Here is a 70,876-nt window from a genome sequence, read left to right on the forward strand (position 1 = left end):
TGGTGGATGCATGGTGGATGAGGCCTTAATCAGAACAAGAAACATTTTATAGTGGCTTCTGTGCTTCTCCTGGCACTTTTCCTGGAGTTGTTGAGCAACAGACATCATATCAAGCATTTCTCAGCCCTCTGAAGTCACACAGGCTTTCAAGTAAATGACTATCTTCCAAGATCAGCCTATTAAGGAGAACTTTGGCAAGAATTTTGTCAGCAGTAACTAAGAGAGAACACCCCACTGTCATTATGTCAGGATGATCTATTTCCTTTTCTTTTAGAGATGGACATCAGAGACTTCCTTTAACTCCTGGGGATAATCTCCTCTTGCCATTTAATCTAGAAAATTTTGTAGATCTGATCTGAGCAGTGAAACCCTTGCCCTGTAAATCACAGCTGAAATAGAATTAACATCTGATGTTTTGCCACACAAGAGAAGCCTAGTGACATTCAAAATCTCTGTTTTAGTCAGAATTTTGGCTAGAGAGGTATTGTCTTCAACTTGAATTATATAGTCAATGGCTTCTGCATTTGTTGATGATAATCTACTCAGAACACCGTGAAAGCATTCAGTCCATGTCTTCAGGATCACATACTTATTACTAACCTGTGTGGCTCTGATTGGGTGAAATGCATCAGAGGCATGAATGACCCTCAGGGCATCATAATAAAACTTTGAATTGTTGCTATGTAAAACTACTTTCTTCCTGAGTCAAGAATTCTATGTCTCTCCTAGCTTTGCTTGCACTTCCTTTTTCTTTCCTTTTCTTTTCTTTAGGGGAAGCAATTGCGATTAAGTGACTTGCCTAAGGTCAGACATCTGGAAAGTAATAAGTATCTGAGGCTGGATTTGAACCAAGATCCTGCAGGGTCCATGCCATCTAATTACCCCTGCACTTTAGTGTTTATGGAGTTAAATGCTGCCTTCTTAGAGATAGATGACCCTGTCATAAACTCTGAAGTTCTTATTCCCAATCTTGATGTATGTGACTGTTCTGGCTCAGATGAGTCAATGAGATTCTGTACACCAACCTCTGAAAGCTGTCCATTTCTTTCCTGGTCCCTGTTACCAACTGGGTGCTGGCTCAGCTTTCCCTACATGTTATCAATGAAGTGTTCCTGCTTGAAGAAACTCTCTAATGTGCTGGAATTAAGTCTTGCTTGGGGTCAACACATTTATTGAAAGCGAGTGGGCAAGTCTATGATCAGTCAAGTCTGTGTCACGCATTGCCTTTGTCACTTTCCCATCCTTGCTGTCTCTTCTCCTTACAAGGATATAGTCTACTAAGTGTCAATGACTGCTGTGAGTGTGCATCCACTAAGTCTTATTGAGTTTAGGTAAATGAAGGACAATGTAGATGATGAGAAGATAAGATGTGCAAGTCTTCAATAATAACTAATCATTATTATTGCTGTTTCTGACTATTCATCTCAAGGAATATATCTGATAGTCTGTGCCTACTCTTGTATTAAAGTGTATTATAAGCACATTGATGATGAGGTTCTTCAGCTCTTTATAACGTTGGTTTTTTTTTTTTTTTTTTTACCTTATCAGGTTTTGTCATGGTGAGACAATATACACTGATGAGAGTGATTTGGTGATTTCCTGCAATGGAGATCACATTTTCATGTATCTGTTGTCCACTCCTTTGGCAGGCAAAGAACCTTGGTGACTAGATTAGTTTTGATTTCAAAATCTAATCTAGCTTCATGTTACTCTCCATCACTGTTGCCAATCCAGAAAAATGTGTATCAACTTGCAATTCTAGTAAGGTGACTTTCAATTCTCAACCTTATTTAACTCAGGGCTATTTGAACCCGACACCTGCTGATTTTTTTTCACAAGAGCGGTTCATCTTTCAGGTTTACTGAGTTTTGTGTTGTGCACACATTCCCTCCATCAGTGGTAAGTGGAATCATCTTTGCAAAAGTGTATGTACATTTTTTGTGATTATCTTACAGGGTGGGTTTCCTGCCTCCTTCAAGACTCAATAAGTGGACCAGTGTGGGCTAATGAATACAATTTTTAGGACCTTTATCTATCCCATTTCTCATGCCAGAAGGCACATTGTATAGTTCTTTCAAAAAAAGGCTGCTCAGCAAAGTGGGGGCTGTCAATTCTCACTGCTGTTTCAATCTAGAGAGAAGACAGCTCTATGGCATGAGTCTCTGGTGAGTGATGTTGTGATTACAGCTCCCAGTGTATCTGCCCCTGCTGATTTATCATTTGCTTGTCTCCTCAGGACTCTGATTTATGTAAAAATGATAAAACAGTATGGATGATATCTTTTGATTCCTGCATCAGTTTCCCTCATTAGAATGTACATTTTTTCAGCACTGTCTTGTTTTTTATATTTTTAACTTTTTTTTTTTAACACTTGGCAAAGTGCCTGACATAGACTGAGTGCTTAAATTTTCATTCATTAATATTTAATTGTTATTTTCAAAATGTATTTTTTTTGCATTAGCCTCTCTAATTCATCAGCTTGATAGCTATACTTTAAATGTTATTTATGGAAATGTGATAGCATAGCTTTCACTCCTTTCTTGGATTTTTTTCCCCTCTGAATACCTCAGTATCTCACCCTCTATTGTTTTTACCAAATTTGGGCTTCAATTAGGTCCTAATTAATGAAAATGATGAATTCCATGAACTTGTCCCATTCCTTCTAATTTTCATTAGTTAGAGTTATCAATATGTAAAACATCTACATTGACTAGAGTCCAGTGGAATTATGCAATGAAACTGAATCATGTGCCCCTTTATGAGATTCATTATGCACACTAACTAGAACCTAGCAGTAATTCTCTATAGACTGAACTTTGGTCATTTTATGTGGACAGTTTTCTTTTTTAGTGTTCCTTTAAAATTTTTCAGGTTACATTTGCAAAATTCCAAAAACGTCTCCTCACACCACCTTCCCCTATATGTGATTTATCCTTTTTGTGTGTTATTATTTTAAGCTAAAAATGTTCCAGAAACCAATGAATCAATGGGGATGGAAATATGTTAAGGGACAGGTCAATTCTCTGAGAGCCTCCACAGCTGGGCATCATAAAATTAGAAGGGGTTGCAGGGCAGCTTTTGCTGACACAGGTGTTGCAGGCTAAGAATGAGATAAATTAGAGGCAGAGGGAAGAGGAGAGAGGTCAGACAATGCAACAGTCTCTCAGTCAGAAAGGTCAGAGAACAACTGCCTTTCAGTCTCCTTGTATCATTCTCTATCCATTTAGGGTTGGATCTCCAAGCAACCACTGTCAGGTGGCTCCCATGTAGTCCAACAGAAAAAAAATATCTCATTTTGCAAACTATTCATCATGACTAGGTTGGAGTCATTAAATTTATTTCATCAAGGCAAGCATTATTTAACATTACATACTCTCTTAGCATTATGAATTTGTTGAAAAATGATTACAGTCACCATCATCTCATCAGGTAGAACATGCCTATAACATTCAGCATTCATTTATATTTAAATCACAGGCTAAAAAGGATCATTCCACAATGGCATACAGAATATGTCTATCAAAGTTATAATTAGCATGCTGAGTAAGGGACCCACACTGGAAGCTTTCCTTTGGGAAGCAGCATGGATGTCCTGTGTCTCAGTGTTCCTTTTCTTTTTGCTAGTTATAGCAATAAGAGAGTGAAAAGTAGAAGAATAGGGATGCAGGGGACAGGCAGAATCATCACTGTTTGTCAACCATATATGGGTGAATTAGAGAATTACCAGATAATCTCCACCTCAGTATTGATCCCATGGGAACAGATCTTGGTCCATCCCCTTCCTCTTTTCTTGGTACAGCTTGTTGAATGTTTCCATTTGAGTCACTGTGAAGTGGTTTTTCCAGTCTCCATAGATACCTGTCATATATAGAATGAGGGCAACAAGTGCTAGGGTTATGTCCTTAATGATCATTTTCTTCCCATCCCCTTCTCCCTTTCTTTTTGGCTCAGGAAAAAATGGGTAGAGTGCAGTGATTGATATTTATGGGACAGCATCCTCCTCTACAACCAGGAAGTTCTTTTCTTTATCATTCATGTAATATTGATAGGAAGTCTTACCTCTTCCTCTTACTTTTTCTCTGCTTGTTTTTCTTTAGATGCAAGAAAACCTGGGAGAGATTTTCTTGGGTACTCATGGATTCTATCTCAGAGTGTGTCATTGCATAAAAATATACCACTGTCTATTACATAGATTGAATAAAATTTTGGCTGCCCTCTTTGTGTCCAACTGCTTTGGGATTCACACCTTCTCTGATTCTATTTCAGGGTGCCTAGATGTCATGTTTGGGGGGTAGAGGAGAAAACTAGCTCCTTAACTCCATTTAGGCCTAGACCATTGCTTCTCACCGTTTCTCATCACCATAATATTGAATGGTATAACTTCTCTGTTTTACAGTGTGAGGGATAGAAAATCCTATCCAAAAATGACTTCTCAGAGACCTCTCGAAGTAAAAAGCAGAAAAGTTATTTATATAACAAATTCTCATGAGAATGAGCAATTCCACCATGAGGAAGGAAGGAAAGAAAGAAAGCTCACGGTAGAAGGGCTAAAGAACTAAGGGAAGATATACAGTTTTTATAGGTTTAATTGCAAAAGGATTACATCATGAGTTTGGAGAACATTAAGAGATAGGTGCCCCCCTCTTCCCTACCAATTAATTGAGTGTTATCATTCATGTCAAAAGCAACAGATTCTTCAGTTCAGGGAAGAGCCATACATTAAACAATTAGTCGCCTAAACATTGACAGCCTGGACAGACATAAATGTCATCATATATCTCAAAATCTAAACAATTAGTCACCTAAACATTGATAGCCTGGACAGACATAAATGTAATCATATATCTCAAAGTCTAAGCAATTAGTAGCCTAAACATTGATAGCCTGGACAGACATAAATGTCATCATATATCTCAAAGTCTAAGCAATTAGTAGCCTAAACATTGAACATACTTATGCAGGTCACAGAGACCTAGAGAAGATAGAATACAGAAAAGGAATTTAACATTGCTGTAAGTTCTTCATCATATCTTTACTTCATACTTGCTCCACATAGCTCCCCACTCCTAATATGTAAGTGATTTTTATCACATGCTCTATGAAGAACTTACACATTGCTCAAAGTCAGTTAACAAGCTCACACAGTGTTTATCAAGTTCACTATCAAAATTATCCCCTTCCAACACTCTCCAGCCTCTTTTCTGAAGAATCATCATTTTAACAGCATCCTCTGGATGCAATAATTTTGAAATAATAATTGAACTATTTTGGTTATTAGTTCAATCATACAAGGCAAACATAATGGTAACAATATAATACCACTGATAGCAATTAGTCCATACCATAAAAGTTGTTTCCACCAGCTACCATCAAACCAGGACCACCAGTTATTAGAAAAAGGGGATTTCCATACCTGTACAGGCACATGAACTATTCTGTGAATACCTTTTGTAATTTCTTTTACCACTTGTCCATTGTCATCAATTTGCATGCAACAAGTAGACAAGTTTAATTTCCCACAGACCCCTCCTTCCTCTGTTAGCAAATAATCTAAAACTAGTCGAAGCTGTAAAACAGCTTCTCGTGTTTGAGTGGCTTGATCAGCTAGCAAATCAAGTGCCTGAACAGTCTGGCTAGTTGTTATTTCCAGGGCTGCTTGTAATCTAATTCACTCAGAAAAATTCTCATAGCTCTAGCAACTTCTGGCAGCCAGAGGCTAGCATAAGCAGATTCCTCTGGATTATACAGATCTCTATTATTCACATATATATTCAATTGTTGGCATATCCAATCCTCAGCAGAACCATATTTTGGCCAAATTATTCTCCCACCAATATCCTGATTGCCCCAAACAAAACAGCAACATTTAATCATTATCTTCTTATCTTTCCCTTTATACCTGGGTAATTTATCCCAGTCTCTGAGTTCACTCCCAAGTGGGCTGTTGGCTGGAATTCCCTGACTAATGTCCTGACATACATCTTTGGACTGCTTCTGTCCCATTTTTACAACTTGGTCTCAAACCAAATTGTGAGCAGAGATCACCTGTCTCACTGCATGATTACTCGAGAGAGAATTGCCTTAGAGAGTCCTTTCCTTGGAGCCAAAGAAGTAGTCAGAACAAAACAATTTTTAGGAGGGCTAATCCCTTGGGTCTCCCTTGACCCAGCCAATAGGCCCCCAGACTCCCAAGCTCACCTCGAGAAACACGTGTTTTCTTAGACCACCGCTAGCTTGTAAGTACTCTATTTCTCCTTTTCGTCTTCAATTCTGCTTTTTCACTGAGTATCTCTGCCTCAGGTCATTTGCCAGAGAGGGAGGGAGGCTACCCACTCAGAGCCAGGGATCACGGGAAAAACTATCCATGTGCATGAATATCCCCTTTCGAGATGTGCAGCCTTCTCCCCCAAAGATTCATCCCAGACGAGCCCCCAAATTGTGAGGGATAGAAAATCCTGTCCAAAAATGATTTCTCAGAGACCTCTCGAAGTAAAAAGCAGAAAAGTTGTTTATTTAACAAATTCTCATGAGAATACAGTTTTTATAGGTTTAATTGCAAAAGGATTACATCATGAGTTTGGAGAACATTAAGAGATAGGTGCCCCCCTCTTCCCCACAAGTTAATTGAGTGTTATCATTCATGTCAAAAGCAACAGATTCTCCAGTTCAGGGAAGAACCACACATTAAACAATTAGTCGCCTAAACATTGACAGCCTGGACAGACATAAATGTCATCATATATCTCAAAGTCTAAGCAATTAGTAGCCTAAACATTGAACATACCTATGCAGGTCACAGAGACCTAGAGAAGATAGAATACAGAACAGGAATTTAACATTGTTGTAAGTTCTTCATCATATCTTTACTTCATACTTGCTCCACACACCAGCATATAGTTTTTCATGACTTGGAAGGAAATATTCTCCACAACTGAATTGAGTTCTTTTGCACTCAGCTACTTGTCCAAGAATTGGCAAACTTTTCCCACACTAACCTTAAGATTCTAGAAAAAATACAACACCCTATTATAGTGGGGTGAAAATGTCATAGAAAAAGGAAAGAAGGGAAAGAGAAAGGCCAAAAGTGATAAGGAAAAAGGAGTAGAGGATCGGGATGAAGTAGATAAAACGTGAATGGAGGATAGGAGGAATAGTGGGAAGAAAAGTTTAAAAATAAGAGAAGCAGAAGCTGGGATTTTAGATGAAGAGAGAAGGAAGAATCTGAAGGGAAAGATGTGATGGAAACAGAGAAAGCACTAATTACAGGGAGAAAAGACATTGGAGTGGGTGATAGGGTGTAGTAGGAATGGGAAGGAGGACAAGATCTGAAGTAGGAATGAAAAAAGGAATGAAATAGGAAACAAAAGAAGGAAGATAATTTGAAGTACTGTAGGGAAGAGAAACAAGAGTGAAATAAGAAATTACGTTGAGTGAATGAACATCTGATGTGGGAAGTAGATATAAAGAGAGAAAAGAAGAAAAGAAAATTGAAGAAAATGAAGGGAAAGAGGAATAAAGAGGAAATTGAAAGAAGAGTTTGAATGGGGAAGTTAAGGGATGCTGAGTAGATGAGGAAAAGTGAAATATATGCTATTAGGAAATGGAGTAGTTGAGGAGAGGAAGGAGAAAGGGAAAAGGGATTAGGGAAAATAGGGAAAAGAAAACCAGTAGGATAAGATCATAAAGGAAAAGGAAAGAGAACTCTGAAGAAATTTTTTTAACACTAAGCTATGAAGAGTGAAGAAAAGGATTAGATGAAGAGGAGAAGGAAGCTAGATGAAGAAAGAGAAGAGGGATTAACAAAACCATAATGAAAAGAAAGGAAGGATGTTAGGCAGGAGGGAAAGTAGATATGGATGGTGGGTAAGGGAAAACTGAAGAGATTCCTGGTAAGGAAAAAAGACAGCCTTCTTACTCAGGATTTTGGGAGCTCCTCCCACCAAGTTCCCAAGCCACACAAAGAAAATCAGCCTCATGTGGCTATCAGAGAGAAGCTTCTGATTCTGATATGGAGATATCCTGCAAAGAACTCTTGAGAAATGCCAGGATCTTCATGGAAGAGATTCACAGTGAGTGGACGTGACTGGACCAGAGGATGGATTCAGGATCAGAACTGGCAGGTATTATAAAGAACACTTAATGGTCTGTTTTTTGTTTTATTTTGTCTTGTTTTTTAAATAAGTTACTGCATCATATGTTGGTACCTTCAGAACCAAACACTGTCATATGGAGTCTGGCCTCTCTGAATTGGGACTCAATCTTCCTTTCTCTTTCTCAGCTGCTCTGTTGATGCAATTTCTGACATGCTGGGTTGATACTCCAGCTTTCTCCTTAGGTCTGTGTGCTCTGTCCTATTTCTAGATGTTTGTGCCTGTTTTCCCCTCCTTCTTGACCCAATATCAGTCACTGATGAAGAAGAACTTCCATGTCTTAGTTTGGGGCATTTGTTCTGACTTTCCCCCATGCTTTGAAAGCTCTCAGCTGTCCATTCTTTCTGACCTCCCTGGCTTCTTTAACATCCTAACTAAAATTCCCCCTTGTACAGGAAGGCTTTCCCAAGTCTTGATCCTATCACCTTCTCTCTTCTGAGGATGTCCAATTTATGGCACAGTCCTATTCTTGTTCTTAGAAAAGTGTGTGCACATTTTCCCCCAATTAGATTTTATGCTTTTTGAGGGCAGGACCTATTTTTTTTTCGACCTTAGATTCCTAAGAATTTATTTTGTCTTCCTAGCACTTAGCAAAGTAACTGGCACATAATACTCCCTTAGAAAATGTTTTGTTTTGTTTTTCTGATTGATACAACATACAACTGGTTATGCACAACTAAGATATATACAAGATAAATTGGAAATCATTTAGACAGGGAAGGCAGTAACATTAATGGAGCCCCCTTAGAAAGATGAAAAAGGCAAAGAACAGGGACCTTACCTGATGAAATTCCTCATAGATTAGGAGCAAGAACTTCTCCAAATTTCTCATGGTTAGCCACGCTGTGATGTGGTCAAACCAGGACCCATATGTCACTGGGAGAGGAATTGGGAAGGAGAGATGAGAGCCCAGGTTATTTCTGTTTTAGATGAATAAGGTGCTTACTCTGACCTGGGTGTTGGTCATAATGAGAATCATCGACAAAGAAATAAATTCTGCTCTTAGTTTACATTATGTGTGTCTGTGGGGATAGGGGTGGATAGGTACAGTGATGGGGAGGGAATTCCTAGTCACAGAAAACTGTGATCCAACAGAAAGCTAGCTAGGAGAAGAGAACTAAGGAAGTCAGAAGCTTAACCAAGAACTTGGTTTGGGTGTTGCCTTACCCTGAAAAATCTCAGCAAGAGGAGAGGTTAGGTTGGGTCCCCTGAAATAAATGGTCCTTTTTATGGAGGAAGTAAGGGAACTATAATGATATACATTTCAATCCAGATTCCAGCTGGTCTTAGTTTCAAAAGGCCTGGGCTCCAATGAATGTCATCTTTGTAAATTTCTTAGTCATATAGTCTTGAAAAAAATCCCTTTTGCAGTCTTCACTTCTAACACTTTTCTCTAAAGTGGGAAAGACAGTCATTGCCCTGTCTGTATTGCTGAGCTGTTGGAAGGAATGTGCCTCCCAGGAAATGGAAGGACATCAATTAAATAGGGATTCTCATTATGATGGCAAAAGGGTGTGGAATAAATATAGGGGAAAGTGATAAGGATGGGAAGTAGGATGCAGTTCCATCATTCCCTCTTCACTCACCATTTCCCTGCAGGAACTCTTCAAAGAAATGCTCAAAAGTTGAGCATAATGGGTAACATGGGATATAATTTCTAAAATGGTATCAAGATACAAGGATGTCCCTTGGATTCCTGGCAACATAAAGGAGCTGAAAGAGAAATTGGAACCTTGTGTGGTTAGTACATCCATTTTCCTTCCTTATGAAGTACCTCTAGCAGGGAGAGCATTTGACCCATTTTTCAGAGCTGCTTTCTCCATCCATTCCTTCTATCCTTAGTCGTTACTACTGTGCTGGCAGGTAGCAGGTGCTTAATAAATGTTTTTTGGCTGGTTGACTGAATTATCTCTGTCAATTGCTGTTACTGGGTAAACTGTTTCTACTGACTATTTCCCCAGCTGTAGAGGGCAGAACTTTGGAGAAGTATACTTGAAACAAGATGTTAACTCCGTGGAATTGATGAGACAATGATTATCTAGTTTACATATACTTAGTATTTAGCATGGTGATGTAATAATTCTATAGTTGATGTAATTGTAATAGGGTATTTAAACTGAGGATAAAGTCAGCCACAGACATTCTATCTTTGATCATCCTCTTGGTGGCTCTCTTGCTTCCTGTACTAAGATCAGACTGGCAGAGAAGAGTGGGTCAAACTATAACAGATACAGACTGTGAAGGGGACAATAAAGACTTTGGACTATATTCCTGACTATTCTCATGGCTGAGACCAAGGCTGTTCCCAAGGCCCTCCAGAAAGCTAGCCTGACATTACACTCAGCTGTATATAATTACTCAGTAGAATGGATTGCTCATGTTGGTAGCTTTTCATATTTCTGCTGTGGTCATGGGAATACTTACTCTCTGAGCTAAATTGCTTTTCCCTAAACGTGCTCATAATGTCGAGTCCTGGTGCTCACCAGAATTAAAAACTACCTCAGAATTAGAGTTACACTTAGATTTTGTCAAAATTGTAGACATGACTCTTTTGTGGAAAAAATAATTTTCTCATTCATGACTTGAGTTTTTTGATAATGACAATGTCTTTCTGTTAATACAAAGCAGCTATTACCATAATGACACTATTAGATATCGAATATAGTCATTTCTTAGCAATAAGAAAAAAGAGGGAAAGAAAGAGAATAAGCATTTATTAGACAGTAGCTTAGAATAAAGGCATGACAATATCCTGGCTGAGGATGGCATTTAAATAAAGAACAGATAGTAATGTATATGATAGGAGTCTTATAACTTAAAATAATTTTCAGCTGAAAAGTATGGGAAAGAGAAGTATCCAATAGAAGGGATGTCTGTTCTAGAGGGAGTGGAAATTCTATATAAAAAAATCCTGAAGACACAAAGGGAGACAATTCTGGGGATAGATGGAGTGCTTATGGGATGTTTCATTTGATTGACTAAAGGGATAATGTTCAGAAGAAGCAGATGAAGATACTCTGGGTATATACTAATTAACACATTTAAAAGAGTGCAGACAATGCAAACAAGGAGAAATCATAGAGAATGGACACTAAAAGTCAAAATGCGCCCAGATAACATAGGGAAAATGGACTTCTGGGAGAGAGTTTACATGTTTAAAGGAGTTTACACAACTTTTAAAAGGAGCAACTTCATTGGATGAAGTATTTTTCCACAAGCCCCTGAGTTCCCAGATGCCCCTTCTCTGCGAGGATAAAAGAGGCAACATTGAGCCCTTCTCAGTGGAAAAGTCTCTCTGACCCAGAAGCATGAGTAACAAGGAAACTTTGTTACTCATGCTAAAGTAGAATTTCCGTGAAATGGGGCAAATGCCTTCTGTTCAAGGAAAATGTTTAGAGAGCTTTATCAAGGTTATGAAAAGCCAAGGATTGATTATAATTTTGGAGGAGATTATTGAACTTTCAAAAACTATGCAGGTCATATGTCCTTGTTTTTCTCTGGAAAAAGAATTGGATCCAGAAGAGTGGAAATTAGTAGGAGAGCAATTAGATGAACACTACAATTCCAAAAGAAACTCAATTTCCAAAGATACACTTAATACCTACAATTTAATCCAAGTAGCTTTAAAAATTGTTATTCTAAAAGAAAAGAAGGAGAAAAATGGGGAGGTGTCAACTAAACTAGGTGAAAAGGATGAATCAGATAACAATGGAGTTAAGTACAATTCTGAGCAACAGGAGCATTTCCCATCTCCTCCCTCAATTAACCCTGCAGGGGTGGAGCAAGAAGGAGGAGGGGAAGAGGCAGAAACACAAACAGAATGGCCTATGAAGCAGCCTACTACAAGATTAGAAAAAGCATTGGTTAAAGCTAAGAGAGAAGGACAGGATATAAGTGATTTTATATATGCATATCTTGTGATTGAAGATATTGACTCTGTAGGTCAAAAAAGGAGAAGATATACACCTTTAGATTTGAATAAAATTAAAGATTTGAAAAAAGGTGTACCCTTTATGTGGCTACATCAGCTTATGTTAAAATGTTACTAGATGGTTTGTCTTATGAAGTCCTAACCCTGAATGATTGGAAATCCATAGTAAGGACATGCCTACAATCTGGAGAAAATTTGTTATGGCTTGTGGAGTTTCATGAATTATGTAAAATCCTAGTCAGATGCAATTTGGAAACAGGAGTTAACACACAATTCACTTTTGAGCACTTAGCTGGTGAAGGTCAGTATGGAGAGAATTCAGAACAGATTAAATATACCATGATAGTGTATGAGCAAATTTCTAAGGCTGCAATAAAAGCTTGGGGTTTCCTCCCTGGACAGAAAGATCAGGGGGAGGGTTTCACTAAAATAGAGCAAGGTCCCAATGAACCTTTTGCAGATTTTGTGGGACGTTTGCAAACTGCTGTCAAAAGAACTATTGGAGAAAATGCAGCTACAGAAATAATGACCAGACATCTGGCTAAGGAAAATGCCAATGAGATTTGCAAGAGAATTATATGGGGATTAGACAAAGATGCTTCTTTAGAGGAGATCATAAGATGCTGTGCTACAGTAGGAACAAATGCTTTTTACACCCAGACTATGATGAACATGGAAAGACAGGGTCCCTCCTGGCAAGGGACTTCTAGAGAAACTCGGTGATATTTTCAATGTGGAAAAAATTGGACATTTAAGAGCTCAATGTAGATATGGAGATAGAATGAGAAGACAGGGTGAGAGAAGACCTAAAACCCCATGTCCAAAATGTCACAAGGGCTTGCACTGGGCCTCTGAATGTGGATTGACCCCAGGAAATGAGAGGTGGAGCCCAGGTCCACGATATCAATCAAAAGATAGGTGGGGCATGATGGCAGCTGAGATTACACCCAAAGAGCCTTTAGAAGGTTAGGATTCTGATTTGATCAACCAACAGAAAAGTAATCACATGGAAGAAAGAGATTACTTGATAAGTCAGCCAAAAGGCAATCAGATTGCAGAAATAGATTTCACTTGGGGAGAATACAGGCCTTTTAAACCAACAGGGCAGTGTCCAGTGCAAACAGCTCCAATGTAATTGCCAGATGATGAGAAGAGATTTAGAAAGTGATAAAAAGGAGGAAATTAGATAGGTTAACTGCCTGGGAGAGAGGGTTTGCTTGTATTTTAATAGGCAGAAGGAAACAGATGGGGAAGGAAACAGATGGGTGGCAATAAGCACCTGAAGAGAGACAGAAAAAGAGAAAGACCTCAAAACAAAGGAGAAAATCCTAAGAAACATCTGACACTGAAAGAGCATGGCTAATAAGAAGACTGTTAAAGAACTTCAAAACTTGCAGGAATTATTGGATTTTTGACACATGAAGTAATGGACAATGGACTTATGGACATGTATAAATTCTCAATTTATGATTATTTGATCATGTTGTTTGTTACATCACTTCTAGCATGTGTTCTGTTACTATGTGTTTATGTAATTTATGTAATTGTGTTTAATACCTTCCATATTGATGGATTTGTGTTTCAAGGCCATGACCACCCTATGTTCTAAATCAAAAGAAAGGGGGGGATGTTAGGATTACAAGGTGATAACTCAGGTTGTCTAAATAATTCTCTAGCTCAGAATTCACACCTTTGGTTCAGGCCTTTGAAAGGCGTTTACACCTTTGGACTTCTGGGGGAGAGTTTACATATTTAAAGGAGTTTATACAACCTTTAAAAGGAGCAAGTTCATTGGTTGAAGAATTTTCCAACAAGCCCCTGAGTTATCACGTGCCCATTCTCTGCTAGAGAGAGGCAACATTGAGCCTGGAGAAGAGTCTGGCTGGGAGACAGAGTTGAGACGGCAGGCAGCAAAGAATAAGATGGAGAGGTAGAGTCATGGAAAAAAGGAACATAAACTTGGACAGACCTCAACGGATATAGAGGATGGAAGAGCCTGATATGCTGTGGTCCATAGTGTTATGACCAGACCCATATGACTACATGACTGACCAACAGTAAATGTAAAGTCTAAAGATCAGTATTATATTCTATAAGAGAAGGAAGAGAGATGAAAATGATAATGATGATGTTGAAAAAGAAGGAGGAAGAGAGGAAAAGAGAAGGAGGAAAAGGAGGAAGAAGAAGAGGAAGGGGGAAATGAGAAGGAGGAGAAGTTGTGAACATATTGATGACAAGGAATGGAATGAGAAATGTGATGAGGAAAGTGATCCAGAAGTTGAACCAAAGAAAGACCCAAGTCCAGTGATATATACCTAAAGTAGTGTGGATGTAGCCTGGAGAATTTCACCAGTGAAATAGCCCCAATAAAAAAATCTTAGTTACCTATATTTTTAGTATGTTCTTGCTAGAATCAAAGAATCAATTTTAAAGAAAAAAAAGATAAAATGAACTCTAAAGAATCAGTTCAGGACATGGCTTTATTCTATTATCATTTTGAAAAAGCTGATTTCCCATTGGTTGTGTAGAGAACAGGACATCTGCTGAACCTATCCATGTGACATCATATTGCTTTTGTGAAGTCATTTGCAATTTTTTGTTTTGTTTTTAAAATTATCCAGACTATTGAATATTAATATTGGACTGGAAAAAAGAAAGTCTTCTGGAGAACTGACCAAAGTATTTTTTCAGTCCAAGAGTCGAAATCAGCTATGTCTCCTCACACTATGTTTGCATTCCTCTGTTACAAAAATAAGTACTATCAAACAATAGATATTTTAACATTTGATTGGAGAAAAGACTAATATGTGATTATCTGGAAGATGATATCTAATGTTCTTATTTAATCATCTACTTATTTTACTTTAATATTATCTAGAGATCTGGAAAAATATCATATCAATGACATTGTCACTGATATTTTTAGAAAAAAAAAAAGAATATTCCCTATCATATTGCAAAAAATGGCCTCTAAACTTCTGCCTGAAAACCTGTAGGGTGGAGATTCTGTCACTTCGTGGGAAAGCCTATTCCATACCATGAAAGCTCCCATTATTAAGAAGTTGTTCTTAACATTTAGCCTCAATTAGCCCTATTGTCATATCTCCTAACATTACTCCTAGATCTCTACTGGGACCAGGTATACCTAATCGTTCCTATGTATGCTGGCCTTTTAGATATTAGAAGAAGAGCTCTTCTATCTCTCCAGAGGCCCTTCCTACTACTCCTAATTCCCCAGGAAGCCTCTCAATTCCTTTGAAATTTGCTCTTCTCCAATACAATTTCAGGCATTCCTTCAAACCTATCCAAATCCTCTTCATGCTTCCCTTTTTTTTTCCTTTCCCTTCTCCTTTATCTCATGCTCTTAATCTGAATGTTCTCCACAGTACTTTTGCCTTGCTCACCACAGTAGAAGTTGAGCAATGACATGGACAGAAGGGACAAGTAGGAGAATTAGGAGGCCACGTATAAAGGATATTAAGTAGAGAGATCCCTCTGTCTGCCTCCTATTAAGGACCTCGCCTAAGTGTGAAGGGGAAGGTCAATTCTTCTAAAGCCCCCACAGCTGTGAATCATAATACACTTCTAGGAATTGCAAATCACCCTTTCCTGAGAGATGTTGCTCCTGAAGTAGGAATGAAATAAATCAGAGCAAAGAGGGAAGAGGAAAGAGGTCAGAGAATGCACCTTCCTCTCAGTCTCCTTATATCATTATCATGCTCTCACAGGAAGGGATCTACTGGTCAGAATTAGATCCCAGCAGCCACTAGCAGCTGGCTCACATAATATCCTCCCATCCCTGAAATCCTATGAAATATGGACCAGAAATGTTCTGCCAGCTTCTCTCTGTCCTATCCTCCCTCCAACTCCTAGATATATTTCTTTCACTTCTAATTGGGGCCCTCATGTGCTCACGTTGGCCTTGCTGGTGAAATAGGACTTAGGGAAGAGATGGCCTGGGAGATGGGAAATGAAGAGATGGCAGTCCACCTTATTCTTGACCATTTCCATGTGATTTTTTATCTCTATCCAGGGACAACGTTTCCAATAAGGGACAGATTTAATCCAAGTGGGGTCCTCTTTTGAGTAGATCAGGCTGAGGATCTGCATCATCCAGTGGGTTCCTGCATGGAATAAAAACAAAGGATGGGTTAGGGTCTCATGATTATTTTATTCACAGAATCATAGGTAGGAGAGGCAGGAGAGACTTCACAGATTTCAGTCTTGCCCACATTTGAACAATCTAGTGAAAAACTTCCACAGGAGGAGGGGGAAGGACTCCCCAGCTCTACCTGAGAGAGTGCTACTTACTAAGTTGAGATGAAATTCAAATGTGCCTGGGGAGGTGGATGGCTACACCAAAGAGCCTATGGCGATTCCACCAGCATCTTTGGAGCACTTATGGGGTGCCAGACACTGTGCTGAATGCTAGGGATCAGAGGGAAAGCAAAAACTCACTCTCTTACCACAAGGAGTTCATATTGTAAGGTAAGAGGAGAAATGTGAATAACTGAGTTCATATAAGTGACATAGAGAATGGATGCAGGGAGATCTCAGAGAGGAAAGAGCAGGGAGTTGGGAGTTTCATGGAAAGCTTCTAGTAGAAGGTGATATTTGAGCTCAGTCCTGCAGGAAGCCAGGGAAGGTATGAGACCAAGATGAGGAAGGGGAACCTTTCAGGATGGGGGAGACGGCAAGCACAAAGTCTAGGCTTAGTGTACAATGTGTCAGTGTATTGTGATCAGAATTGGGAGACTTAAATATGTGTTCCCAGTGTTCATGTTGCTCAATGTCATGACTTGAGGTGGATCCAGACAGAGCAACTCTGTGAAACATATTCCACTAGCTAGACCTGCCTGGAAGTTTGCATGAGAGATGTAAGAGAGAACCAGCTGTCATGGGAAGATCTATCCCTGATGGGACTCAGAAGATAAGGCAGAGATTCCTAGTCCATAAAGGAGGAATAAGACTTCATGTGAGAAATGGGGATGGGAAGTGCATTCTGGGTCTTGAGGTCTGCTCATGTAGACAAAGACATAGGAGGAGTGGAGTAGGGAGCATTTCTAGGGATGTGTCAGCAGGGTTTATAGCACAGCATATGTACAAGTGCACCTTTGCCCTGTGGATCTGAGGACTTGACTTGAGTTTTAATCCCAGTTGTATCATTTTTATGCAATCTAGGGGACCTTCCAGAAACCTCTGAGTGTTGGAGTTAATGAAATATTGGATGTAGAGTCAGGAAGCCCTGGGTTGGAATGTTGCTTCTCCCAAAGTCTTCTGCTGAAATATCAAATCCTGTCTCAGTTTTAAGTCTCTCTGGAACATAATCCCTTTCCAAGTGACTCTTTCCCTGACTGTCACTGGTATTGACCTCTGGGAACAGAAGCATGAATCTGGCCTGTCTCAAATACTTCTTCCTTTACAGAGGATCAGGACACATTCCTGAGGGACAAGCACAAGCAAAGAGGGACCATGGTGTCAGGATTATTGGTCTTCTCTGTCTCTTTTTTGGTAGCTTTATGGCTCCTGGCCAGCTTCTTTCCTTCTCAGACCCTGGTGTTGGCATTCAATTTTTTTTATTATTATATATTTTTTATAATATTATCCCTTGTATTCATTTTTCTTTTTTTTCTTTTTTTTATTATTTTTTTATTCATTTTTCCAAATTATCCCCTCCCTCCGTCCACTCCGTCCCCCCGATGGCAGGTAATCCCATACATTTTACATGTGTTACAATATAACCTAGATACAGTATATGTGTATAAATACCATTTTCTTGTTGCACATTAATTATTAGCTTCCGAAGGTATAAGTAACCTGGGTAGATAGACAGTAGTGCTAACAATTTACATTCGCTTCCCAGTGTTCCTTCTCTGGGTATAGTTATTTCTGTCCATCATTGATCAACTGGAAGTGAGTTGGATCTTCTTTATGTTGAAGATTTCCACTTCCATCAGAATACATCCTCATACAGTATTGTTGTTGAAGTGTACAGTGATCTTCTGGTTCTGCTCATTTCACTCAGCAACAATTGATGTAAGTCTCTCCAAGCCTCTCTGTATTCCTCCTGCTGGTCATTTCTTACAGAGCAATAATATTCCATAACCTTCATATACCACAATTTACCCAACTATTCTCCAATTGATGGATATCCATTCAACTTCCAGTTTCTAGCTACCACAAAAAGAGCTGCCACAAACATTTTGGCACATACAGGTCCCTTTCCACTCTTTAGTATTTCTTTGGGATATAATCCCAATAACAGCAATGCTGGGTCAAAGGGTATGCACAGTTTCACAACTTCTTGGGCATAGTTCCAAATTGCCCTCCAGAATGGCTGGATTCTTTCACAACTCCACCAACAATGTATCAGTGTCCCAGTTTTCCCACATCCCCTCCAACATTCATCATTATTTGTTCCTGTCATCTTAGCCAATCTGACAGGTGTATAGTGGTATCTCAGAGTTGTCTTAATTTGCATTTCTCTGATCAGTAGTGATTTGGAACACTCTTTCATATGAGTGGAAATAGTTTCAATTTCATCATCTGAGAATTGTCTGTTCATATCCCTTGAACATTTATCAACTGGAGAATGGTTTGGTTTCCTATAAATCAGGGTCAGTTCTCTATATATTTTGGAAATGAGACCTTTGTCAGAACCTTTCCTTTTAAAAATATTTTTCCAATTTGTTACTTCCCTTCTAATCTTGTTTGCATTAGTATTGTTTGTACAGAAACTTTTTAGTTTGATGTAATCAAAATCTTCTATTTTGTGATCAATAATGATCTCTAATTCTCCTCTGGTCATAAATTCCTTCCTCCTCCACAGGTCTGAGAGGTAGACTATTCTCTGTTCCTCTAATGTATTTATGATCTCATTCTTTATGCCTAAATCATGGACCCATTTTGATCTTATCTTGGTATATGGTGTTAAGTGTGGGTCCATATCTAATTTCTGCCATACTAATTTCCAGTTTTCCCAACAGTTTCTTCTGAATAATGAATTTTTGTCCCTAATGTTGGTATCTTTGGGTTTGTCAAAGATTAGATTGCTATAGATGTACCCTTTTTTGTCCTTTGTATCTAATCTGTTCCACTGATCTACCGTTCTATTTCTTAGCCAGTACCAAATGGTTTTGGTGACTGCTGCTATATAATATAGCTTTAGATCAGGTACACTTAGACCACCTTCCTCTGACTTTTTTTTTATTAGTTCCCTTGCAATTCTCGACCTTTTATTCTTCCATATGAATTTTGTTGTTATTTTTTCTAGGTCATTAAAATAGTTTCTTGGGAGTCTGATTGGTATAGCACTAAATAAATAGATTAGTTTGGGGAGTATTGTCATCTCTATTATATTCGCTCGGCCTATCCAAGAGCACTGAATGTCTTTCCAATTATTTAAATCTGACTTTATTTTTGTGGCAAGTGTTTTGTAATTTTTCTCATATAGTTCCTGACTATTCTTTGGTAGATGGATTCCCAAATACTTTATACTCTCAACATTTGTTTGGAATGGAATTTCTCTTTGTATCTCTTGCTGTTGCATTTTGTTGGTGATATATAAGAATGCTGAGGATTTATGTGGATTTATTTTGTATCCTGCCACTTTGCTAAAATTCTGAATTATTTCTAAGAGCTTTTTAGCAGAGTCTTTGGGGTTCTCTAAGTATACCATCATGTCATCTGCAAAGAGTGATAGTTTGATTTCCTCATTTCCTACTCTAATTCCTTGAATCTCTTTCTCGGCTCTTATTGCCGAGGCTAGAGTTTCTAGTACTATATTGAATAGTAATGGTGATAGTGGGCAACCTTGTTTCACTCCTGATCTTACTGGGAAAGGTTGCAGTTTATTTCTATTGCATATTATGCTTACTGACAGTCTTAAATATATGCTCCTGATTATTCTAAGGAATAATCCATTTATTCCTATACTCTCAAGGGTTTTTAGTAGGAATGGATGTTGGATTTTGTCAAATGCTTTTTCTGCATCTATTGAGATGATCATATGGTTTTTATTAATTTGATTATTAATATGGTCAATTATACTAATAGTTTTCCTAATATTAAACCAGCCCTGCATTCCTGGTATGAATCCTACTTGATCATAGTGTATTATCCTGGGGATGATTTTCCGAAGTCTTTTTGCTAATATCTTATTTAAGATTTTAGCATCAATATTCATTAAGGAAATTGGTCTATAATTTTCTTTCTCAGTTTTAGATCTACCTGGTTTAGGTATCAGTACCATGTCTGTGTCATAAAAGGAGTTTGGTAGGACTCCTTCATTCCCTATTTTTTCAAATAGTTTATATAGCATTGGGGCTAATTGTTCTTTAAATGTTTGGTAGAATTCACATGTAAATCCATCTGGTCCAGGGGATTTTTTCCTGGGGAGTTGATTAATAGCTTGTTCTATTTCTTTTTCTGAAATGGGACTATTTAAGCAATTTATTTCCTCCTCTGTTAATCTAGAAAGCCTATATTTTTGGAGGAAGTCATCCATTTCACTTAAGTTATCAAACTTATTGGCATAAAGTTGGGCAAAGTAACTCCTTATTATTTCTTTAATTTCCTCTTCATTGGTGGAAAGATCCCCCTTTTCATTTGTAAGACTGACAATTTGATTTTCCTCTTTCTTTTTTCTGATCAGATTTACCAAAGGTTTATCTATTTTATTGGCTTTTTCATAAAACCAACTCTTGGTTTTATTTATTAATTCAATAGTTTTTTTACTTTCAATATTATTGATTTCTCCTTTTAATTTTTGTATTTCAAGTTTAATTTTTGGTTGGGGGTCAAGTCTAATTTTTAATGTATTATTTTCTGCAGTGACTTTTTTTTTAGCTCCTTTTGTAATTGGCCAATTGAATTTTTTTGTTCATTGCATTCTTTTTCCATTTCACAAATTAAGTTTTTCAGTGAATTGATGTCATTTTCATCTCTTTTGTAGAGCATCATATGCTTTTTCCATTACTTCTTGCAATGATCTCATTTCATATACCCAATTTTCTTCTCTCTTTTAAGATCCTTTTTGCAATCTTCCAAGAAAGCCTTGTGAAATGGAAACCAGCTCATGTCTCCCTTTGGGGCTTCATCTAGAGTTGCTTTACCTTTAGAGACTTCAGGATTTGAGGCCTATATTTTGCAGTCTCCATAAAAGTTGTCTATAGTGAGAGTTCTTTTTGATTTTTTATTCATTTTTTTAAGGCTTAAGGTTTGTTCAATGCAAAGGAATAACAGCTGCTTTAATTTGCCCTGGGGCAATTCTGCTGATTGAGTTCCAGTGCTGGGTAATGGCGGTTAGATCTGGCATTCCTGGGGGAGAAGCAGCTCAGTGGTTTACAATTTGGTTTTTGTAGCAAATCTGCCAAATCAACTTCTTGAAACCAGGACAGAATAGCCTAAGAGGCACACAGAAGATTGCCAGATGCATGGAAGGTTCAACAATCTGACTCCCCATCCCAGCTCCTTGCACTGGTCTGTGCTGGGATCTGGGCTCAGCAGACTGTTCCCCTGCCCATTTAAAACAGAACTGTTCTGAACTTCTTCCAAGGTATCTTCTTCTGGGAATGGGTTGTTCTCCAAATATTGGTGGATTATTTACTCCAAAACTAGTTTAGGGACTTAATCTGCTGTTGGTTTGAGAGAAGGTAAGAAGAGGTTGAAGTACAAACCCTTGGAAGTTGGGTAGATTCTGAAGCCAGAGAAGACAGGCAGGAGCTCAAACTCTGGGAACCAAGGCCAGACTGAAAGGCTCTCCAGAAAGTTGCCCAGCCCAGAAAGGAGATAATAAAGGATCTGGACCGTAAGAAAGCTAAGTGAGCCACCAGGAAAGGAGACAAGACTTGGAAAGAGACAATAAAGGATTTGGATTTTAATCCCTGACTGTATTTGTGGTGATTACTGAACTGAAAGGAAAGCTGCCTCCACAGACCCCAAGAAAACCCCAACAAGAAAATATTACATTTTAGAGAAGAATATTACAACTTGTAACCATTTTTATTATTATTAGGACAGTTGAAGAAATATATGTATATATATATATATATATATATATATATACACACATATATATATACATACATACATACATACATACATACATACATATATATGTATGTATGTATGTAGACAGAAGGCACAGGTTTAAATTGAATACAAAGGGATAATAGCTAGAAAAATAAAATTAAGGGAAGACAGAGGAACAAAGGAAGGGGACAGGTGGAATGGAGTAAATTATCTGCCACAAAAGAATCAAGAAAAAACTTTTGCAATGGAGCAAAAGTAGAAGAATGGGGGGAAGAGTGAGTGACTCTCATCAGAATTGGCTCAAAGAGGGAATAATATACAAAATCAATGTGGAAGAGAAATCTATCTTATCGTGTAGGAAAGTAGGAGAGAAAAGGGTTATGAGCAACAGAAAAGGTGATAAAAGAGAGAATATTGGGAAATGGGGTGATCAGAAGCAAAATATTTTTGAGGAGGGAGAGGGTAACAAAAAAGAAAGAATGTAATGTTCTCTTCTCTAAAGTATAATGTTCTCTGAGAGCAGATTTCTTGGGGAGCTTCTGGAGGCAGCTTTAGTTTCAGTTCAGTTCAATAATCACCCCAAATACAGACAGGCCCTAAAAGTTCAAATCCTTTATTGTCTCCTTCAAAATAGCCTGTTAGCTTTCTTAGAGGCCTATCTCTCTCCTTGCTTCCGAAAGCTCTTGCTGCTAGTCCTTTGTTTCTTCCAACTTCAGCCTCTAGGTCCCTCTGAATCCAAAGCCTCCAGACAACACAAATGAATCTGACTCCGACTCTGAGAGAGTGGGCTTGTGGTATTCTGTGGGCTTGTGGGAGCTCTTCCTTATATATGTTTTCTTAAAGGTCTGAACTCTAATAACTACTAAGTACATAATCAATTGTCTCTATCAATTCCAGTGACTTAGTACTTTATTTCTGGCCCATAACAAAAGAGAATAGAATTAACAAGGAGGGAATGTAGTTAGCAATCATAATCATGAAAATGATTTTAAAGCCAGTTTCTCTGATGGAGGCCTCCTTCCTCAAAGTATAGGGAAATTTATCAAATATATGTATGTATGTATGTATGTGTGTATATAAATATATATGTATATATATTTATATACACACATACATATATATGTATACATATATAAACTCTTTTCTCAGAGCAAAGAACTGAAAATTGAGTGGATGTCCATTAAATAGGGAATGGCTGAATAAATTCTGGTATATTATTATAAAGAAATATTATTTTCTGTAGGAAATGATGAGTAGGATGCTATCAGAAATACCTGGAAAGTCCTCCATGAGCCCAAGTAAATTCAAATGTACTGTGTATATAGTAATAGCAAAGTTGTGGGATGATCAGCTGTGAATGACTTCCCTATTCATACAATACATTAATACAATAATCCAAGATTACTCTGAAGGATTTATGTTGAAAAATCTCCACATCAAGAGAAAGAATTGATTGTGTCTGAATGCAGATTAAAGAAGAGGTTTTTTTTAAGAAAAACTATTTATCTTGATGAGGTTTTTTTATGTAACTTCCCATATGCATTCTCAATGAGGAGAGAGAGGAGGGAGAAAGGGAAAGAATTTGGAACTCAAAGTTTTAAAACAAATATAAAAAAATATTTTATATGTAAGTAGGAAAGATAAAATATTTTTAAACAGGAAAATAAAGATAATAAAGAAAAAGTAACTTAGATCTGCACCCAGGCTCTATCAGTGCTTTCTCTGGAGATAGATCATGTCCTTTATCATAAATCCTTCAGAAATGTCTTGGATCATTGTATGGCTGAGAATAGCTAAATTATTCACAGTTGATCATCATACAATATTGTTATTTCTATGCGTAATCTTCTCCTGGTTTCACTCATTCATTTCACTTTGCATCAGTTCATATAAGTTTCCAAGTTGTTCTTAAAACAAAACAGAATCGCTGTTACTATATGCAATATTCTCTTGGTTTTGCTCCCTTTGCTCTTCATTATTTGATGCAAGTCTAAGATCACTGAGCTCACCATTTCTTATAGCACAGTAGTATTTCATTACAACAATATACCACAACTTGTTCAGTCATTTCCTGTAGATGGCTAGAACTCAGAAAAGGTATACTTAAATCTAGGTCAGCAAGGTACTTATAGTTAAGCATATACTTAGTACTTAGTATAGTGGTGTAATGGTTGTGCCAGCTCAGTGTAGTGATGAAATCCTACTGAGGCATTTAAGGGCATCTCAAAGACAGAAGACAGTCTCTCAGCCACAGCTCTCAGCCACAAACACAAAAGAAGATGCCAGACTCCAGATTCCAGACTCCATCTTTGACAAGCCATGTGGTAGCTCTCCTGCCTCCTTCACTCCCCCACTAAGACCAAGGACTCTGGCTGATCCTGAGGTCCTCCAGAGAATTAGTCCAGAGTTTACAATTCCCCAATTGATAGGTATCTGCAGATTCCAGTTCTTTTCATCACACAAAGAATTTGCTATTCCAAATAGTTTAAAAGATATAAGGTCTTTTCCTTTTTTCCTGATTATTTGAAAAAAAAAATAAACCAAGCAGAGGTATTGTTGGATCAAAGGGAATTTAATAACTGATTATAATTTTAGATTGCTCTCCAAAAGGGTTAAATCAGTTCACAATTTCACCAAAAATGAGTTAGCATCCCAATGTTTCTACATTCCCTCCAACATTTATTGCTTTTTCCCTTCAATCATTTTAGCCAATCTCCTTGTTCTATTTTTGACATCTCAAAAATGTTTTAATTTGAATTTTTCTAATCAATGATTTAGAAAATTTTTCCATATGATCATAAATGTGTTTCTAGAATAGAAAAGTGCCTGTTCATATTATTTGACTATTTATCACTTGGATAGATAGTGAATCATATTTATATCAATGATGTTTATATTATATATATATATATATATATATATATATATATATATATGAGATATCAAACATTTTTCTGAGTACTGTCTATAACATTCCTCCTTCCAATTTTTGGCTTTATTTCTGATATTGGCTACATGTCTTTTATTTGTACAATACCTTTTTAATTGAATGTAAGCACAACTAGCCATTTTGCACTTTACTGTGTTTCCTCTCCCTTATTTATTCATAAATTATTGCTTATATATAAATCTGATTCATAGTCTTCAGAATGTCTGGTAATATATCTCTTTATAACTAGAGCATATATGCATTTTAATCTTATCTGGATAAATGGAGTAAGACAATGGTCTGTGCCCATTACTATGCCATATTGCTTTTTAGTTTTCCCCAAAATTTTTTTATCAGAAATTAATTTCTTATCCCACAATCTTGTTTTCATATTTGTCAATTATTAAGTATTATATTTATTTGCTGCTACAAGTTGTATCTATTTTCAGTCATTGACCTGACTTTCTATTTCTTAGTCACTACAAGATAGTTTTTATAATTACTGCCATATAAGATACTAGTACTACTAAACTGCCCTCCTTACATTTTTAAAATAATTCCTTTGAGATTCTTGACAGTTTTAACAAATGAATTTTGGTTTTTTTCTAATTCAGTAAAAGGATTTTTTGATAATTTGATTAGGATGGCATTGAATTAATAAATTAGTTTGGGTAAAATTATCATTTTTATTATATTGCTTCTGTCTATCCACAAATATTTAATATTTCTTCAGTTTACATTTGATTTTATTTGTATAAAACATTTTAATGTAATTTATTTATATACTTCTTGGGTTTGTTTTGGCAGATATGCTCACAGGTATTTTATACAATATAGAGCTATTTTAAATGGGATATTTCTTACTATTTCTTCTTGCAGAATTTTCTTTGTGATACATAGGAATGTTGATGAATTGTGTGGATTTACTTCATATCCTGTTACTTTCCTAAAGTTATTATTTCCACTAACTTTTTATTTGCATCTTTAGGATTTTCCAAGTATATCACATTTGAGAGAAAGACAGACAGACAGACAGAGAGAGTTTTATCACTTTATTTTCTATTCAGATCCCTTCTATGTCTTTTTTTTTTCTTCTTCTCTTATTGCTATTACTAGGATTTCCAATACAATATTAGAGGTAATGACTATCTTTGTTTCTTACCTGATCTTACTGGAAAGACTTCTTAGCTTAATCCCTTTACAAATAATACCAGCTAATGGTTTTAGATTAATGAGGTTTTTTAATCAATTTAAGGGGGAAAATCCATTTATAACAATACCTTCAAGGTTTTTTTTTTTTTTTTTTAATAATTTGTATGTTGTACTTTACAAAAACAATTTCTGCATCTGTTGAGATAATCATACTTATTTACTTTTATTATTGATATTATTATGTTAATAGTTTTCCTTATACTAAACCATATCTGCATTCCTGGTATTAAACCCACTTTGTCATATATTGGTATAATCTTTTAGCTATTATTTTAATTTGGATTTTTGCATCCATATTTGTTATGAACTTGGCCCACAGTTTTCTTTCTCTATGTTTATTCTTCCTGGTTTAAATATTAGTATAATATTTGTTTTACAAAACAAGTTTGGTAGATTCCTTCTTTTCTTTTTATTCCAAATGTTTTACTTAATATTGAAATTAGTTGACTTTTAAACATTTGATAGAATTCACTTGTAAATCTATCTGGTCCTAGTGTTTTCTTTTTAGGGAGGTCATATATGATGTGTTCAATTTCTTCATCTAAAATAGAAATCTAGATCACTTTATAAAAGCAATGGTTTGCCTCTTTCTGGGTCTTCTTTGCAAATGAATAGAAAATACAGGATCATATAATTTCCTTTGTCTAGAGTTGCCTATTATGTGCAAAATGATGCAAGATGGTCCCTCTGACAGGAGAGGCAGAACATAGGGCTTTCTGTTGCTAAATGGTCTCATCCATTAGGTCTGCCACATTCACAAGTGAATCTGGTCAGAGGAAATAAATGTAGCAGCAAAGACAACCTGAAGACCACTCTCCCCAAGGCCGAGGGCTCTAGAGGGAAAAGTGTGTACACAGTTCAAGGGGATGTGTTTCTGCTTCTGTTCTTGTTATGTCTTCTCAGGAACTATCCCTTTGGAGAAGTTAATCAATGATGATTGTTTATCAGTGATAATCACTGCCCATGATACTCGTCATTAGAAAGTTTTTCCAGACACCCAGCCCAAATCAGCCTTTCTAACTCTGCCCCTACAATCAAAATAGTCCTGCCTCCTCTCTCTCTCCAGTCTGCTTCTCTTCCCTCAATCTCAATTTGTTTGAGGTTCCCAATTTATATGTTCTACATTGACTATAAACGAATCATTATATCACTAGGAAACCATTATTTGTTGTAAGATTAAATCAATCATACCAAATTTAGTATACTATTAATCACCATGCTAAACTAGGTAACCATTGTCTTTATCAATTCCACTGAATTAACACCTTGTGAGAATCCTTGTTTCAGAGTTCTGGCCCATAACACTTTCTGGCAGAAAGTTTGCTGAATTCCATAAACCCCTTATCAGAACACACTTTTCAAATAGTTGAGAGTGCTAAATTTCAACAATAAATTAGTGAAGTTAAATTAAAAATTCCCAAACACAGCCCCAATCCCACACCTCTACCCATAGTTCTGAGGGTTCCTGGAAAGACTCCAGAGGACTTCTGGATGACTAAGCCATGAGTTTTCCCGAGTGCCAATAGCAGTGATGTACTGCAAAGATTCTGCCCCAGTTCCTCTTTGGGCCTAAGGACTGACATTAAGCAGCACAATAATCTATCCAAGATAGCTACTTTCTGTGCCCTTCTGGGTTGTGAGTGAACTACAATTCATTTCCATTATGTAAATGTAAATATGATAACTTCCTTTATATTTAATGATAACTTTTTTTCTATAGGAATATGTTAAACACAAACCAAAAAAAAAAAAAAAAAAAAAAAAAAAAAAGAAAGAAAAAAAAAAGAGAAAAAAGAAAAGAAAAAACAAAATGAAATTTTTTTTGTGGCAATCATTATTTATTGTGAAAATACTACTTTTGCTGTTAAACTGAAAAACAACTGTGGCTTGCCCGGAGATACAGGCAAGGGAACTTGTGGTGAATGGTAAGGACTCTTAAAAGAGCCTTTGATTTGCTTTTAGTGATAGATCCTCGTATATATGTGTGAATGGTTATTAAACCAACTTTACCAGTTAAAGCTAAATGCCAAGAAGTATTCTCCAGCCTTTCAGAGGATATGATCACAGTCCCAGTCTGCTTATATGAATATGATCCAGTCCTGGCTGAATTCAGCTCTGGGAAACCAAAAGCAAATGGTTCTTCAGTTTCTCCCCTTAGTCCTGCAACATCCATGATTTTCTGAAGGTCTCTGGCTACAGACCAGATTGAGTCGAGGAGGAGAGTCAGAAGGAGCAATCAATAGCCTTAAAGAGCTTCAAATTCCCCAGAACAGTCCTTCACAAGGTCACTTTCGGAATGCAGTGGCTTTCCTCTTCTTGGCCTTTGGTTACTCAACAGAAGACAGAGGATTTGTCATTTATCCAGAGCTGCTTATTATGGTTGGTTAATGTAGGGTGGTCTCTCTATCAAGATAAGGAGAATGTAGGGGCTTTTGTGCTCAATGGCTTCACCCTCAAGTTCTGCCACATTGAGAAGTTTACCTGGGGGGACCATGCCAGGTAACGTGGAGCCAACTCTCCACAAGGGTAAATTCAACAGTTCAGGGAAATTTCATTGTACTTCTGCTCCTCCTATATCTTATCAGGAAGTATTCTATTAATGGCTGATGATTGCTTATCGATAATAACCTGTAACCATAATTGTAGCTGTTAGAAAATGTTTCTGGACATGTAGTCCCAATTACTCTTTGTATCTCTCTTCCACTCTATCCTTGAAGCTAAAACAAACAGATCTGACCTCTTTTTTTCTATGACACCTCTTCAGAAGTTTAAAGACATATGTGCCATGGAAACTGACTTAGGATAAAGTCTTGTTTAGCTAATATTTGTTCTGAGCCCATGTGACCAAGGAACCTGTCCCAAGAAATACAGTGACAGCTGTATCTTTTTGCAGGAAGACCCAGGGGATTTATATTACTTGGCTTTGATCATTCTTATATCAGAAAAGTGAATTCCAAAGCTTCTTAATCCTCCCACCTTCCCTTTGGTTAATTAATGGAGGGTAGTTGACTGGAGAGGCAGAGTCGAGAAAACAGAAGCAGGAACAGAAGCAGCAGTGACAAAGATCCAGGAAAAATCTATCACCTAACCAGAAGCCAACAGCCTACATGGAGAATCCCACAAAATTCTTTTTTTTCAAAGGAATCCCTTTCCTTCACACATGTTATGATATGGAATATATTCAACGGCTGCGGGATGAGTTTAAACTTCAGGATGAAGATGTAATAATAGTGACCTACCCTAAATCAGGTAAGGAGCAGGGAAAGGAAACAGGACCTGGGGAAGGAGGCTACAAGAGATGAGCTTTCTTCTATTCCTCCACATTCCAGGCTCAGACCTCAGAGAACAAAGAGACTTTAGACTGTAGGGAGCCCAGGCTTCTCATTGGTGACCAGAGATTCCTAAACTTTGGTGCACCCTGGCCTCTCTGGCAGGGAATTTGGTGAAGCTCATATACCCCTTTTCAGAATAAAAAGTTGAAATAATTAAACTAAGTTTTAAACTTTATTAAGAGATTGTTACAAACAAAGTTGTCCCCCTCAATTTCATGGATCCTCTGAAATCTTCTGTGGACAACTCTGGAGATTCATGGACCTCAGCTTAAGAACCTAAACTATAAACAGAGTGTCTTGGGACAAGTACAGTAGAGTGAGAATGATTCATTTTTGTGAGTTCAAATATACACTCAGATACTTCCTAGCTCTGTTTTCCTGGACAAATCATTTGGTCTTCTTTGCCTCAGTTTCCTCACCTCTAAAATAAGTTGGAGAATGGATAGCAAACCACTCCAATATATTTGCCAAGAAAACCCCAAATGGTGTCAGGAAGTGTAAGCTAAGACTTCAAATCTGAACACCAACACCAGGGTCTGAGAAGGAAAGAAGCTGGCCAGGAGCCATAAGGCCACCAAAAGAGAGACAGAGAAGACCCATAATCCTGACAGCATGGTCCCCCTTTGCTTATGTTTGTCCCTCAGGAATGTGTCCTGATCCTCTTTAAAGGAAGAAGTGTTTGAGGCACCCCAGGAGGGCCAGGCCAGATTCATGCTCCTGTTTCCAGAACTCAGTGTCACCGGTAGTCAGGGAAAGAGTCACTGGTAGGAAGACTGGAAAGGGACTATGTTCCAGAGAGACTTAAAACTCAGACAGCATTTGATGTTTCAGCAGAAGACTTTGGGAGAAGCAACATTCCAACCCAGGGGTTCCTGACTCTACATCTAATGCTTCATTACCTCCAAGGTCTCTGGAAGGACCCCTAGCTTGCATGGAAATGGTACAACCAGGATTAGAACTCAAGTCAAGTCCTCAGACCAAATGGACAAAGGGGCACTTGTATATATGCTCCTGACCCACCTCTAGAAACACTGCCTGCTAACCTCCTCTTATGCAGACCTCAAAAGACAGAATGCACTTCCCATACCCATTTCTCTGGTAAAGTCAGGGACAGCTAGGTGGTGCAATGGATGGATCAGCAGCTCTGAAGTCAGAAGAAATTGAGTGCAAATTTGGCCTCAGACACTTAACACTTCCTTAGGCAAGTCACTCAATCCCAGTTGCCTCAGCAAAAATGCCAAATAAACAAATGAACAAATGAAACCAAACTCTCTGGTAAAGTCTTATCCCTCATTTATAACCCAGAAATCTCTCTCTTAACTTTCTAGTCCCATCAGGGATAGATCTTCCCATGACAGCTGGTTCTCTCTTCCATCTCTCATGCAAACTTCCAGGCAGGACTAGCTAGTGGGATGTTTCACAGAGTTGCACTGTCTGGTCCATCTCACGCCACTATAGTGAACAACTTGAATTCTGGGACCACATGCTTAAGTCTCCCAACTCTGATCACAATACACTGACACATTATACACTGAGCCTAGACTTTGTGCTGGCCGGCTTCCCCATGCCTGGAAGGTTCCCCTTCCTCATCTTGGTCTCATACCTTCCCTAGCTTCCTGCAGGACTGAGCTCAATTATCACCTTCTACTGGAAACTTTCCATGAAACTCCCAACTCCCTGCTCTTTCCTCTCTGAGATCCCCCTGCATCCATTCTCTATGTCACTGATATGAACTCAGTTATTCACATTTCTCCTCTTACCTTAGATTATGAGCCCCTTGTGGTAAGAGACTGAGTTTTTCCTTCCCTCTGGTCCCCAGCATTCAGCACAGTGTCTGGCACCCCATAAGTGCTCCAAAGATGCTGGTGGAATCGCCATAGGCTCTTTGGTGTAGCCATCCACCTCCCCAGGCACATTTGAATTTCATCTCAACTTAGTAAGTAGCACTCTCTCAGGTAGAGCTGGGGAGTCCTTTCTCCTCCTCCTGTGGAAGTTTTCCATTGGCTTGTTCAAATGTGGGCAAGACTGAAATCTGTGAAATCTCTCCTGCCTCTCCTACTATGATTCGGTGAATAAAATAATCATGAGACCCTAACCCATCTTTTGTTTTTATTCCATGCAGGAACCCACTGGATGATACAGATCCTCAGCCTGATCTACTCAAAAGGGGACCCCACTTGGGTTAAATCTGTCCCTTATTGGAAACGTTCTCCCTGGATCGAGATAAAAAATAGAATGGAAATGGCCAATAACAGGACAGATTCCGGTCTCTTCACTTCCCATCTCCCAGTCCATCTCTTCCCTAAGTCCTATTTCACCAGCAAGGCCAAGGTGAGCACATGAGGGCCCCAGTTAAAAGAGAAAGAAACAGATATCTAGGAGGTGGAAGGAGGATGGGACAGAGAGAGGCTGGAGCAACATTTCTGGTTCATATTTCATAGGAATTCAGGAATGGGAGGAGGCAGATGGAGGTTTCTCTCTGCTCTCCATGCTTTGCACACTGCCTCATAATTCTGCTTGTTCCTTATGACTATGTCACTGCCCACTTTTTCCTCTGGTGAGGAAGAACAAAGGTTATATGTAGAACTGTTAGGTTCTTACTAGGTGCTAAGTTGATACTTAACAATTCTCTAGCTCAGGGTTCACACCTTTAGTTCACACCTTTAAAAGGAGTTCTGAAAAGGAGTTTACACACCTTTAAAAAGAGCTAGTACAATTGGCTATAGGAGTTCCCACAAGCCCCTGGGAGTACCCACAAGCCCATTCTCTGGGAGGAAAAAAGGAGAAGTTAGAGTCTGGAAGAGTCATTCTGGTGAAGGTCAAGGAGAAGACTTCCCACACTCTTGGAGGCAGAGTCTGACTCCCACACTCTAGGAGATTCTGAGTCAAGATTTCATTCTCATGTCTACCTTTACTCTGGCTGGAGGCTCCTGAAGCCTCCCAAGAAACCTGCTCCCAGAGAAAAGGATTTACGGAAAAGAAACCTCCTCCCAGAGAAGGATTATAATTGAGAGATGACAGGACTTTACAGAGAACATTCAGGACAAGAGCAAGAGATAACAAAGGGAAAGGAAAGAAAATGAAAGCATGAAAAGAATTTGGATAAGTTTGAAGAAATGCTGAAAACTGTATTTGGCCTCAGACACGACACTGAGATGATAAAATTTGAAAGGAATTGAAAGGTTTCCTGGAGATTTAGTAGTAGGATGGGATTCAGGAGAGACAGAAGAGCTCTTCTTCCAGTATCTAATGGGCCAATATATATACAAGGTTAGGTTTTGTTTGTTTGTTTTATGCCTTGCTCCAAGGAAGAAAGCCAGGAGCAAAGAGGAAAAGTGACAAATAGAGCTAATTGAGGCTAAAAGGATCCCTTTGAGATGGTAAGTGGATTTTCCCCATTTCTACTTTCTCTTCATGTTCTGTATTCAAGGTTACTTTTTTGGTCACAGCTTTCAGGTAGCCTAATGATTCTTATATTTTCTCTTCCTAATCTGTTTTCTAGATCTGTTTCTCTAATGTTTTATATTCTGTTCTATTTTTTTTTTTCATCATTTTCTATCTTATTTTATTTCCTGGTCTCTTAATCGTTTCACTGGCTTACCTTTGTCCAATTTTAATTTTCAAAGAGTTATTTTCATCTGTGAGACTCTGTATGGTTAACTTTTCCCCACAATCTTCTTGTTTTTTCTTGGATTTTTTTTCTCGATGTCTCATTTTTTAATTTTTAAATTCTTTTTTTGAGTTCTTTAATTCTCTCTGGGCAGGGAAACATTTCAAAGAATTATACTACTCACTGGATATGCTGGTTCCTTCTTTTGCAGAGCCATGTCTCAGCAGAATATCTGGGCCAGGTATTCCTAATTCCCCCAGTCTTCTTGTATTCAGACTCCTGATTTCTCACACTATCTGTGATTCTGACTGAGTCTCCAATCAAATTTAACTAGCCCCAGGGTTCTTCATTTGCTATTTCTGTGGAGCTGGCCTGGAGCTGTTTGCACTTCACCCAAGGAAACCTCATCCTGGGGACTTTCTTCTCATCTTCTGTTCTCAGGAGGAACACTGTTCTACAAGTCTTTGTTTCTCTGAAGTCTATGTTCACTCTGAGGCACAAATTTGTTCTGTTTGTGGGGAAAATCTGGAGAAATTGAAAGGTTCTGACTCATCTTCCTAGAGTCCTCCTACTAGCCTTATTTTTAGTAAGGCTTCCTAAAACCACTTGACTTCCTCCTCCAGAATGTCTAGCTCTAGATCAGTAGCCACACCATCCTGGTTATCAGTGATGGTAAGAGATGGCTTGTCTGCTTCTTTTGTGTATTTTCACCATCTTTTCTTAATCTCTTCTGCTAACCCCCTACCATTTTTATCTTCTATCTTGTCCATTTTTGCATCAAACTTGCCCTTGAAATCTCTAATTTTCTTGAAGAGATCTCTTGTCCATCCTACTCTATTGTTTTCTTCTAAATCTTTCCATTGCTCACTTAAGAAAACCTTCTTTTGTGTCCTTGCTATTCTCTCAAATTTTGCATTCATTTGGGCATATATTTAATCTACCTCTTTCCCTTCCATTTTCCTTCTTCCCTCAGCTGTTTGTAAAACTTCAGCAGACAACCATTTAGCTTTTTCACACTTCTTTTTATCTGGAATGCTTTGTATTTGTGGCTGCCTCCCAGACAATATTTCAAACTTTTGTCTAGAGATATTTAGGTACTCTATATACCAGTCCTTATCCTTTTAATCTATCAATTAATCTTCATTTTATATTCATGAATGATACACATTAGTCCATACCTATAGGGTCAGATAGTTTCCCCCTCTCTCTTCCATTGAAATCTGAATTGTGCTACAAGAAGTTCAGGATCTGAGTCATAGTCAGCATTAGGTTTTATTTTAACTGACTACATAGTGTTTCTCCACATTTGAATGCACAATATATAAACAATGAGATTTCTATATTGACCATCAGGTGATATTCATGTGTAGAGGGTTTTTTAAGGTTGTTGAAAAGAAGTGTTTGCTGTGACCAATAAGTTATTTTGACAAAACTCTTATTAGTCTCTGACCTGATTTATTTTCTGTACCCAAACCAACCTTGCCTGTTATTCCAATTATTTTTAAGTTTCCTATTTTAACATTGCAATCCATTGATGAGTGGGTTTTTTGCATTATTTCTAGGAGATATTGAAGATCTTCATAGAACTGATTCACTTTGGTCTCTTTATCATCAGTGGTTAGAGAACTTGCTTGTGTTTCTGTGACCTTGAAGAGTTTGTCTTAGATTTGAACAAATATCACTTGATATCCACAGTAGCATATGTAGTGATCATGTGAATCAAATTCAGCCATTCCCTTCCATTTGTGTTCACTGACACCTAAGATGTAGATGTTTAATCTTTGTATCTACTATTTGACCTTATCCGATTTTTGGTTCATGGCTCTTACATTCTGGATTCTTGAGCAATATTTATCTTTATAATACCAGCCCTTTTTTGTCACTAGATGTACTCACAGCTTGGCTTCCCTTCAAGTTTGGCCCAAGCATTCCATTAGTACTAGAGATTCTTGTAGCTGTCCTCGATTCTTCCCCAGGAGCATGTTGGACACCTGAAACAAGGGCTCATTTTGCAGTGTCATCTCTTTTATCACTACATTGTTGTAGAAGGAAGGGATTCTGTAACTTAATGAAATTATGACCTTTGTTTTGAAGAATTACTCAAAATGAACAGTTCACAGGGGAGAGTTCTGACAAAAGGTGATCCCCTGGAGAAAGAAATGGCAAACCACTTCAGTATCTCTGCTAAGAAAACATCATGGACAGTACTAATACCATAAAAGAGATTTTTAAAATTAATTTTATAATAATAAATTTTGACTGTACATATGCATGGGTAATTTCTTTTACAACATTATCCCTTGTATTCATTTTTCCAAATTTCCCCCCCCCTTCCTCTACTCCCTCCCCCCCATGACAGGCAATCCCATACATTTTACATGTGTTACAATATAACCTAGATACAATACATGTGTGTAAATACCATTTTCTTGTTGCACAATAAGCATTAGATTCCGAAGGTACATGTAACCTGGGTAGAAAGACAACAGTGCAAACATTTTACATTCAACTCCCAGTGTTCCTTCTCTGGGTGTAGCTGTTTCTGTCCATCATTGATCAATGGGAACTGAATTAGATCTTTTTTATGTTGAAGATATCCACTTCAATCAGAATATATCTTCATACAATATTGTTGTTGAAGTGTATAGTGATCTTCTGGTTCTGCTCATTTCACTCAGCATCAGATCATGTAAGTCTCTCCAACCCTCTCTGTATTCAGCCTGCTGGTCATTTCTTGCAGAACAATAATATTCCATAATATTCACATACCATAATTTGCCCAACTATTCTCCAGTTGATGGACATCCATTCATTTTCCAGTTTCTAGCCACTACAAAAAGGGCTGCCACAAATATTTTGGCACATACAGGTACCTTTCCCTTCTTTAATATTTCCTTGGGATATAAGGCCAGTAGTAGCACTGCTGGGTCAAAGGGTATGCACAGTTTGATAACTTTTGGGGCATAATTCCAGTTTGCTCTCCAGAATGGCTGGATTCTTTCACAACTCCACCAACAATGCATCAGTGTCCCAGTTTTCCTACATACCCTCCAATGTTCATTATTATTTTTTTCCTGTCACCTTAGCCAATCTGACAGGTGTGTAGTGGCATCTCTGAGCTGTCTAAATTTGCATTTCTCTGATCAATAGTGATTTGGAACACTCTTTCATATGAGTGGAAATAGTTTCAATTTCATCATTTGAAAATTGTCTGTTCGTATCCTTTGACCATTTATCAATTGGAGAATGGTTTGATTTCTTATAAATTAGAGTCAGTTCTCTATATATTTTGGAAATGAGGCCTTTATCAGAACTTTTAATTGTAAAAATATTTTTCCAATTTGTTACTTCCCTTCTAATCTTGTTTGCATTAGTTTTATTTGTACAAAAGATTTTTAATTTGATGCAATCAAAATCCTCTATTTTGTGATCAATAATGATCTCTAGTTCTCTTTTGGTCACAAATTCCTTCCTCCTCCACAAGTCTGAGAGGTAAACTATCCTCTGTTCCCCTAATCTATTTATGATCTCATTCTTTATGCCTAAATCATGGACCCATCTTGATCTTATCTTGGCATATAGTGTTAAGTGTGGGTCCATATCTAATTCCTGCCATACTAATTTCCAGTTTTCCCAACAGTTTCATAAAAGAGATTTCAAATAGACTCATTTAAATTGATCATTTTATAATGAGTCAGTTTATGAGGGAAAAAATGGAGAAAAAACTTGGGAAATATTTTTTCCCAGTTCAAACTGTTTGATATCTGTTTCAAATTTGTAAAATAACATTTTATTATCCCCCAACTATGAGTATACTACTTGTAACAATAATTTTTAGACGTTCATTGATTTTTATTCAAATTTGACATCCAAACTTTATCTCTCCTCTCCTTCCTCTTACTCCTCCTTGAGGAAGAAAGCAATCTCATATAAATTATATGTACAATCATAAAAAAACATTGTCTTGTGAATTAGAGTAGGAAATGAGGAAATCAAACTATCACTCTTTGCAGATGACATGATGGTATACTTAGAGAACCCCAAAGACTTTGCTAAAAAGCTATTAGAAATAATTCAGAATTTTAGCAAAGTGGCAGGATACAAAATAAATCCATATAAATCCTCAGCATTTTTATATACCACCAACAAAATGCAACAGCAAGAAATACAAAGAGAAATTCCATTTCAAACAAATGTTGAGAGTATAAAGTATTTGGGAATCCATCTACCAAAAAAGAGTCAGGAATTATGTGAAAAAAATTACAAAATACTTGCCACAAAAATAAAGTCAGATTTAAATAATTGGAAAGACATTCAGTGCTCTTGGATAGGCCGAGCAAATATAATAAAGATGACAGTACTCCCCAAACTAATCTATTTATTCAGTGGTATACCAATCAGACTCCCAAGAAACTATTTTAATGACCTAGAAATATAACAACAAAATTCATATGGAAGAATAAAAGGTCGAGAATTGCAAGGGAACTAATGAAAAAAAAAGTCATATGAAGGTGGTCTAGGTGTACCTGATCTAAAGCTACATTATGTAGCAGCAGTCATCCAAACCACAGTCCTTCTTTGCATTGTCTGCACCCTGTTTGTTAATAAGCATATTTCCAGAGCATCTTCATGTACTCCTTCTGATCATAGAACCTTTACTTCTTCTAGTCAATCAAATGAAACATTTGATAAGCACTCAGTGTGCTCCTAGAATTGCTTTCTTCTGTGTCCTTTCTTTATAGAATTTCCACTCCCTCCAGAATAGACATCCTTTCTATTATGTACTTCCCTTTTCTATACTTTTCAGTTGAAAACTAGTTTAATTTGAGTTATAAACTCCTGCCATACACATTATTATCTGTCCTTTATTTGAATGCCATCCTCAGCCAGGATATTGTCATGCCTTTATTCTAAGTCACTATCTAATAAATGTTTATTCCCTTTCTTTCCTTATTTTTCCTGATTGCTAAGTAAATGACTATATTTTATATCTAATATTCACATTATTGTGAATAGCTGCTTTGCATTAATAGAAAGACATTGGCAAGAACTAAAAAACTAAAGTCATGAATGAAGAAAGTGTATTCCTCACAAAAGAATCATGTGTAGAATTTTGACAAAATCTAAGTGTAACTCCAATTCTGAGGTGGTTTTTCTGTGAGAATCAGGATCTGATATTATGAGAGTATTTAGGGAAAAGCAATCTAGCCCCTGGGGTGAGTAGGTGCTGCCATGATCATAGCAGAAATATGTAGTTACCAACATGAGTGATCCATTTATGAGTAATTACATACAATAGAAACAGTTTACCAGTAGCACCAATGGTCAAAGATAATTGAGTCAGCCAGCCAAAAAAGGATTTATTAAGCACCTGATATCTGCCAGCACAGTAGTAAAGACTAGGGATATAAGAAATGGATGGAGAAGGCAGCTCCAAAAATTGGGTCAAATGTTCTCCCTGCTACAGATGCTTCATGAGGAAGGAAAATGGATGTGCTAACCATGCAATCTTCCAAATTCTCTTTCAGATCCTTTATCTTGCCAGGAATCCAAGGGACATCCTTGTATCTTTATACCATTTTAAAAATTATATCCCATGTTACCCGTTATACTCAACTTTTGAGCATTTCTTTGAAGATTTCCTGCAGGGAAAAGGTGAGTGAAGAAGGAATGCTGGAACTGCATCCTACTTCCCATCCTTATCACTTTTCCCTATATTTATTCCACACCCTTATGGCATCATAATGAAAATCCCTATTTTATTGACATCCTTTCATTTCCTGGGAGGCACATGCCTTCCAACAGTTCAGCAATATAGATAGAGCAAAGACTTCCTCCCCCATCTTAGAGAAGAGTGTTTGTTAGAAGTGAAGACTGCAAAAGAGATTTTTTCAAGACTATATGACCAAGAAATTTACAGAGCTGACACTCATTGGAGCCCAGGCCTTTTGAGTCCAAGACCAGTGTTCTTTAGGAAAGGCAGAGTCTCAAGACACCAACCAGCTCAGGGCCTGGATTGAAATGTAAACCATTCAATTCCCCTACTTCCTCCATTTACTTCAGGGGCCAACCTAGCTTTTTGTCTTGCTGAGAACTCTCAGGCTAAGGCCAGAACCTGAACCAGGTTCTTGGTTGTACTTGTGACTTCCCTGGGCCTCTCCTCCTAGCTAACCTTCTCTTGGATGACATTTTGCTCTGATTAGGAATCAAGCTCCCTCTCTACTCCCAACCTCACTATTCCCCCTACCCTCTCTCCTAGACACACACTGTAAGGTAAGAGTAGAACTTAGTTCTTTGTCCAAGACTCTCATTGTGACAAGCATCTAGGGCAGAGTAAGCACCTTATCAGTATGAAACAGAAATAACCTGGGCTCCCATCTCTCTTTTTCCATTCATTTCCAGTTCTATATGGGTCCTGGTTTGACCACATCAAAGGATGGCTACCCATGAGAAATTCAGAGAAGTTTTTGTTCCTAACCTATGAGGAACTTCTTCAAGTAAGGTCCCTGTCCTTTTCCCTTTTCATCTTTCCAGGGGTCCCCATTAATGTTACTGCCTTCTCTTTTTTCAATTCTTTCCAATTAATCTTGCATATATCTTAGTTCTGCATGACAGGTTGCATATTGTTTCACTCAGAAAAGGAACAATATTTTCTAAGGATTATGTGCCAGGCATTTTGCTAAGTGCTAGGAATACAAAGAAAGGCAAAAGATAGTTCCTGCCCTCAAACAGCATAAAATCTAATTGGGGAGAATGTGCAAACAACGTTGTATGAATAAGAACAGTACTGTAATAAATTGGACACATTCAGGAGAAGGGCAGGCTAGGATGAGGAGGGCTTGGGAAAGGCTTCCTGTAGAAGGTAGGATTTCCATTAGGATTTTTTAAAGCCAGGGAAGTCAGACAGAATGGACAGTGATGAATTTTCCAAGCATGGGGGAAAGTCAGAACAAATGCCCCAAACCAAGAAATGGAGGCTCTTCTTCATCAGTGACTAACATTGGGTCAAAAAGGAGGGGAAAGCAGCCATAAACATCTAGGAATAGGACGGAGCACACAGACCTAAGGAGAAAGCTGAAGTATCAACCCAGCATGTCAGAAACTGCATTAACAGAGCAGCTGAGAAAGAGAAAGGAAGATTGAGTCCCAGTTCAAAGAGGCCGGACTCCATATGCCAGTGTTTGGTTCTGAAGGTACCAACATATGGTGCAGTAACTTATTTAACAAAAAACAAACAAACCATTAAGTGCTCTTTACAGTAGCTGCCAGTTCTGATCCTGGGTCCATCCTCTGGTCCAGTCATGGCCCCTCACTCTGAATCTCTTCCATGGAGATCCTGGCATTTGTTAAGAGCTCTTTGCAGGATATCTCCACATCTGTCAGAAGCTTGTTCCTGTGACAGCCATAGGAGGCTGATTTTCTCTGTGTGGTTTGAGAACTTGGTGGGAGGAGCTCCACAATCCTGAGTAAGAAGGACCTCTTTTCTCCTCCTCAGGAATCTCTTGAGTTTTCCCTTACCCACCAACCATGTCTACTTTCCTTCCTGCCTAATGTCCTTCCTTTCATTTCATTATGGTTTTGTTCATCCCTTATCTCTTTCTTCTATCTTCCTTCTCCTCTTCATTTCCTAGGCTTTAATAAATTTCCTCAGAGATCTCTTGCATTCTTCCCTATGACCCTACCCTGCTGGTTTTCTTTTCCCTGTTTTCTCTAATCCCTTTTCCCTCTCTTCTTCCTCTTCTCAACCACTCCATCTCCTAATAGTATATATTTTGTTTTTCCCCATCTACTCAGTGTCCCTTAACTTCCCCTTCAAATACTTCTTCCAGCTTCCTCTTTCTTCTTCTTTTCCTTTATATCTCCTTCCTGTTTTCTTTCTTTCTCTTTATGTCTTTTTCCTGTTCTCTCTTCCTTTCTGTCTTTTCTTCCACCTACTTCTCTCCCTTTTTCATTTCTTTTCATTTCTCTTTCTGTTTTTTTTACTCCATTTACTCCATTTTCTTTCCCTCCATCTCTTCCAATTTTTTTCTTTCTTTCTTTCACTACAGTTATTGTTCCTATTTCCTTTTCCTTTTTCTTTCCCTCCATCTCTTCCTTCTGTTCTCTTTCTTTATTTCTTTTTCTCCAACTCTTCTTTCTATTTTCATTTAATTTCTTTCTTTCTCTCAATTTCTCATATTTGTTGTTTCTTCCTTGGTCTTTGCCTCTATTTCTTCTTCTATTTTACCCCAGCTCCTCTGTTTTTTTCTCTTTTCTCATTTTTTCCTACAGGTTTCTTCTTTCTTTTATTAGCTTCAATTGTTCTCTGTTCTTCTGTTCCTTTATCTCCACCCCCCATACCAGCTCTTCATCCACTCACCGTAATTTCTTATTTTACCTCCTGTTCCTGTTTCCTATTCTACCTTCAAATTGTCTACCTTCTCTCCTTCCCTACCTGATTTCCTTTTCATCCTCCTTCCCATTCCCACTACTCCCTAGGACCCTCTCTAATGTCTTTTCCCCAAGTCCTTAGTGTTTTCTCCTTTTCCCTCAAAACTTTCCCTTGGCAAGATAGTGAATAAAAATAGCAATCTAGTGTTTGACAAACCCAAAGATCCCAACTTTTGGGATAAGAATTTATTATTTGACAAAAACTGCTGGGAAAACTGGAAATTAGTATAGCAGAAACTAGGCATGGACCCAAATTTAACACCACATACTAAGATAAGATCAAAATGGGTCCAAGATTTAGGCATAAAGAACGAGATCATAAATAAATTAGAGGAACAGAGGATAGTTTACCTCTCAGACTTGTGGAGGAGGAAGGAATTTGTGTCCAAAGGAGAACTAGAGATCATTACTGATCACAAAATAGAAAATTTTGATTACATCAAATTAAAAAGTTTTTGCACAAACAAATCTAATGCAAACAAGATTAGAAGGGGAAGTAACAAATTGGGAAAATATTTTTACAGTTAAAGGTTCTGATAAAGTCCTCATCTCCAAAATATACAGAGAATTGACTTTAATTTATAAGAAATCAAGCCATTCTCCAATTGATAAATGGTCAAATGATATGAACAGACTATTTTCAGATGATTAAATTAAAACTATTTCCACTCATATGAAAGAGTGTTCCAAATCACTATTGATTGATATTAATGCAAATTAAGACAGCTCAGAGGTACCACTACACACCTGTCAGATTGGCTAAGATGACAGGAACAAAAAACGATGAATGTTGGAGGGGCTGTGGGAAAACTGAGACACTGATGCATTGTTGGTGGAGTTGTGAAAGAATCCAACCATTCTGGAGAGCAATCTGGAATTATGCCCAAAAAGTTATCAAAATGTGCATACCCTTTGACCCAGCAGTGCTATTACTGGGCTTATATCCCAAGGAAATACTGAAGAAGGGAAAGGGACCTGTATGTGCCAAAATGTTTGTGCCAGCCCTTTTTTTAGTGGCTAGAAACTGGAAAATGAATGGATGTCCATCAATTGGAGAATGGTTGGATAAATTATGGTATATGAATGTTATGGAATATTATTGCTCTGTAAGAAAATAACCAATAGGAGGAATGCAGAGAGGCTTTGAGAGACTTACATCAACTGATGCTGAGTGAAACGAGCAGATCATTATACATTTCCACAATGATACAGTATGAGGATATATTCTGATGGAAGTGGATATCTTCAACATAGAGAAGAGCTAATCCAATTCCAATTGATCAATGATGGATACAATCAGCTACACCCAGAAAAGAACACTGGGAAATGAGTATAAATTGTGAGCATTTTTTTTGTTTTTCATCCCAGATTATTTATACAATTCTTCCTTTGCAACAACAACAACAAAATTCGGTTCTGAACATGTATATTGTACCTAGGATATACTATAAGATATTTAATATATATGGGAATGCCTGCCATCTAGGGGAGGGGGAGGAGGGAAAGAGGGGAAAAACTGAGAACAGAAAGGAGTACAAGGGATAATGTTTCTTTTAAAAAAATTACTCATGCATATGTACTGTCAAAAAAAAATGTTATAATTATTAAATAAATAAATAAGTGAACTTTCCTTCAGATTTTTCTTTCTCTCTCTATCTAAAATCCCTTTTTCTGCTTCTTTTACACTTTTGGCCTTTCCCTTTCCCTCCTTTTCTTTCTCTAAGACTTTCATCCCACCATTATAGGTTGTATTTTTTCCTAGAATCCTAAGGTCAGTGTGGAAAAAATTTGCCAATTCTTGGGCAAGGAGCTGAATGAGGAAAAAATCAATTCAGTCGTGGAGAATTCTTCCTTCCCAGTTATGAAAAACCACATTCTGGAAACCAAAGAACCTATGCCAGTAGAAAATATGGAAACTTCCAGAATTATGTTGATGAGAAAAGGTGAGAAGCAATGTTGTAGGACCACAAGAGAGTTAAGTAGGTGGTTCACCCCTCCCCCTATCCCAGCTGACATCTGGGCATTCAGAAATAGAATCAGAGAAGGTGGGAATCACAAAACAGTAGGTCAGAAAAGAGGCAGCCAAAGAATTTAATTTCTTTCTTTCTCTCAATTTCTCATGTTTGTTGTTTCTTCCTTGGTCTTTGCCTCTATTTCTTCTTCTATTTTACCCCAGATCCTCTGTTTTTTTCTCTTTTCTCATTTTTTCCTACAGGTTTCTTCTTTCTTTTATTAGCTTCAATTGTTCTCTGTTATTCTGTTCCTTTATCTCCACCCCCCATACCAGCTCTTCATCCACTCACCATAATTTCTTATTTTACCTCCTGTTCCTGTTTCCTATTCTACCTTCAAATTGTCTACCTTCTCTCCTTCCCTACCTGATTTCCTTTTCATCCTCCTTCCCATTCCCACTACTCCCTAGGACCCACTCTAATGTCTTTTTCCCCTGTCCTTAGTGTTTTCTCTTTTTCCCTTTATATTTTTATGCAATGACACACTCAGAGATAGAATGCATGAGTTTCAAAGAAAATCTCTCCCAGGTTTTCCTTCATCTGAGGAAAACCAAGCAGAGGAGCAGTAAGAGGAAGAGGCAAGCCTCCTTGCCAGTTGGATGGCGGGAGTTTAGGGTTAGAGAACTCACTGGTTGCAGGGGAGGGTGATGTCCCATCAATATCAGTCATTGCAGTCTACTCATGTCTCCTTCCTGAGCCAAGAAGGAAGGGAAGAAGGGGATGGGAAAAAATGATCACTAAAGACATGATCCCAGCACCTGTTGTTCCATATGTGACAGGAATCTGTGGAGACTGGAAAAACCACTTCACAGTGACTCAAATGGAAACATTCAACAAGCTGTACCAAGAGAAGATGAAGGGGATGGACCAAGATCTCTTCCCATGGGATCAATGCTGAGATGGAGATCATCTGGTCGTCTCTGATTCACCCAAATATGATCAACAAATGATCATTCTGGCTCCTCCTTTGCATCACTCTTCTGCTTTTACTCTCATTGCTATAACTAACAGGAAGAAAATTAGAATTGAGACAAAGGACATCCATGCTGCTTCCCAAAGGAAAGCTTCCAGTGGGGATCCCTTGCTCAACATGCTAATTGTACCTTTGACACACATACTCTGGATGCTGTTGTGGAACAATCCTTTTAAGCCTGTGATTTAAACATAAATGAATGCTGAATGTTGTGGGCATGATCTGCCTGTTGAGATGATGGTGACTGTAATAATTTCTCAACAAATTGATAATGCTGAGATTATGTAATGTTAAATAATTCTTGCCTTGATGAAATAAATTTAATGACCCCAACCTGGTCATGAAGAATAGTTTGCAAAATGAGATATTTTTGCATTATAATTGATCATTTGATTTCTGGAACATAAATAAATAAAATAACAGCACACAACAAAAGATAAATTACATATAAAGAGAGCTGGTGAGAAGACTTTTTTTTTGGAGTTTTGTAAATATAATCTGAAAAGTTTTAAAGGAAAGGTTAAAAAAAAAGAAAGCTGTCTACCTAGATTGACCAAAGTTGAGTCTATAGAGAATTACAGCCAGGTCCTGGTTAGTGTGTATAATGAATCACAAATGTGCACATGATTCACATTCACATTGCATTTTTCCATTGGGCTCTAGCCAGTGGGTATATTTTTCATAATAATAACTCTGAATAATGAAACTTAGAAGGCATAGGACTCCTTTATGGAATTCATCATTTGCATTAATTCAGACCTAATTGTAGCCCAAATTTAGGGAAAACAATAGAGGGTGAGATACTGAGGAATTCAGAGGAAACAAAATCAAAGAAAGGAGTGAAAGCCATGCTATCCCATGTCCATTAAAGTATAGGTATCAAGATGATGAATTAGCCTAATACAAAGATCAATTTTGAATTTAAAAAAAATGAAAAATTAACAAATGAGACTTTAAGCCCGCAGTCTATGCCAGCAGATCTCCTCCCAGAGAGCAATCGGCAGCTTTTGGAGACAATAGCACGTTACATATTGGCATCCACAACGTGGGGCAAGGACTTTTCCTTATCCTGACAAGGACTTATTCTGACCCCTTCAGAGGAGCTAGCCCAGACCTTTGCATTTAAGGAGGAGCAAGACTGGACCATTGCAATTTGGCACCTGAACAGGACAGACACTATCTTGATTCCACTGGAAAAGCCTCTGATCCAGATCTTAGTCTCTCTGATCCAGAACCGAGAGTAACAAGGAAACTTTGTTAAAGATTAAGTGAGCGTGCTAATAGATAAATAAGTAATTTAACTTGTTAAGGGCTGAACCAGCAATCTCCTATAGCTGAAATGGGGCAGATGTTAACTAAAGACAATCCCTCAACCTCAGCCAAGTCAGCCCCAGCCCCAGTGGCAGCCTCAGCTCCACCCCCATTCAGGAGTGGTATTATAGAGAATATAATTAAGATAATTGAGGAACAGAGTTTACTTGTAACCTGGGTACAGATTGCTAAACTCTTGGCTGCATTAAGACGCACGTCCCCTTGGTTCTTAGAGGAAGAAAAAATAGATGTAGATAACTGGAAGCTAGTGGGATTTGAAATGAAAGAATTTCCTGCAAAAAATGGGCCTCATTCAATTTCTGCAGAGGTATTTTATATCTACAACATAGTTCAATTAGCCTTAAACTACCAAGCAAGTTGTAGGACAAAGAAAAGTTTTTAAAATGAACAGAGGAGGAAGTGTGAGGAAAAAAGGAAAGATGAAGATCTTGCCCAAGAGCAAAAGGGATTTAAATGAGGAATTAGGGTGTTATGACTCTAATTCTATTGAAGAAGCTTCAACCCCGCCTAGAAAGCAGATTATTGAGGGGCCCACATGAACTCCACCTTCAGAGGTGGAGGAAGAAGGAGGAGGGGAAGATGCAGAAACACAAACAGAATGGCCTGTGAAGCACCCTAAGCCTATGACAAGATTAGAAAAAGCATTGGTTAAAGCTAAGAGAGAAGGACAGGATATAAGTGATTTTATACATGCATATCCTGTGATTGAAGATATTGACTCTGTAGGTCATAAAAGGAGAAAATATGCACCTTTAGATTTGAATAAAATTAAAGATTTGAAAAAAGATTGTACCCTTTATGGGGCTACATCAGCTTATGTTAAAATGTTACTAGATGTTTTGTCTTATCAAGTCCTAACCCCAAATGATTGGAAATCCATAGTTAGGACATGGCTACAATCTGGAGAAAATTTGTAATGGCTTGCAGAGTTTCATGAATTATGTAAAATCCAAGTCAGATGCAATTTGGAAATAGGAGTTAACACACAATTCACTTTTGAGCACTTAGCTGGTGAAGGTCAGTATGGAGAGAATTCGGAACAGATTAATTATACCATGACAATATATGAGCAAATTGCTAAGGCTGCAATAAAAGCTTGGGGTATCCTCCCTGGACAGAAAGATCACGGAGAGGCTTTCACTAAAATAGAGCAAGGTCCCAATGAACCTTTTGCAGATTTTGTGGGACGTTTGCAAACTGCTGTCAAAAGAACTATTGGAGAAAATGCAGCTACAGATATAAAGGCCAGACATCTGGCTAAGGAAAATACCAATGAGATTTGCAAAAGAATTATATGGGGATTAGACAAAGATGCTCTTTTAGAAGATATCATAAGACGCTGTGCTACAGTGGGAACAAATGCTTTTTACACCCGGACTATGATGAACATGGAAAGACAGGGTCCCTCCTGGCAAGGGACTTCTAGAGAAATTCGTCGATGTTTCCAATGTGGAAAAATTGGACATCTAAAAGTTCAGTGTAAATAGGGAGATAGAGTGAGAAGACAGGGTGGGAGAACAAGACCTAAAACCCCATGTCCAAAATGCAACAGAGTACTCCATTGGGCATCAGAGTGTAGAATAATTCAGGAAAATGGGGTGAGGGGCCCAGGTCCAGAGCCCCAGGCAAAAAAGACTTGGGGCATGATGGCAGTTGATGTTACACCCAAAGAGCTTTTAGAAGGTCAGGATTCTGATTTGATCAACCCACAGAAAAGCAATCACATGGCAGAAAGGGATTACCTGATAAGTCAGCCAAAAGGCAATCAGATTGCAAAAATGGATTACACTTGGGGAGAATACAGGCCTTTTAAACCAACAGGGCTGTGTCCAGTGCAAACAACTCCAATGTAATTGTCAGATGATGAGAAGAGATTTAGAAAGCGGTAAATAGAAGATACTTAGATAGGTTAACTGCCTGGGAGAGAGGGTTTGCTTGTATTTCTTCAGATGGAGAAGGAATCAGATGTGTGCCAATGAGTCGTATTGGCCTTTTCCAATCGGAGAGAGACAGAAAAGGAGAAAGACCTCAAAACAAAGGAGAAAATCTAAGAAACATCTGACACAGAGAGAGCATGGCTAATAAGAAGACTGTTAAAGAACTTTAAAAACCAGCAGGAATCATTGGATTTTCTAACACAAGATGAGACTAATGGACAATGGACTTATGGACATTTATAAATTCTCAATTTATGATTATTTGATCATGTTATTTGTTACATACTTCTAGCATGTGTTATGTTACTATGTTACTATGTGTTTAATCTATGTAATTATGTGTAATGCCTCCCATATTGATGGATTTATGTTTCAAGGTCATGACCACCCTATGTTCTAAATCAAAAGAAAGGGGGAGATGTTAGGTTCTTACTAAGTGCAAATGAGATAATGAGATATTAGGTTTTTACTAAGTGCTAAGTCGGTACTTAACAATTTTCTAGTTCTGGCCTTTCCTGGGAGTTTGACTTGTGAATTCCTGGGGAAGAGCTTGCATGCTTAGGAGGAGCAAGTTCATTGGTTGAAGTAATTTTTCCCAGAAGCCCTTGTATTATCCCACGCCTATTCTCTGGGAGGATAAAAGAGGGCAGCTCTGGAAGAAAAAGTCAGTCTCTGCTCTAGACAGACTTGAGGCAGCTCTCTGCAGGAAGGGAAGTCAGCTCACTACAGGAAGAAGAATCTGTCCGAGACATTTGAGTTGACACAGCAGATCTCCTCCCAGAGAGCGATCAGCAGCTTCTGGAGATAACAGCATGTTACACTCCCTCCCTGAGCTACCTCCTCCCTAAGACAGCAAGCAATCTGATACATGTTATGCATGTGCAATCATGTGACACACATTCAGAACAAAAAGAAAAAAAAGGGGGAAAAAGGGAAAATAGTATGTCTCACTATGCATTGAAACTCCAGAGTTCTTTCTCTGGATATGGGTAGCATTTTCCATCCTATTACCTTGGAATAAGCTGGAATCATTGTTACACTTGGGAGGAGTTATCAGTTGATCGTTGAACAATAATGCTATTGCTCTGTACATGACATGATTTGCTTTACCTTACCTTTGTTCTTTCCCTTCCCTTTCCTCTGTCCACACAGATATCATACTGTTACCTCTAGCTGCTCTGCCCAATGTAATGTACATTTTGATAGCTGAAACCTCACAAGATATCTTGGGTTGTAGCATCTAGGTAAAGACCATGGCTTAAACCCGGATCAGTCTGCTTCTCAATGGCTGACCAACAATCAGTTCCTAAGCCAAGCCTCACTTGGTCATTGTTTGGGCCCTGACTGGTTCTTGGTTCTAATTATATATAAAATTGTATAATTATGTGAGAACAAAATTAAGTTATTTGCCTAAGTATACACAGCTAATAAGTGTATGAAGCTGGATTTGAACTGAGGTCCTCTTGGTTTCAGAGTCACTGCAGATCCTAGGTACCAAAGGAAGTTCTTACAGGTGTGGGATCCTTGGAATCCACATAATTTCTGTTTCCCTGAGTTTCCTCATCTGTAAAGTAAGGATTATAATCATACCAATTCCCAAATTGTGAAAATACAATGGGAAGAGAGCTATAAATCATTATAGATAGATAGATACATACATACATACATTATACTTATAGAAATACACATATATTCTCATAGCTATTATTATTGTTGTTGTAGTTGTTATGTGAAGGATGTTAGGTCCTTTTCAACATGAATGCTTTGATTACATAACTTTAATCTATTACTTATCATTAGATCTTATTATTATTAGATTATTGATTTGTTACTTATTATTGTTATTATTTTGTTTGGAAAAAAGAGTGTCCTATACTTAAGACAGTCTTAAGGATTCAAATGGGTACTTTATGTTTTCTGAAGAAGAAGAGGAAGAAGAAAGAAGGAAAAAAGGGAAGAAGGAAGGAGGGAGGAGGAGGAAGAGGAAGAGGAGGAAAAAGAGGTCAAGATCATTCAGGAATTGGTAAAAAGAGACAAGGGAGGGGCAGCTAGGTGGCACAGTGGATAGAGCACCAGCCTTTAATTCAGAAGGACCCGAGTTCAAATCTGGTCTCAAACACTTAACACTTCCTAGCTGTGTGAGCCTTGGCAAGGCACTTAACCCCAGCCTCAAAAAAAAAAAAAAAAAAAAAAAAAAAAAAAAGACTACAGAAAGGACAGAGGGACCTTGAGAACTCTCAATAACAGAGAAGAGGACTACAGAATGGATGTTCTGTGTTGGGAAGGAACATAAAACCTTCTCAGCTCTAGAGAAGAAAAATAACTGCAGGAATGTGGGTAATGATGATCCAAAGAGATTGGTTCTACAAAATCTGCACACACACAGACACACCCACACACCCACACCTTCCTGACTTCAAGGTTCATCAGTTGATTATGAAATCAATGGAATCAACTTCTCCTCGTCTGGGACATGTCTAAGTTACATCAGTGAATCCAGTTTGGTTCATTTACCCCAGTGTTAAAGATGGCCCCTTTGTCCCTAGGGGTCAATATGGAACAGCACTTTAAACTCTTCAGGATAAAGATAATCTGTGTTCTTCTGGCTTGTGAATAAACTATCATGTATTTGTTCACTTTATGTGAAAGTCACCAGAAAGGTACGATTTCCTATGTTACTTGTAATGGATTTTGGCATCAGAATGTGTTAAATGAAGAACAAAAAAGTAACCAACTGAAACTTTTTGGGGGTAATCATTATTGACTGTGAACTTTGCTGTTTAGCTAAAAACAACAGTGACCTGCCCTGAACTGGAGGTGGGAAGTCCTGATGAGAGGCAGAAGTCCTTAGGACACATTGATTTGTTCTGGGGAGTGAATCTAGGCATTTCTGTTTGAATGATTGTTGAGCCAACCAGTATTCTACCAGTCGAGGATAAATGCCAAGAAAGATCTTCTGGCCTCTGAGAGGAAATGTTCAGAATTCAAGTCTGCCTCTTTCATATTTGTCACCAGAAATGTCTACTTGAAGCCCTAGAAAATCTGAAGTAGATGGTTAGTCCTTCAGTCTCTCCCTTTGTGAATACAAGGTCTATGTTTCTGGAGTTCCTGTGCAGAGAGCAGACTGAGAGGTGATGGTTGGCCATAGTGAATGACCAGTACCTAAGAGAGCTCCAAGTTCCTTAGAGCAGCCCTTTATGGGTGTCACCGCTGTCAAAATGAGACCGTCATAGCAGCTCTGCAACAAGCTATTAACATTGAAGGGATCAGAGAGCTCCTATAGGTTATCACAAGCACAGTTAACTCTAATAATGAAATAAAAACACAAAGATAACAGTGACCATAAGTAAAAAGCTTTCTTTATTCCATTTAAAGAGGAAAACAAGACACATGAGCTCTGGGTCTTCTAGAGGAAATACCCTTTAGTGGGCAAATCTCAATACTTATATTAATAAATACACAGTAAGCAGTAGCCCTGACCATGGAGAGGTAATAGCAACAATGCACAAATTTGCCTTCAAGCAGGACTCATGAATAGAGCATGGGGATTACAGGTGTTTGTCCAAATAGTCAGCCAGTGCTGATGTGGAATTATTCTCAGAGTGTTCTGTGGCTGAAGTTATCCACATGTTGTGTGCAAAGAATTGTTGTTCTGCCAGTTTCAAGACACAGTTTGGTTGTTGGGCTTCAACTCTGGAAATATGCATCCTCATAGTAAAAAGAGATAGGGTGATTATGTAATGGAGAACTTGACTTTTCTCACTTTTGGCCAAAGGGAGGGAAAGGTTAACGAACCACCCCCCTTTTCTGGCCTGTAAAGGAGAGGTTATTATGATTGTTGTTGTAGTTGTAATTGAAGGAGGTTTGGTCCTTTTTCAACATGAATTCTTTGATTTCATAACTTTAATCTATTACTTATTATTAGGTCTTGTTATTATTAGCACATGGGTAACTCATATACTAAAATTGGAATGATACAAATTGGCATGGTCCCTGCACAAGGATGACACAAAAATCCATGGTGTTCCATATATTTTTCATTTTTGGTTGTTCTTCTTGTATTCAATTCTTCTTGTACAAAATCATTAATTGATACTTGTAAAGGGCTAGAACTGAGCAAATGCACTTGGATAATGGAGCACTTGAGACTAATTGCCAGTTGGACAATTCTCTATTAACATGTTTGAAGGATGACCTTCCCCAACTATTCTGTGCTGACTCCATTGGTGGGTGTGGACAAAGAAGGGGAAGTGACAGGAGTGGGTGGAGGAAGAGGAGGAAATTGATTCATTCTCCTGGCAATGGAGAGAGAGAAAGGAGGTGTGAAGATTAGTGACCTCCACTACTAAAGACTAAGAATAAAGACTTTTGATTATCCTGACTCCGGCTGATTTCTGGGAAGACAGAGTTCCAGCACATATTATTATGATGCTCTTAAATATGAAGCTCATATTCTCATTTTTGGGTGGAGAAGTTTAGGTGTGCTAGAGTCCACATTTCCCTCCCTGATGTTACACACTGTAAGGGCCCTTTAAATGGGTGGTGCCACAGTGCAACGGGAGATTTGAGTGGCCCAGAAGTATTCTCTGTGGATATAGGACTGCCCTGTTGGTGGGATCTTGTCCATATTGAGATAGCTTTGTAATGGGTGACGACTCTCGCTGGTTGGCTGTGTGTGTGACCTCACAGGCCCTTTATAAGCCCACTGCAGACAGCAGTCGCTCTCTTTAATCTGGCACTCTTTAACCTGGCTCCCTAGCCTGGGGTAGCCAAGCCAAGCCAAGCCAAGCTGATGGATAGCCGAGAGGTAAGGAGTTTGGTAGTGAACACGTGGGTCTTCTGACCAAGTGTTCACTAGGGAACCAACAAGTCAGGGCATTAAGCCAGAGCATTATGTGAGTAGGTATAATAAAGGCTTTTAAGATTGCATGTGGCTGTTCTTGAGTGCACTACCAGTTATTAAACTATAGATTCAAGAGATCGTGGCCAGAGACCTTTGAAGGCCTCAGAGGAGGCGAGCCGGGTAGAGTTGACACTGCAGAGGTCAGTGGTCAAAGGTACTCTGTTGGGCCTAGGACAGACTAGTAATTGTAACTGCCAGGAAGGCATGTTACAACACACTAAGGATACAGTTGCCATGAGTTAAAGATATACTATGTTTTCAATAGTCTCATAAAACGTTGTGTCACAATTGTTTCAGCACCTCTTGCAAGGTTTCTGGGCTATTCCTGAGAAGCCAGGACAACTTGGCCAGGAGAACCTGTCCTTGTCTCATCTTTAACAATTAGGGTGATCTTACCAAATTCCCCAATTGCCAGTAAGTCTGTTGCCATCAGGGAATTCTGGGAGTAGCTGGGACCTGTAAGTTTCCAAAGGCATTCCTTGGAGGTAGTGAATGAGGTGGTCTTCATAACACACGGCACCTATGTCTGCTTCTTTGGAAGCAGCCAGTGACAATCTCTCACCTTGGTGGTGCTGACCAATTAGATGATTTCTTCTCTATACTTTGGTGTGTGCTTATAAAAGTGTATATCCTCAAGTTGGCCAGAGCCAAGATCACTAGACCTACCCTTTATTATCAGGTCACATCCTCCTTATAATCAATGATGAATTATTGACAGATTTGCTTCCATCTTCCTGTTTGGCAAATTTCAAATAAAATCATTGGTGTTAGAAGAGGGATTTGGATAGGAGAATGTTCCAGCTGCAGAACCTTATCACCCTTTCTTTGGCCCAAGTGAAGAAGTGAAGGCTCCTTACACTGTTTTTCTTAGGGACATACATGAAAAAGAAAAAGAAAAAGAAAGCTTTTAGCATGGGGAGTCAAACAAGGAAGTATGAGGAGAAAAACAACCAGGGGATTATGCCCAAATTTGTGGAGGGTACAGCACATGGGAAATAACTAAGGAAGTCTTTTAGAGTATTTTGCTTATTTATGTTATTTGTTACTGGGCTGGGAGATTGGAGGTGCCTGGGCAGTTGGGCCAGAAGGGAGATAAGGACTGTGCTGAGAAGTTTGAGGGGCGGGGCGCTTCTCAGTTTCTCAGCCTTCCTTCACTTCTGCCTAAGCCAAAGCATGTGCCCTTGGGGTATCCTCTGCTTTCAGATACAACTCCCTCAACTCCACCTACATGCTTGGGAGAAGGAGAGCCAGAGGGATAGTGACACACTGGGCACCTCCAGCACAGTTTTGCCTTCCTGTCTTGAAGCAAGACAAAACTGAAGAGACATTTTGTTGGGATTACAATTGAGCACTTCAGCTTTTTAGACAGAGTGGCTGATGAATGTCTGCCAGCCCTTACATCTATTTCCATCCAATAAAATATTGATACACCAGTGGGTAGAACAGTGGCCCTTACCCAAGGGAAAAATTCAGGCCTTATTAGATAAAGGACAGGAGCCACCTGGCCAAGGACATTTACAACCTTCTCTAAGTCCTTGGAATCCCCTTGTATTTTGCTCTATATATAAAAAAAAAATCTGGAAAATGGAGGATATTGATTGAATTAAGAAAAGTGAATGAACAGATGGAAGCTATGGGAACTCTTCAGTCTGGGCATCCATCTCCTATTCAGTTGCCTAAGGAATGACCTTTTTGGGTTATACACATTAATGATTGTTTCTATTCTATCCCTCTGGATAAGGAGAATTGTTAAGACAGCCTGGGAAAATGAGAAAATACCAAGCTGAATTAGTGCAGGGTCAGCTTATCAGGTTGATGGATAACAGCATTGACTAAGAATGGGTACAGGCAGGACTGCTGGTGGTACTTCCAGAACTCATTGTGCATGTACTCAGGACCTGTTTTCCATCAAACTGAGACTGTGGTTATTGAACATTGCTGAGGATCTCAGAGTGTTTGCTGTCATGCATGAGAATACCTTGACAATGATAAATGTGCAGGAGTGAGCACAAAGATCTAAGGAGACCCTCCCCAGCTGTAACTTGGTTTTAGTTCTTTCAGCTTATATGGGGCACTAAGAACTATAGGGTATAAAAAAGGAGGCAGGGAGAGAGGCAGAGGAGAATTTCCTGAACATGTAACTGGTTGGCAATAAAGCTGTCTTCTCTTTCCTCTGGCTCTTGACTCTTCTTCTCAAGAACATGACTAGCCTTGTCCAGTAGTATTCTGAAGACTGGTAATGGTAAGACCCCTAGCTGCCTCTGGTGGTAGGATCCAGACAGAAAATATAAAAAGTTTTGCCTTTTAACTTAGCCGAGCCATATAAAAGATTTGAATGGACAGTTTTGCCACAGGGAATGAAAACTAGCCTTACTATGTGTCTAATGTATGTGGCTGCTGCTCTTACTCCAGTATGAATAGCATTTACAAAAGTCATGTTATTACATTACATGGATGATTCTTTGGAGTGTGCCCCTGAGGAGCAAATTTTAGAAGCATGTCTACAAAAGACCATAGAAACATTAAGGAACTATCGATTGTATACAGCCCCAGAAAAACTTCAAAGACATGTTCCTTTTCAATATTTAGGATATGAAGTATATCCCCAGGTACTTACATACAAAACCTTTCTTTAAGAACAGAGAAATTGAACACCTTAAATGACTTTCAGAAATTGCTAGGAGATATCCAATGGATGCGTCCAGTGTTAGGTCTAACTCCTTATCAATTACAACCACTGTATGACATTTTAAGGGGAGGTACTTTAGGCAGACCCTACCAGCTTACAAAAGAAGCCCAAGAGGGATTGAACAGAGAGAGGTTGAATTGACTTTATTAAGTGTGGTTGAAAGCGTCACTCAAAAAACCCTTGGAAATACCCATTTTTCCTATAAAAGAGGCACCTACAGTCTTTCATCAAGGAAACAGTGTAATCAAGTGGGTGACCCTTCAAATACAACCAGACAAAAGCCTTACTCCTTACCCAGTGCTTGTGGATAGAATCTTATTAAAGGCCATTAAATGAATAATACATTTATCTGAGATAAAACCTGACAAGATATATCCCTTCTATACCAATGCACAAATTAATGTACACTATGAAACCATCCCAGAGTGGCAAATATTCTTGGGCCACAGCTCCAAATTTTACATACGGATCCCCCTTAAAGATAATCCAGCTATTATTATAATTGGCCGTGGATTTTTGAAGAAAATGTTTCAAAGGTTCTTTTTAAAGGACCAACCATCTGTATAGATATGTCTAAATTTAATATTTGTGCTGTACATTCTCCTGACTTAGCTATAAAAAGAGTAGTGAGAACTTCCTTTCTTTTTTATTATTATAGCTTTTTACTGACAGAACATATGCATGGGTAATTTTCAGCATTGACCCTTGCAAACACTTCTGTTCCAACTTTTTCCTTTTTTCCCTCCACCCCTCCCCTAGATGGCAGGCAGTCTCATGCATGTTAAACATGTTAAAGTATATCTTAAATATGACATATGTGTACATAGTTATATAGTTCTCTTGGTGCACAAGAAAAATCTGGTTTAGAAAGGTAAAAATAACCTGGGGAAAAAAACAAAAATGCAAGCAGTCCACACTCATTTCCCAGTGTTCAGAACTTCCTTTCAGTCCACTCAGCAGAATGAATTGTATGCAATCATGTGCTCTTACTTATTATCAGGGAGATATAAATGTATCTCATTTGGCCTATTCAGTAGGTGTGGGGCAAAGAATTGCCCCAGCCCAAATAAAATTTGTGGCCTCTAATATATGTCAGCTCTCTAAGGAACTTCAAGAGCAAGTGAGAAAGCATCCAGGTAAGTATTACCTCTTCCATGTTCACTCTCATACTGCTATTCTAGGAACTATTTTTCTTGGAAACAAAAAGCAGCTTGTCTTCTCACCATGTTAGCCAATATGTCTTTATTTCAGGCTTCCCAAGAAACTCATTCTAAATGTCATGAGGCTGCTGGAGCTTTATGTTTGCAATTTGGGATAACAAAAGAGGAAGCCAGGAGCATAGTAAAAGCCTGTCCAGCTTGCCTTCCTTTCCATGATTCTACTCTCCCTCCAGGGAAGAACCCTCGTGGTTTGACACCCAGTGAAATTTGGCAAATGGATGTGACCCATTATAAATCTTTTGGTCATCTGTCTTTTATCCACCTTGTGGTAGACACCTTTTCAGGATTCACTTTTGCAATACCAGCAGCAAGAGACAGCCAGAGTGGCCACTGAATTCCTTATACAAGCTTTTGCAATCATGGGTGTGCCCCAAGCAATAAAAACAGACAAAGGACCTGCATATTGGTTTTTTGTTTTTTGGGTTTTTTTGCTTAGGCAATTGAGGTTAAGTGACTTGCCCAGGATCACACATCTGGGAAGCATTAAGTGTCTGTGACCACATTTGAACTCAGGTCCTCCAGAATTCAGGGTTGAAGCTCTATCCACTGTGCCATCTAGCTGCTCTTCTGCCTTTACTTGTTGTTAGGATTACTAAGTGAGAACTCAGGTTGTCTGGACAGTGACAAGGTGAGAATTCAGGTTTTCTGGACAATTACAAGGTGAGAACTCAGGTTGACTTGATAGAGGGGGCAAGCTCATTGGCTGGGGTGGTTCTTCCCAGAAGCCCTTGCATTATTCCACGCCCATTCTCTGGGAGGATAAAAGAGACAGCATTGGGCCCAGAGAGCAGATCAGCCTGGAGAAGGATAAGAGCTGGAGGAGATTCAGAGCCAGGATTCAAGAAGAGGACTCTGCATTGCATCAGGCTTGACGGGGCTCTCTGCAGGAAGGGAAGTCACTTCTCTGGACAAGAGTTAACAGCAACTGCCTGGAGACAACGGTTCGCTACAGGAAGAAGAATCTGTCGGAGAGATTTGAGTAGAAGACACAGCAGATCTCTTCCCAGAGAGTGATCCGGCAGCTTCTGGAGACGACAGCTCGCTACATGGTTACTAACATGGTACTAACATGGTTAGAAGGCTATCTGCCTTTGAATTTCCATCAAAAATGGGACCTGGAAGTCCACTATGTGAGTGGACATGCAAGATATAAATCTTGCCTGGATGTTTTCTCACTTGCTCTTGAAGTTCCTTAAAGAGCTGATAAATATTAGAGGCTGCAAATTTTATTTGGGCTGTGGCAATTCTTTGTACTACACCTACTGAATAGGCTGAATCAGTAATTATATTTACGTCTCCTGGGTAATAATTAAGAGCTAGCATGATAGCAAATAATTCATTCTGTTGAGTGGATTGAAAAGGAGTCCTGATTACTCTCTTTATGGTTAAATCATGAGAGTATATGGCACAAATATTTTCTTTGGAGGCATCTGTAAAGATTGTTGGTCCTTTAAGAGGAACCTTAGAAACCTTTTCTTCAAAAATCCATCGCCAATTATGTAGTAGCCGGGTAATCTTTAATGGAGATCCATGTGCAAAATTTGGAGCGGTGGCCAATAAAATTTGCCATTCTGGGATGGTCTCACAGCATACATTAATTTGTGCGTTAGTATAGAATGTGTATATTTTTTCAGGACTTATTCCAGATAATTGTGTTACTCTCTTAATAGCCTTTAATAAAATCCTAGCCACAAGGACTGGGTAAGGTGTAAGGCTTTGTTCTGGTTGTGCTGGGAGGTTCACCCACTCAATCACTCTGTCTCCTTGATGAAGGACTGCTGTGGGTGCCTCTTTTGTAGCAAAAACTGATATTTCCAAGGGTTTTTGAGTGACTCTTTCAACCACATTGGATAAAGCCAGTTCAACTTCTCTCAAAGCCTTTTGTGCTTCTTTTGTAAGCTGGCGTGGTGAATTTAAAGCACTGTCTCCCCTTAAAATGTCATATAGAGGTTGTAGTTGATTGGTAGTTAAGCCTAACACTGGACGCATCCATTGGATATCTCCTATTAATTTTTGAAAGTCATTTAAGGTGTTCAACTTCTCTGTTCTTAAAGAAAGCTTTTGTACTGTGAGTGTCTTAGGATATACTTCATATCCTAAATATTGAAAAGGAGCATGTCTTTGAATTTTTTCTGTAGCTATATGCAGTTTGTAGTACTTTAATGTTTCCATGGTCCTTTGTAGACATGCCTCTAACATTTGTTCCTCAGGTGCACATCCCAAAATATCATCCATATAATGTAACAATATTACTTTTGGAAAGGCTTTTCTTACTGGAGCAAGAGCAGCTGCAACATACATTTGGCACATAGTAGGGCTGTTTTTCATTCCCTGTGGCAAAACTGTCCATTCATATCTTTTATAAGGCTCGGCCAAATTAACACTAGGCACTGAAAAAGCAAATCTTTTCATATCCTCCTTATCTAGAGGAATAGAATAGAAACAATCCTTAATGTCTATAACCCATAGAGGCCATTCTCTTGGCAACTGAGTAGGAGATGGAAGTCCAGGCTGAAGAGTTCCCATAGTTTCCATCTGTTCATTTACTCTTCTTAGATCAGTTATCATCCTCCATTTTCCAGATTTCTTTTTCACCACAAATACTGGGGAATTCCAAGGACTTAGAGAAGGCCGCAAGTGTCCTTGGTCAAGTTGTTCTTGCACTATGTCTAATAAGGCCTGAATTTTGTCACTTCTTAAGGGCCACTGTTCTACCCACACTGGTGAATCAGTCTTCCACTGAATAGGAACTGGTGAAAGTGCAGGTAGGCCTTCAACAGCAGCCCTGCCTAAAAAGCCGAAGTGCTTATTTGTAATCCTATCTGCTGTAAAATGTCTCTTCCCCACAGATTGATGGGGATTTTTTCAACCACAAAAGGAGTAAAAGCTCCTGTTTCTCCTTCAAATACCCATCTCAAAGGCCTAGCACTAACTTCTGCTGCTATTGATCCTCCCACCCCAGACATATAGGTGTCTGCTTTAATCTTTGGCCAGTGACCGGGCCAATTGGCACCTCTAATAACTGTACGATCTGCACCCGTGTCTACCAATCCTTCAAATGGTATTCTGTTTATATAAATAGTAAGCATAGGTTGGTCAGCTGTCACAGCTGCTGTCCAATATATTCCTGGATTTTGTTCATTGGAGTCAAAATCTAGGCGACTATCACTAGGTTGCTTATTAGGGGTCCGTAACAATAAGCCTGATGCTACTACTTCTCCTGGTTGATAAATCACACGTTGTCTGCCTGTGTTAGTGACTGGGATATTAGATACACGTTCTCCAGTCTCCCACATCAGTGTATGGATGGACACTGTTTTGTAGGCACTCTCTGAAGGTGAAATGCTCAAGCCTACTGTGCCTGGAGGCAAAGGATCCATAGGCTCAACAGGAACAGATTTCACTTCTCCAGGGAGTATCTCGGTAGTCTCTACTGCACACAACTCTATTTTTCCTAATTTCAATCCCTTTCTTCCATCTGATTGCCTTTTGGCTGATTGATCTTGTCTTAAAATTCTCTGGATGTAACCTCGGCTGCCATCATGCCCCACTTGGGGGGCTGAAGCTGGGCCCCACCTGTCATTTCCCTGGGTCAATCTACATTTGGAGGCCCAATGGAGGCCCTTGTGACATTTTGGACATGGAGTTTTAGGTCTTCTCTCACCCTGTCTTCTCACTGTATCTCCATATCTACACTGAGCTCTTAGATGCCCAATTTTTCCACATTGAAAACATCGCCGAGTTTCTCTAGAAGTCCCTTGCCAGGAGGGACCCTGCCTTTCCACATTCATCATTGTCCGGGTGTAAAAAGCATTTGTTCCCACTGTAGCACAGTGTCTTATGATCTCCTCTAAAGGAGCATCTTTGTCTAATCCCCATATAATTCTTTTGCAAATCTCGTTGGCATTTTCCTTAGCCAGATGTCTGGTAATTATTTCTGTAGCTGTATTTTCTCCAATAGTTCTTTTGACAGCAGTTTGCAAACGTCCCACAAAATCTGCAAAAGGTTCATTGGAACCTTGCTGTATTTTAGTGAAAGCCTCTCCACGATCTTTCTGTCCAGGAAGGACACCCCAAACTTTTATTGCAGCCTTAGCAATTTGTTCATATATTGTCATGGTATAATTAATCTGTTCCGAATTCTCTCCATACTGACCTTCACCAGCTAAGTGCTCAAAAGTGAATTGTGTGTTAACTCCTATTTCCAAATTGCATCTGACTTGAATTTTACATAATTCATGAAATTCCGCAAGCCATAATAAATTTTCTCCAGGTTCCAGACATGTCCTTGCTATGGATTTCCAATCATTCGGGGTTAGGACTTCATAAGACAAACCATCTAGTAACATTTTGACATAAGCTGATGTAGCCCCATAAAGGGTACAACCTTTTTTCAAATCCTTAATTTTATTCAAATCTAAAGGTGCATATCTTCTCCTTTTTTTACCTACAGAGTCAATCTCTTCAATCACAGGATATGCATGTATAAAATCACTTATATCCTGTCCTTCTCTCTTAGCTTTAACCAATGCTTTTTCTAATCTTGTCATAGGCTTAGGCTTCTTCATAGGCAATTCTGTTTGTGTTTCTGCCTCTTCCCCTCTTTCTTCCTCCATCTCTGAAGGTGGGGTTGATGTGGGCCTGTCAATAATCTGTTCTCTAGGCAGGGTTGAAGCGTCTTCAAGAGAATCATACCATAATTCCTCATTTAAATCCTCTTGCTCTAGGGAAAGATCTTGATCTTTCCTTTTTTCCTCACACTTCCTCCTCTGTTCATTTTTAGAACTTTTCCTTCTCCTACAACTTGCTTGATGGTTTAAGGCTAATTGAACTATGTTGTAGATATAAAATACTTCTGCAGAAATTGAACGAGGCCCATTTTTTGCTCGAAATTCTTTCATTTCATATCCCACTAGCTTCCATTTATCTACATCTATCTTTTCTTCCTCTAAGAACCAAGGGGATGTGCGTCTTAATGCCAAGAGTTTAGCAATCTGTACCCAGGTTACAAGTAAACTCTGCTCCTCAATTATCTTGATTATACTCTCTATAGTACCACTCCTGAATGGGGGTGGAGCTGAGGTTGCTTCTGGGGTTGGGGTTGAGTCGGCTGAGGTCCAGGGATTGAATATAGCTAACATCTGCCCCATTTCAGCTATAAGAGATTCCTGGTTTAGCCCTTAACAAGTTAAGTTCCTTATTTATCTATTAGCACGCTCACTTAATCTTTAACAAAGTTTCCTCGTTACTCACGGTTCTGGGTCAGAGAGACTGAGATCTAGATCGGAAGCTTTTCCACTGGAATCAGGACCGTGTCTGTCCCTGTTCGGGCGCCAAATTGCGAAGGTCTGGTCTAGCTCCTCTTGTCAGGATAAGCAAAAGTCCTTGCCCCACGTTGGGTGCCAATTGTAGTGAGCTGTCATCTCCAGAAGCTGCCGGATCACTCTCTGGGAAGAGATCTGCTGTGTCTTCTACTCAAATCTCTCCGACAGATTCTTCTTCCTGTAGCGAACCGTTGTCTCCAGGCAGTTGCTGTTAACTCTTGTCCAGAGAAGTGACTTCCCTTCCTGCAGAGAGCCCCGTCAAGCCTGATGCAATGCAGAGTCCTCTTCTTGAATCCTGGCTCTGAATCTCCTCCAGCTCTTATCCTTCTCCAGGCTGATCTGCTCTCTGGGCCCAATGCTGTCTCTTTTATCCTCCCAGAGAATGGGCGTGGAATAATGCAAGGGCTTCTGGGAAGAACCACCCCAGCCAATGAGCTTGCCCCCTCTATCAAGTCAACCTGAGTTCTCACCTTGTAATTGTCCAGAAAACCTGAATTCTCACCTTGTCACTGTCCAGACAACCTGAGTTCTCACTTAGTAATCCTAACAACTTGTAAACATTTTGCACACTTTTGTGCACAGTATCAGATTTCACACACCACCGGCATACCCTTCAATCCTTGAGGACAGGCAATAGTGGAGATGAGGAACAGAGACATCCAGATGCTTCTCCAAAAACTAAAAAGAGGGGGAGGCACAGATAATCCTAGAGAACTTCTAAACTTAGCCCTTTATATTGTTAATTTTTAAACATTTTTGATGAAGATGCACTGGCTCTGGCAGACAAGTTTCATAAAGTGCTGGAAGGCCAGTGTCCAGTACAAGCAGCTCCAATATCTTTAGATAATTGCCAAGTGATGTGGCGATATCTGGAGAGCAGTGAATGGGAGGGACCAGACAGAATAACTGCTTGGGGCAGAAGGTTTGCTTGTGTGTCTGCAAAGAGAGCAGGAATCCAATGGGTGCCAATGAGCTGTATCTGCCTTGCCCATTGGAGAGAGATGGAAAAGGAGAAGACCCTCTGCTTATTGAGGCTTGAAGCAGGCATGAAACCCACTCTGCATGTTTAAAAAATGTACAAATACTTTTGCAAAGATGATTCCACTTACAACTGATGGAGGGAACATGTGCACAACGCAAAACTCAGTAGTTCTAAAAGATGAACATCTCTTGTGAAAGAAATCAGCAGGTGTCACATTCAAATAGCCCAGAGTTAACCAAGGTGAACAAATGAAAGTCAGCGTACTAGAGTTGGAATGGGATCCATATTTTTCTGGATTGGCCATGGTGGTGAGGAGAGGTATGAAGCAGGAGGAGATTTTGAAATCTAGTTACCTAATTGACTAATCTACTCAATAAATTTCTATGCCTACTGAAGGAGTGACAACAGGTACATTAAAATGTGATCTCCATTGCAGGAAAGCACCCAAACACCCTCATCAGTGTATATTATCTCACCATATTGAATGACTCTGATATCTCTCTTACTTCAGAAGGTCTGTGATTCTGTGAAGGAAATATTCATAATACCCTTCTTGAGAGGGCTACAGTCAGAAACAGCAACGATCACTTATTACTGAAGACTTGCACATCTCATCCTCTCATCACCAACATTATTCCTATACAATTATTTAGGGCACTTTAGTCCATTTCTCATTCCAGGAGGCACATAGTGTGGTCCTTTAACAAAAAGCTTGCTCAGAGAACTGGGGGCTGTCAAGGCGCACTTCTGATTCAATCCAGGGAGAAGACAGCTCTACAGCCTGAGTCTCTGGTGAGTTGTGATTACAGCTCCCGGTGTATCTGCCCCTGCTGATTTATCATTTGCTTGTGTCCATGGGACTCTGATTTAGGTAAAAATGATAAAACAGTAAGGATGGTCTCTTTTAATTCCTGCATCAATTGTCTTTATGTGAGGCTGAGTTAGACAAAGTCATCAGCCTCACTCTGTCCTTCAGGGTCATCAATGTGGTAAGACCAAAGTCAAGGTGATTGGCATGGGTTAGTTTAGTGTGTTCTTTTCAGATCTGGTGTGTTGCATAACTCAGAACTTAAGGGTTTAAAAAATAGTCACTTTATTTCTAATATATTTAAATACCCTCAGGGAAAAAATAACTTCATAAAGGTGGTATTTATAGAAGTAAAAGAACCTTTGAACAGGAGCCAGAAAGCTGGAGTCAAAGAAGGTCTCTGAAATCTCTGGTACTCCCCTCCCCCAAATTCTGAAAACCACTTTTCCAGGTTTTCCTATAATCCCAAACATAGGTCAGTCTTCCCAAGGATGTAGGTCTGCATTTCTTTGTCCAGTAAGGTACACATTTGATGTAAGTCACTAAGGATATTTATCATCCCTGGGTTCCTGCATAGACTAAAAGTGAGAGAGAGGTCTTATGAATATTTCTATCACATAATCCCACACCTTCATAAGTAGGAGAGATTTCAATCATCAATCTATTCTATAGTGGAATAAACCAGTGAAAAAACTTGCCCTGCTTTCCTTGGGATAATGCTACTTTTCAAGAAAACTTCCTGATATGAAGCTCAAATTTGTCTGAATAGTTGACTGGCCACATGCCATAGAGAAAGCATGCAGTCATTCTATAAGCATTTATTGAGCTCCTTCTGGATGCCAAGAGCTGGGATGAATAACAGACATCCAAAGAAAATTAAAAAACACAATCTCTTCCACTTAGGATCTCACAATATAAGGTGAAATGCAAAGTATAAGTGACTCACTTCATGTAAGAGGCTTAGAGAATAAATGAAAGGATGTCTCAAATCTGAAGACATTAGCAATTGGCTGTTTCAGGGAAGGCCTCCTGGAAAAGGTGGTATTTAAGGTCACTCTTGCAGGAATGGAGGAAAGCTAAGAGACAGATATAAAAAGACATAGGGGCACACAGCCCTTCCCTACGCCTTAGGGTACCTCATTTCTCATAGCCCTGTAGTATTCCATCATAATCCTATACTACAATTTGTTCAGCCATTCTTGAACTGATGGATATCTCTGCAATTTCCAGTTCCTTAACACCACATAGAGTCCTGCTGTAGGGGACAGGGACAGTGCAAAGGCTAGGCTTCCCAAAACTGCACTGTGGTCAGAGTTATGAGACCTTAATACCTAATTTCATTTTGCTCTCAATCGTGGCTTGGGATGGGCCAGAGGATGAAACTTTGTGAAACATATTCTAGTGACTGGAATTACATGAAAACATGAATGAAAGAGAAGAAAAAAAAATCACTCATGGGTAAGGTCCATTGTAGATGTGCCTGGAAGGATAAGGCTGAGATTCTTGGGCCATAAAGAATGTGTACAACCTCAAGATATCATTTTATACCCATCAGTCTGGCTAAAATGATAAAAGGGAAAAGCAACTTATGAAGGAGAAGAGAAAGAAAACACTTTTCAAAGGTATGCGTTCACAGAAGTAAAAGAACTTTTGACCAGGAGCTAGAAATTTGGAGGCAAAGAAAGTCTTTGAAGTTTTCTGTACTGCCCACAGAAATTCTGGATATTTTTTTCCAGTCTTGTTTACCATCCCAAACATAGTTTATTCTTCCCAAGGATGTGGGTCAGCATTTCTCTGTCCAGTAAGGTACATATTTTGTCCAAGTGGCTACGGATATCTATCATCCCTGGGTTCCTGAATAGAATAAAGGGAAGGGAGAGGTATTATGAATATTTCCTTCACAAAATCATAGACCTTCTGAAGTAAGAGAGATATCAGAGTCATTTAATATATATTCTATCTATCTATATGTATAGATACAGATGGGCTATCTGAGGCAGACTGAGGCAAACTGATTTGCCCAGGGTCACATAGCTAGTAAGTTTCTGAGGTAATATATGCACTCAGGACTTGCTGAGTTCTGGCCACCAGCTGGCACTCTAAGTACAGGTATTAACTTAGTTTTGGAAAAGTAGTTGGGAGTCACTTAACAGGCTTTCAAAGTGAGTCCTTTAAAATGACAGGTTGCAAGAAAATGATATTCACACACATGTATTGTACTTAGACTATATTGTAACACATGTAAAATGTATGGTATTGCCTGTCGTCGGGGGGAGGGAATAGAGGGAGGGGGGGCAATTTAGAAAAATGAATACAAGGGATAATATTATAAAATATAAAAAAAAAATACTAGCTCTGTAGCTTAAGGGCAAGATTCTTAACTTCTAGATACCTCAGTTTCTTCAGCTATAAAATGAGAATAATAATCCTTTCCAGAATTGTTGAGAGGAGAAAATGAAGTAATATTTTGCAAAGAGCTTTGCATAGTGCCTGGCTCACAGTAGTTTGGGTGCTTCTTTCTAATTGCCATATTTACTTCATGTCTCTTCTCTCCAGCATATTTTTTGCATAACTGCTTCAATAATTTTCCACTTCTGACTTACTCTTCAGACTTTGTTCACCACATCTTATGACTAAAGACCTTCTCTCTCTATCTCCATATTTATCTTAATCTTTTAATGTGTTGTTTTCTCTCAGAGTGTGAACTCCTGAGAGAATGGACTTTGCTTATGTTTGGATTCCCAATACTTAACACAGTGCCTGGCAAATAGTAAGTAATAAAGGCTTATTCAATTGAAAAAAAAAAAAATGACAGGTTGCCACTAGATTGGACAATTAACTGGGGAAGCTGATGGCTCACAGCCTAGTTGATCTGTGCTCTGAGGGGCCACTGCTGGAGCCAAACCTTTGCAGCCAGGAGAACATGAGGGACACTTCCCCTTAATAGCCTCTGAAGGTGATCAGTCTAAAATGCCAGCAAAGCTATAGGGCAAGAGAAGGGGTTGTCCCCTAGGTAGCCAGTAGATTTGAGGATGTCATTTTTATGGACAATTTTTCTGGTTCACATTGTATTTTCTTAAGCCCATGATCTCTTTCATTTTGGGTTAGCATTAAAGTGACCGCTCCTTGCATCATGATTTGGAGAAATCATCATATGGAGACACTCCATTGATTTATGGGATACCTTTCAGAGGGTGAGAACTTTGTACTACCAGTTGCTAAAGGGCTGGGCTTGGAGGCAGAAAGAATTGGAATTCATTTCTTCCCTTAGAAGGATTTAACCACCCATTTGATCCTGGACAACTCACTAAAAGTCTGTCTGCCTCAATTTCCTTATCTGTAAAGAGGGGATAATAATAGCACCAATTTCCAGGTTGTTGGGAGCACAAAATGAGGAGACAGATGTAAAACATTTTCACAATGTATTTATGTGTATCTCTACAAGCCCACACATCCTAACTATTTTGATTATTTTACTGTTATGAGTATGTAGAGAAGGGAAGCTGCTCTTTCAATGTGAATACTGTGCTTCATAACTTTGAGGTATTCCTTATAACAGCATTTTGGGGAAGACAGAGTCTTACTTGGTGAAAGTCAATCTTAAGTATTCTAATGAGTACAATTTAGTTTGTAAAAAAAAAAATTAAAATTAAAAATAAAGGTAAATCAGTGAATGAGAAAATGTGCAGATGAATGGGAAATTTCAGCGTCAGAGAAAAGTAGGGAGAATTTGTGTTCTTTCTTGGTAAGGGCTGCAGGAATGTGAGCATGGATGAAGAGAGCAGATCAGTTCTATGCAAGATTACTCTCTCTCTTTCTCTCTCTCTCTCTCTCTCTCTCTCTCTCTCTCTCTCTTTTTCTCTCTCTCTGTCTCTATCTCTGTCTCTGTGTGTGTGTGTGTGTGTGTCTGTCTGTCTCTGTCTCTTTTATTCTTTCTCATGTATATATACACACATTCAAACTGGATTCAATATTTGCCACATAGCAGAAAAATGATTCATGAAATTCATTGTCTAGACACTGAATGTAGAACCTATGGAAACTACATCATTTCTCCTCCTCTAGAACATGTCCATTTTATATTGGTAAGTCCATTTGGTCATTTATCCTATTATTCATTTATCTTTTGACAATTTATAAATTAAGGAATGTCTCATTCTCATAGATTTGACAAAGTTCTTTATATATTTTAGATATGACATCTGTATCTGATAAACTAATTATACAAATTTCCTTCTGATCTTTGTTACATAAAAGTATTGTTTTATTTATACAAAACATTCTTATTTTGATGTAATCAAAATTGTGCTTTTTATGTTTAACCTTGCTATCTTGTTATTCATCAATTCTTCATCTGTCTATCAATTTGATAAATAATATGTAGTATGTTCTTGGAATTTTACTGTAAAATCTCTCTTTAAATCTAGGTCATGTCTCCATTAATAAGTGGTGTGAAATATTTATCCATGGCCAGTTTCCTTGATCTTGCTTTCCAGTTTTAATAATGTTGTTCTCTAAAATGTAATATTCTCTGGGAGCAGGTTTCTTGGGAAGCTTCTAGAGGCGGCCTTTGTTCCAGTTCCGAATAATAATCACCTCAAATGCAGCCAGGAGTTCAAAGTCCAGATCCTTTACTGTCTCCTTCAGAATAGCTTTCTTAGAGGCCTGTCTTTCTCCCGGGTTCCAAGAGCTCGCTCTGAATGTCTCCCAATCCAAAGGTCTGTCCTCAGCCTCCAGCCACCACAGAAGTGGAAAATGGAATGAATGTGACTCTGCCTTCGAGAGTGGGCTTGTGGGCTTCCATGTCTGGCCCTGAGAGCTTCTTGCTTATAATTCTGTCCGACTTGTGAATCTCCTCAACTGAATTTCCTGAAGTGCCCAGCCAGCAGAAAGGTGGAAGTTGGAATGAATCTGACTCCGCCTCCGAGAGAGTGGACTTGTGGGCTTCTCCTTATACATGCTCTATTAAAGTGTGAACTCTAATAAGTACTAAGTAAATAATGATTGTCTCTATCATTTCCAGTGACTTAGCATCTTGTTTCAAGTTCTAGCCCATAACAAGTTTTCCCAACAATTTTTACCGAATGATGAATTCTTATCCCAAAATCTTGAGTCTTTACACTTGTCAAATGCAATGTTATTGTGTCTTTTTTATGTTGTGTGTTGTATCTCTACTCTATTCTATTGGTCTACTTTTGAAATTTCTTGAAATGGTTCAGACAGAAAGATGTAGCACTTTGCTACCCATCTTGTAGTCTCTGCCATTGTCTCCATCTTCTAAGCATGCATTTTAAGAGTTTAATGAAGTAAGTGACTTTCTGTGTTTCTATATTGTTCTTTTTTACAGTAGATGTCCTCCTCCTCAGCAGCATTGTTTTTCTTTGTGAGTTTCTTGACAGTTTCTCATTCTTTCCAGGCTATATTCCCTGCCAGAATTTTAGTTCCTGAGATTCTGATTACCTTTCCTCTGTATTCTGTGAAGTCCACTCTTTCAAATTCTAGGGTTTATGTCAGACTATATATGCCTAACTTTCCTCCCTTCTATCTCAAACTCAGAAATGAATCAGTTGCCTTCCCTCACCATATAATGGTCCCATATTGTTGCTCCAGGAACCAACTCTTGCCTCTTGATAAGAGTTACATCTAGAATGAAATTTTCCCTTGTTGATTTCCCCAACTTTTGATGGAGAAAGTTATAACTGCTTGGTTGCTGTCCCTTGCTTTCAAAGAATACCAGAATGATATCACTATGTTGGGGTGAAGGTATACTGCATCTAACTTTGGCTGATGAGATTAATAAGATCTCAGGAAGCTCTATCACAAGTTTGGTACAAATAATTCATGTGAACACATAGAGTTACAATGTCCCTAAATTTAGGCATCTCACATCTCTTTTTTTTTAAATTTTATAATTATAACCTTTTTTGACATTACATATGAATAGGTAATTTTTTACAACATTATCCCTTGCACTCACATGTATTCCGAATTTTCCCTCCTTCCCTCCACCCCCTCCCCTAGATGGCAGGCAGTCTCATACATGTTAAATGTGTTATAGTATATCCTAGATACAATATATTTGTGTAGAACCGAATTTCTTGTTGCACAGGAAGAATTAGATTCAGAAGGTAAAAATAACCTGGGAACAAAAACAAAAGTGCAAATATTTTACACTCATTTCCCATTGTTCCTTCTCTGGGTGTAGCTGAGTCTATCCATCAATTGGAACTGAATTAGATCTTCTCTTTGTTGAAGATATCCACTTCCATCAGAATACATCCTCATAGAGTTTTTATGTTGAAGTGTATAATGATCTCCTGGTTCTTCTCATTTCACTCAGCATCAGTTCATGGAAGTCTCTCCAAGCCTCTCTGTATTCATCCTGCTGGTCATTTCTTACAGAGCAATAGTATTCCATGACATTCTTATACTATAATTTACCCACGCATTGTCCAATGGATGGACATTCAAAGAGTCAAGAAAAAGCTTTTGCAATGGAGAAAAAGTGGGGGAATGGGTGGGGGGGGGAGGAAGAGTGAGTGATTCTCATCAGAATTGCCTCAAAGAGGGAATAATATGCACATTCACTATGGATATAGAAATTTATCTTATTCTGGAGGAAAGTAAGAGAGGAAAGGGTGACGAGAAGCAGAGAACATATTAAAAGAGAGAATATATTGGGAAATGGGGTGATTCAGAAGCAAAATATTTTTGAGGAGGGACAAGGTGAAAGGAGAAAGAAAATAGAATTAACAAGGGGAGAAATGCAGTTAGCAATCATAATCGTGAAAAAAGATTTTAAAGCCAGTTTCAGTGATGAAGGTCTCATTTCTCAAATGTATAGGGGACTTTATCAAATTATATATCTATATCTATATATGTATCTATATATATCAGCTCTTTTCTTTTTTTTTATTTTATATATATATATATATATATATATATATATATATATATTTTTTTTATAATATTATCCCTTGCATTCATTTTTCCAAATTACCCCCCCTCCCTCTATTCCCTCCCCCCGACGACAGGCAATACCATACATTTTACATGTGTTACAATATAGT

General features: G+C 38.5%; 1 protein-coding gene and 2 pseudogenes across 1 annotated transcript; 2 read left to right on the forward strand and 1 right to left on the reverse strand.

Moving 5' to 3' along the window:
- Positions 1-6,863: 6,863 nt before the first annotated feature.
- On the reverse strand, positions 6,864-23,403 carry LOC141562622 (sulfotransferase 2A1-like; annotated as a pseudogene).
- Positions 23,404-29,123: 5,720 nt separating this feature from the next.
- LOC141564536 (sulfotransferase 2A1-like) lies at positions 29,124-44,974 on the forward strand. The gene is made up of 6 exons (XM_074307111.1): positions 29,124-29,503; positions 31,709-31,917; positions 38,725-38,851; positions 39,599-39,693; positions 43,389-43,569; positions 44,418-44,974. Exons 1-6 carry the CDS (start codon positions 29,362-29,364, stop codon positions 44,534-44,536), a joined length of 873 nt encoding a protein of 290 aa, XP_074163212.1. The 5' UTR covers positions 29,124-29,361; the 3' UTR covers positions 44,537-44,974.
- A 6,852-nt stretch (positions 44,975-51,826) lies between these two features.
- On the forward strand, positions 51,827-51,918 carry LOC141565187 (U6 spliceosomal RNA; annotated as a pseudogene).
- Positions 51,919-70,876: the final 18,958 nt, after the last annotated feature.

Source organism: Sminthopsis crassicaudata, chromosome 3 (genome assembly GCF_048593235.1).
Source record: "Sminthopsis crassicaudata isolate SCR6 chromosome 3, ASM4859323v1, whole genome shotgun sequence".
NCBI lineage: Eukaryota > Metazoa > Chordata > Mammalia > Dasyuromorphia > Dasyuridae > Sminthopsis > Sminthopsis crassicaudata.

Bases quoted from the DNA above. Each gene is read 5' to 3' on its own strand.
- LOC141564536 (XM_074307111.1), top strand. From the start codon at position 29,362: ATGGAGAATCCCACAAAATTCTTTTTTTTCAAAGGAATCCCTTTCCTT. The intron at 29,504-31,708 runs GTAAGGAGCAGG...TATTCCATGCAG, and splicing joins AGTGACCTACCCTAAATCAG to GAACCCACTGGATGATACAG. The intron at 38,852-39,598 runs GTGAGTGAAGAA...ATTCATTTCCAG, and splicing joins AGATTTCCTGCAGGGAAAAG to TTCTATATGGGTCCTGGTTT.